The 68,553-nt window shown below is 49.8% G+C and overlaps 1 protein-coding gene across 5 annotated transcripts; it reads left to right on the forward strand.

The window, feature by feature from the left end:
• Window positions 1-20,566: 20,566 nt before the first annotated feature.
• Window positions 20,567-53,974, forward strand: LOC144143283 (uncharacterized). 5 transcript variants are annotated; one of them, XM_077675076.1, is made up of 3 exons: window positions 20,567-20,780; window positions 22,046-22,533; window positions 33,077-35,640. In XM_077675076.1, the coding sequence occupies exon 3, from the start codon at window positions 33,284-33,286 to the stop codon at window positions 35,180-35,182; it is 1,899 nt and encodes a 632-aa protein (XP_077531202.1). In that variant the 5' UTR covers window positions 20,567-20,780; window positions 22,046-22,533; window positions 33,077-33,283; the 3' UTR covers window positions 35,183-35,640. The 5 variants fall into 5 exon arrangements, 4 of the variants coding, with proteins under 4 accessions (XP_077531202.1, XP_077531192.1, XP_077531187.1 ...); XM_077675066.1 differs by lacking the exon at window positions 20,567-20,780 and adding an exon at window positions 21,737-21,858; XM_077675061.1 differs by lacking the exon at window positions 20,567-20,780 and adding an exon at window positions 21,761-21,947.
• Window positions 53,975-68,553: the final 14,579 nt, after the last annotated feature.

The following is a 68,553-nucleotide window of genomic DNA, read 5'->3' on the forward strand; positions in this document are numbered from 1 at the left end:
CTACACCACCGCGCGACACAAGCGCAGACACCGAAACTATTCGGCATGTCAGCTTAGTGATTCCCATTTGTGCCGATTAAAACTAGTTAGTTTAGTAAGTTTGACAATTGCGAGAAAGCTTAGGGAACTTTTATAATCGCTACTTTTCAGAACCAGTTGCTCCTTTCGCCTTTTGTAATACCTCTTAAAACAAAACCGAATTGGTATTCACCAATTTAGAAAACCGAGACCCATTTCTGGCCAGCAGTGCGCAAGAGGTAGCGTTTCTCTAGCGGCCAGATGTCTGTATGTGGTCTCTAAATTTTGTTTCCCCGCCCTAAAAACCAATCCTTAACGTATCTTTGCCGTATGACCACTTAATTCCATCGGGTCCCGGTTACCCAGTAGGTGCTGTCCAACAAGTTAATCAAGTGTGGTGAAGGAAGCGCGCAATGGACGCGAAACTGCGCCAAAACAGGCCCAAAACAACCGTCGCTAAAGCAGACGACAAAGCCGTACCGCCGACGCGCCCGCCGGAGAGCAGGCACCTCCGCGCGGGAAGCGCTGGGTAAATTAACCGCGCCATCTACAGTGTTCTCCGTGAGGGAAACCTTCCGCTCCCCCCACCCCTGCCGCCTCCGCCGCGTTGGGAGTTTATTGTCCCGCACGCCGCAAAAGAACCGTTGGCTGGTAAAGGCAGAAAGCTTTGCTTTAGAAATTAGAGCCACTTCCACCCCTGTGAAGTGGTGGAAGTGGTGACTTCAGCGCGCTGGCGGCCACATCACAGGGGGGGGGGGTTGATCGCAACGCTACTCGCCGTGGTACAGAGCGCAATAGCCTCGAGGGGCGTGCCGCGGGCTGCACCGGCGACGCCTATCGGTGGGGACGATGTGATACCGGGTTCGAGATAGCGTGCATGTGCGCGTGCGCGGCCACCCTGACATGGTCAGCTTGCCTTTGTCGGTGGGTTTGGCCGCCGCTGTTACAGACGATGATTTGACCGCCGCGAGCGCTGTTGGCGGCACCGCTCGTGATGCGCGCGCAGTGCGGACGCCGCTCGGCGCGCGTCGTCCTGCAGTGAGTCTGCGCTCGGAAGAAAAAACTCCCAAGCATTTCCCCGAGGGTGAACATGGTTAAGTGCGAATGCACGGGGTGATGCTATGAGGGGGAGTAAAGTTAAAATCCGTTGGCATTCGCCCGTGAGCGCGCGCGAGCCGACCCACGGAGGTCTGGCAGTTTATCGCTGCATATATAGGGGGGTACGCCGCGCCGAGCGCGCCGAGCCAGGTGGCTGAGAGAGGAGGCGAGCGCAAGGGGAGAGGGACAGCGGCGCACGGCAGCTGCAGCCGAGCGAGGGGGAGAGGAGAGAGTGTGACGTCACGGTGTAGAGAGAGGCGCGCGGCAGCTGCTGGGGAGAGGAGGCGCGCTGTGACGTCATACCATGACGTCACGGCGCGAGGAGCGGTGCGGGGAGCGGCGCGCACCCGCGCAGCCACGGCGAGGAGGCGGAGCGAGCGCGGTCACGTGGTGAAGTGACGTCACCGCGCCGTTGCTACCGACGCTCCTCTCCGCTCCACGCCGTTGCTAGGGAGAGGAGGACTGCGGACGCCGCCGCCGCCGCCGCCGGCGGTGGAAGGTTTGGGGTCGCTTATAAAGTGCATTCGCACTTAAAACGCCGCGTCATTGTTCTGTAAAACTACTACGTGAAATCGCGCGTTGCGGGCTGTGAGTTGATGCGCCGGGGTTGGTAGTCGGTCGACGGCGGCGGCAGCTGGATTTCCTAGAGCGGCTTTTATCGGTCAAGTAGCCATGCTTGGAGATCAATGAACCCACTGAACGGAGAGTGGGCGGATGGTTGTGCGCGATGACGGAGCGCAGTTTATCGCAAACAGGGGAAAGAGCTGCTGGAGACCAACGCTGTTACCATGATAAATTGATGGCAGGATGAAATTGAATAATGTTATTATAGGATAGCTATGAGATAAAGTGAAAGATTATATGTGTTATCATTCCTTTAACCTTCGCACTCCTTGAGCGATGACCGGCAGTCAACATACGTCGTTATAAGAAAGCTCCTGGACGCCACGACGGAATTAAAGCAATTAGAGCGAACCAGTGAAAGATTCCGAATGAGGCGACGACACTGCGAATTAAGGAGCATGAAAAAGATAATTAGGACTAATGTTTGTGAATGAAGAGGAATGGAAGTGAAATAACAGGAACAATAGTGAATTAGCAAGACACGGAGAATAACAGGAATCACCGTGAGTCAAAATGGAAATAAGTTAAACAAAGTGGATAAATGAGTGAATTAGGGTGACTTAAAGGACATACGGATGAAGCAAACTTAATCGGCAGATATGTAGGTGTACTAAGATGAAACCAAGCGAATTAATACGAAATACAAAGCAAATTAAATTGTGAGAAATCAAAGGAAAATAAATAAATGAGAAAAATGAGTTACTTTAAATGCATTAACATGAACCAAACTAAGGTCAGATGGACGGAAGTGAATAACGAAGACAAAGCAAATGGAGAGGCATCAATGGGAATCAAGCCCAATCAGAGACATATCAATTGAATCAAGGTAAATTCAGCTCAATCACTAAATTAACGCGTATCAAAATGAATTAAGAGGAACCAAAGTGCATAAACAGGAAACGAAATTGAACTAGTATTGGTTCACGGGAATCCCTAAGGAAGATAAGGAAAATTAAGAATTAATGTGAAATAAGAAAAGTGAGAGTAAATTAAATGGGGTGACGAAGTGGCCCAGGTTAGGTGGAATGGAATTAACAAGTGCCAATGCGCATCAAAAAGGAGTCCAAGTCAATTAGCAAGGAAGGCACAAAAATTAAAAGGAATCAAGAAATCAAAGCAATGTGGAGGTAATGAATGGGCGAATTAAGACGGAAAAATGTGAATTAACAGGAACCGAGGTGATTGAAACTGAACCACAGGCAAGCACGACACAAGACAAAAAATGGAGAAGAGGGTATGCGAAGACAACCGTATCATTGATTGTGGGGTTTGACGCGCCGACGCAACGCACGCGATGAGGCGCGCCGTAGTGGAGGTCTCCGGATTAATTTTTACCCCCTGGAGATCTGTAACTTGCGCCGAAATTTCGTACACACGGGCGCTTTTGCTTTTCGCTTCAATCAGAAGACAAGCCATGTCAGCCGCTGTTGAATGAAACAAAAGTGCTGAGCAGAAGCCGGGAACGAGTCGCGCGCGAATTGGTAGGGGCCTTTTTTAGAGCCCAGCCTTTTGGTAGACGTCTCTGGGCTGGGCTGAGCCGCGTTGTCGGCGTAAGCGAGAGAACGATGGCAAGTGGAAGAAAAAGCGAATGTTGAAAACGGCCTCTACAAATTGGTGTAGCGGTCTTACAGACTGTATCGGACTGTTCTTACTCATCCACGTCCGATGTCAACAGCGATACTGCCACTGACTTAGTGAACTGTGCCTTCTGTGAATTGGACCCCAAGAATAGAACTGTGTACATTGTGTGAATTGTGACCTCTTCCTTTCTCCTCCCCTTTCCCATCCTCACTTCCCCGCAGGGCCTCATGGCCTCTCGTCTTCAATAAAGTGTTTCATTCATTCATGAAAGAAAGCAAAGGAGGAGAGTGCCGCGAAATTGGGAAGGAAGGGCGGTTCGCCGTGGCGGCGCGGGCCAGCGCTCTCCGGAAGTGTGCGGGCAGGAGGGGAGGGGGAAGTACGCTGTTCCCACAGGAGGCGCTCGACGGCGCGACCTAGAGTTCCTGTATATAGCTCCCGCAGAGAGCTAAGAGTTGCGCGACCCTTTTCCACGCGCCGCCGTGATGACGGCACTCCGGTTATCCATGCCGCGCAGAGAAGACCCCACTACGGCTGCGCCGCAGCCGCCGACGCCGGCGGCATCGCGCCCCGCCCAGGAACAGCAGCAGCAACAGCGTGAGCGACATCGCAGGCATCCAGCGTAGCCGCCGTAAGGCGCCGCTAGCGCCGCCGCCGACCGATGCGCCCCCACCGCGCGCCGGCCGCCGTCGGAAGCGTGGCGGCGAGGCTCCTACACCCGCGACGGGCGGCTTTCCCACAGCAATCCTGATAACAAGATGGCGGGCGGTCGCGCAACTCTTAGCTCCCTGCGGGAGCTATATACAGGAACTCTAGCGCGACCCTTGGCGAAAATGGGAGGGGGCGTGCGCGTGACTATGATGTGCGTCCGTTTAAGGTGCAGTTCGCGGTCCCTTCTAGAGACTCACTTCGCGCCGCCGACGCAGAGGCTCATCAGCGCTGCCGTCGAGAGAACCCACGAGTGACTGCTGCCTCAGCGCAATGCTGCTGCGCCCAAATATCGCATTAAGGAGTATCGCAATTGTCAGCCAATTTTTTATTCGTAAAAACCATGGAAATTGTGTGAGCAAGGCATCTGTAACGTCGTACGGAAGTGAGTTCGAATTTTTAAACAAGATGATGCATTGATATGAAAAGAGCAAAAGCTGGCTGCTCTGTGCGCGTGCGCAATAGATGGTATATACTCATGTTCGTTCGTTCAATAAAGGTTGATTGATTGTGGGGTTTAACGCGCCGACGCAACGCAGGCGATGAGGCGCGCCGTAGTGGAGGGCTCCGGATTAATTTTGACCACCTGGGGATCTTTATCGTGCGCCGAAATCTCGTACACACGGGCGTTTTTGCTTTTCGCCTCCATCAGAAAAGCGGCCGCCGCGGCCGGGAATCGAACCCGCGACCTCGTGCTCAGCAGCGCAACGCCTTAGCCACTGAGCCACCGCGGCGGGTCGTTCAATAAAGGTAGTGGTGAGACTGCGCCCGTCCTGTTCTTTCCTTATCGTCTTGTCTTTCACGCGCAGTCTTTCTTTTCTAAGAAACCATGTTTATTCCGTAAAAAAGCTGACATCTCAGCTGTTAATTTAAGAAAAAAAACAATTCCATTTTGCCACACAAGTGAATTAGGAAAAACCAGTAAAAAATTGCGCGCAATAAAAATGGGCGCCTAACTGAAAATAGAATGAAAATGTTTCGACGTGAGTTTGGATGGATGATTGGGCGATATGCGTGGACGACTCAGTGATTTAGCGGGATGACATATTTGAACCATGATATGATTTCAGTAATTACTAGGCAATGATTTCAGTCGAATAATGAATATGCGTATATTGAGAGAAATCGATTTTTTTAGTTAGAGCCAAAAATAACAAAAATGTCAAAATCTTTAGTACAAAAATATAACACACGACAAAATATATTGTGTCTGTCTTTACTGGATCGAGCAGTATTCAGGCAATTAATTACCTTCATGTCTCCTCAGGGATAGCATTCAAGACCACATGGCCTTAATTTTTATTTCAAAAAGAGTTTATAAAGGCGGAACCCCACTCGAAACAAAAAGTGCAAGAAATAAAAAAAAACGGAAACAATTTTCTTCTGCCTCCGTCTGTTTTGAACTTGTTAAACTTGTGCAGGGACGCTATAAAGGTCGGAACCACACAAAAGTTATCTGTTACTTCGACAGATGCTCATCCGTGTTAGTTTTCATGAACGCGCCAGCACGAACATGCCCCCTTATCCTGCTCTCGTTTTCTCCTGTTACCGCATGTGCGAGCCCATTGAACAGCGTGCCTGAAAAAGGCGAACCCGTTTATTAACTGGCGGGCTAGCTTGTTGGTGACTTTACCGTCTTATATGGTCTCCATGTTGGTGATCGGCCTTCCCATGTGTGTAGAAAAGTCCGATAGGCTGTGCTTGAATGAGCGACATTCAACACTACGCGGACTTCTGCAACACGTTACTGCATTTGGGACATATGTTTATAGTTTACAGGTTATTTTAACTTTCGTGTCCGGCCTGATAGTGTCTTACGTATCTCTATGTTTTATTCGATATGTCTAGAAATTTCGCAACAAAAGCCTGCGTACAACACGCGTGCTAACAGTATTTATGGTACTTATGGAATTACTATTGGTACTTGTACCAGTCGCAGTAATAATAATAATAATAATAATAATAATAATAATAATCAATCAATCATTCAATCAATCATGTTTATTTACGTGCCCAGGAACAGCCAGAGGCCTGAGTGCTGGCGCACGGATAGTTACATAAAAACAAAATACAAGAAACATATAGTAAGAAACAAACAAGCGACAAGACACACACAAATTGAAGTAGTGAAAATGACAGAAATAAAGCACAGGCGGAGCCTGGGTACAGGTAAAAAAAAAAAGAAGATGCCTATGTTGCTCTGCCTGTCGTAAAGGCCACACGACAGGCAGAGCAACAAAGTTTGACAGTAATACAACAAAAACAACGGCAAGAGTGTAGAGACACATGATAAGACGAACAAATGACAGTAAACAGTTTCAAAAATAAGCAACTATCAGTTGGATAGACACAACCGCAGAGAAACCAAATTCCAGAAAAAAAAAAGAACGACAGACATATCATAGATGTTTAACATACTAATAATAATAATAATAATAATAATAAGTAATATGATAATACCCTAAAACTATTGTGAGCTGTAGTGGTTGTAGCAGCAAAGGCAGTAATGATAGTAGTGGTAGTCATCGTAACAAAAATCCCAGGCCATCTGCACTAACGTGAAACCCGGGGAGGAACGAAGCAAGGAGTTGTAACTGTATCGGGTTTTCTTAGATCGGGTTTTGTTAGATCGCTTTTTGGCATTGCTTAGGCTCATATACTTTTGCTTTCTGCGAAAACCCATACAGGGCACATGCTGCAACGGTTGAGACGACCGCTGATTTTCGTGTTTAAACGTTAAAAGTGCTGTATAGGACTCGACGTCGACGTGGCGGGCTACGCTGTCCCGCACGTAGGCTGGCAGGGGCACGCAACGAGATGACTCAGCACAATGCAACCTCATCGATACGCCTATGGTGAACGCGCAGCAATGATGACTAGTACAAATGTTCATATGCTGCGCGAGAAGAAAGAGAGCTTCAGAAAGCTTTTGAAGATGGCGCCGCGCTTGACGCTGCAGCAACGCGAAGCCATCGTGCACACGGGGCGTACAGTACCATGTCTCAGAGGGCAATTTCAGCGGCAACTGGGCGCCCTTTGTCCACAGTTAATCGTATTCTACGAACATTTCGGGAAGACGGCCGCCTACAGGATGCTGTGCGCGGTGAACAACAAAGGGCTACCACTCATTAGGAGGACCTCTTAATCGTCGCCGCTGCTGTAGATGACTCATTCCTCAGCGCGAGGGAAATTCGGGATTTTCTGCAGCTAGAAGTGTTCGCGCAAACCATTCGGTGAAGGCTGCACGACGCAGACATGAAGAGCCGAATAGCCACGCAAAAGACGCTTCTGGAAAGGTCGCACCGGGAGCAACGCATGGAGTTCGCTTCAATTGTCAAGGATTGGACGGCGGAGAATTGGAGGTGCGTAATCTTTAGAGACGAAGCGAGCTTCTGCACGTGCTTAGACCAGCAAGCACGAATGTGGCGCCCAGACAGAAGTCGGTAGGTGAAACTTTCATGGCGTGTTATATTCAATATTGCATGAAGTCAACATTGCGGCAAAAATACAAGCAGAGTGAAATATTCATGGTAGTACCGAGCACCGCAGACAAGTGTAGCTTATTAGCGAAGACAAGATATTCACGCACCTTCCCAGCATGCCGAACTTTGAAGAGCATATTTTACATTATCCAATACTCCCGCTATTTATTTGCTTTCAACGCAGCCATTACTGCTGCCATGGCAAGATACTTCCATGCCAGAAGGATGGCAAGTATACTTAAACGTTACCTTGACAGTCGGCGTTAAAATTTTAATCTCTGTGTCACTAAAATTAGGCAGTAACTTTACTGGTGATCCTGCTCCATCGCGGGCTACTGACCCACTGGGAATCGGTGGGTGGGTAAGTGGTGAGGGGAAGCGGTGCGTAGAAGGCAGAAGGAATGGAACGGAAGGGAAGGGCACGTAAAGAGTGAGAGCAGGTAAAAGGAAACGTAAAGAGTGAGAACAGGTAAAAGGAATGATAGTCTGAAAATAAGCAATGGGAAGGGGATGGGGAGGGAAGAACTAGGGATGAACCGGGAATGCGATTGGAGTAACGTAATATGAGGATGAGGAGAGACCAGTAGCATTGAAAAAGGGGTTAGAGGGTGGAGAGGGTGTGGGGGAGAGCAGTGTAACAGAAGAGGGAAGAGGAGGAATAATTGTTTGAGAGAAAAAAAAGGATGACGGGAAGGAAACGGGTGAAATGAGTGTAGCGGATGGGACGCGGTCAGGGAAGAGAGACGGAAATTGTACGGTGGAAGTAGCCAATTGGAAATGTGAAAGTGGGAAGCGGGATGATAAGGGGGCTGGAAAGGGAAAAAGAAGTACAGCAGGGGAGAAAACAGGATGCCGAAGACGTTAGGAGAAATGGCGGGAGGGGAACATAGGGTAATAGAATAGTTTAAACTCGCACAGGGTTGGGAAAAAGGGGAGAATCCAGAATCAAGGGGGCGAATGGGTAGAGAGGGAAGCTCGAACGCGGAGGGGAGGGTTTTGTAGGCGTATTGGGGAAGGCATTGTGGGGAAGGCCCTAGGAGGAGAAAGATAGGTGGGGAGCAACACCTGTTTAACCTTCCCTCCCCGCCTTTATAATTGAAGGCTTAAACATTATGATTACAGGCAAGTTCTTCCATGCAATCATTACTTCTATTACGCTTACCACGCAGGCATGAGCCAAAGTGCATCTACAATGTGCACTCCAGCGGCCGCAAATTTGTCACGGTGTGGGGAGCACTGAGCTACGAGGGCCTAGGTCCACTACACAGAGTTACCGGTCGGATGACTGCAGAGGGGTACGCGGACGTCATACAGACTGTCCTGCTGCCATACGTGCTGGACAGACCGTTCCCAGACGGCCTTTACCATTTTCAACAAGACGGCGCATCCGTGCACACTGCCAGGGTTGTTCAAGAGCTGTTGGAGAGACTCGGCATACCAACTTTGGACTGGCCTGCCCGGAGCCCTGACCTGAACATCATTGAAAATGTGTGGGGATGTATGAAGAAGAACCTTTTCAAGGAACCAGGCCTGACAGCTACCAGCCCCGACCAGTTGTGGCAGGCTGTGCAACGCATGGAACCGCCTGCGGGACGACCCAATGGTCGTCGAGCCACTGTACAACTCCCTTCCCCGGCGAATCCAGAGCTTGAAGGAGGCTGGAGGGGGTGCGACACGTTATTAGCTTCGCCGGCGTCTTCAAGCCCCCCCTCCCCTGTGCAGTGCTACCCAGTTCCGCAAACACCGTTCCACCCGGTGTCGTGGTTTATGATTGGTGCTTGGGCACCCCTTTCCGTGCGACAGGGCTGCCAACGAAATTACTCCAAGTGATGTGTTTTTTTTTCCACACCGTTCTAGTTGCGGGTTGTATCATTGTTCCTTATACGTCACGTATCACTAACAGCGGGATTACACATAGTTGTGGGTCAAGAACGTTGAAATAAAACTTCCTACCCAAGCGATTGATTGATTGATTGATTGATTGATTGATTGATTGATTGATTGATTGATTGATTGATTGATTGATTGATTGATTGATTGATTGATTGATTGATTGATTGATTGTGAGGTTCAACGCACCGACGCTACACAGCCGATGAGGCACGCTGCAGTGGAGGGCTCCATGGATTAATTATTCTTACCACCTGTAGATCTTAGCCATGCGTCGAAATCTCGACCACACAGCCGTTTCGCTTTTAGCCTCCATCAGAACAGCGGCCGCCGCGGCCGAGAATCAAACCCGTGTCCTTGTGCTCAGCGGCACAACGCCATAGCCAGTGAGCCACCGCGGCGGGTCCCTCCCAGAGTGTGCGAGGGCGGTTGTAGACCTGAGGTTGACCAGATGCTTCCACCTAAGCAGGCGCAATTGGTGGGCCTAGCATGTTGATGGTTCCGGCTTACAAAGTGCACGCGGTTGTTAGCTGTCCCCAACCCCTACAAAATCTATAGGCTACCCAACGTATCCAAAGGCGACAGCATTAGGGTTTAATATCCGGGGTTTAATATCCGAAGGGATACGCCAGTGTTGTTTGCGCTGGTATGACGTATAGGGGGTTACGCCGTGGGGTGTGTCCTCCACCCTGGCATTTTTCATGCCACTTGTTTGTGCCTTACGCCCGCACTTGTTTTGCAGCTGTTGATGATTTAGACGCCTCATCGGCATCGTAGTGTCCTCAGATTCGTCTCTGTCGCGCCTCTATGTTCCCGCCGTCGCCGCTGTTGTATTTTCATTTTTTCGCTCGCGGTGGGCAAGTGACGTCCCTGGGCGCTGATACAGCCCGTTAGTTCGGCTCCCTTCGCAGCGGGTGGCCACTCACTCGCCTCTTCGGGGCCGCAAGGCTCCGGGCCACTAAGTATCGCAGCTGGTGTTGGTGTAGACGGTTGAGAGTCCTTCCCCGTACACACCACAGCAACTAAATGTGAGCACATGTGGCGTGCAGGAGGTAGCGCCCCTATGGTGATGCAAAGCATTGGTGTCACCTACAGTGGCGCGTTAACTACTTCAAATCTGCATGGACGGCCCGGGTGAAGTTTTGTGGCTACGAATCATCACTGTCATTCTCTCCCATCGTCGTCTCCCCCCCCCCCTCTTCATTACTTCGGCTTAGGGAACTGGGCAATCGCACTACTTAGGCGCCGAGCAAAGCACGTATCTCCCAATGGCGTATATTGCTGCTTGTGTATACATGCTGAAATTACTTCTGTGGGCCTCCGTGAATGTCCTTATGAGATGTTTTGAACTCGATGGCCACCGCCCATTCAGTATCTTCAGCATTGACCATGGCACTGTTGTTGGGCAGGCGGTGCGTGCTCGTCTCGCCTTCCAATGGCGCTTTATTCGCATCCCACCCAGAGCGCAGTTTACCCAAACTTCTTTTCAACCCAATAAGTTACTTCTGTATAAAGTAGTTGTTCTGTGAAAAGGGGGTCCTTACGAGAATTCATTTTCCTGTTGCTATCTCTTGAGCAGCCGGCCGTTGTGTATTCTAGATACGGGTGTTTTTTTAACCTACATAAGAAACTGCGGCTGTCTGATTGATACAACGATGCATTGCTTCTACGCGTAAATCGGGCTTCAACGCATTTTGGCCGGGTGGACCCCTTATCCCTTTCCCAAGACGTCGACCTGTTCACGGAACGCTTCGCACTCGGGCACAACATTGCCTACCCTGCGTTGTGCTCTCGACTACCCTTTGAGCGCCATTATGCTCTGCTATAGGACTATGCACGCGACATTCATCGGTGTGCAACAAGACAGGTCATGGAAGGACCCTGGACAACACCAAAACGGCCTACCAAGACGGCACTCCTTTGTGCCTATTATTATAAATACTATGAGTTTCTGCCATTTCGGGGAAATGTGGTCGCCAGCGACAGCCATTTTGCAGTTATAATTCACGAAACATACACTTTCCTGTGGCTTTTCTCACATTTTCCTGCGGATGGGAATTGTGTACACGTACTGGACAAAAAATCAATCTTATGTCTTCGCCTGTTGCTTCTCGCCAATAAATCCCAATTGATTCTTCGGTGAAATCTTAGACCCCCACCTATGTGACGCTACTTACCCAGTTTCCTAGGCATGACAAAAACCTAGCTTTACAAAGAATGTTATGAGATTCGCATCTTTCAGAGTCTGTTCGTCAGTGCAAAACGACAGTACCTGTGGTTTTGGTATGGTTGTAAAAAAGCTTTACTGCCCTAATATTTGCCCCGCAACGCTAGTAATCAGTGTATCCATCATAAATCGATAGATCAATCAATCAATGAATCAATCATTCAATTAATCAATCAGTAAACTATTTATTATCTTCTTCATCGAGAAGAAATGCCTGCATAGGCACTAGGTTGATGAAAAATATAAAGAAATGCTTCCGTCAGCTTTTCTTGTATGCTGTGCCCGCACGTGGTGACACGGCAAAAGCGTCTTCAGCGGCAAGAGCACTTCCCAAGAGCGTATCGGGCTGCCACTCCGAAGAAAGTGTGTCCCCAGCTTGTTACTGGTCCTCGATTGTACCTTGTTTTGGCAGTAACCAAAAGGATTACTTTTATACTTTTTAATACTCCAGGTGTTACACAGTCCGGTGTTTTATTGAATGTATAAGTTGAATGTATAAGCGGCATTAAAAATTCGTCGTCTCGTAGGGTATTAGAAACGCAAATTTACTGGGACAGCCTGAGTGGCGACGCATCTACGACCTGCAAAAGATTTACTTTGCTCCAGGTTCTCTTTGAATTGTCACATAATTTCTCTGTTCTGCTTACGTACTGAACTTCTCGTTATTGAAATCTATTTCTTTTATTACTATTATTTATTTCATCGTCCTAATTAAATGCCCTGATTAACTTGCTGTTCCCCACATTTTGCTCAGTCATCCCGCTTGAATTCCTCCACTTATATTGCAGACTAACTCATCTAATTGGTTACTCGACTACTATATTATTGTGGTAGTCTATATTAATATGCTGATTCACCGACTTCAATCACTGTCATACACCGAATATCACATTTATTATCATTATTTCACTCAAACCTCTACTGTCTGACTACTCCTAATTTGTTTTATCCCACATTTATTGCCCCCAATTCCCTTAGACATATGCTTATATTATTTCAATCACAGCTCCACTATCTCACTGCCCTAATTCGTTTTATTTCACAATTATTCCTCCAAATTCACTTTGATATAAGCTTAGCCTCTTAGTCTTATTCCTCGATTCACGTTCTTAAAATTTCGCTTGGATTCCTCTTAATTTACTTTGCCCTCCTACCTCACCCCGATCAATCTTACTTCATGTTCAGTTCTTGTCACTCACTCCGATTCATTTTAATTTATATTGATATAACCTAAGTGCCTTCCTCATGGGGTTTATTTCCCCCTGATTACTCTGAACTCACATTGATCTCTCTCTATTTGATTTCTCCTCCGTCCTAATTTACGTGAATCCAGCTGAACTCGCTTTTGGTTGCTTTGAATCAGTTTTATTCATCTCAGTTTAGTTTGATACAGCTTGCTTTGTTGAGTACCCGCTTTAATCCACTTTAAATCAGCCACAATTATTTCGCATTCCCCCTTCTCCATTTTTTGTCTTGTGTCGTGCTTGCCTGTGGTTCAGTTTCAATCACCTCGGTTCCTGTTATTTCACATTTTTCCCTCTTAATTCGCCCATTCATTACCTCCACATTGCTTTGATTTCTTACGATTCCCAATGATTCCTTTTAATTTTTGTGCCTTCCGTGCTAATTGACTTGGACTCCTTTTTGATGCGCATTGCCACTTGTTAATTCCATTCCACCTAACCTGGGCCACTTCGTCACCCCATTTAATTTACTCTCACTTTTCTTATTTCACATTAACTCTTAATTTTCCTTGTCTTCCTTAGGGATTACCGTGAACCAATACTAGTTCAATTTCGTTTCCTGTTTATGCACTTTGGTTCCTCTTAATTCACTTTGATACGCGTTAATTTAGTGATTCAGCTGAATTTACCTTGATTCAATTGATATGTCTCTGATTGGGCTTGATTCCCATTGATTCACAGTGATTCCTGTTATTCTCCGTGTCTTCCTAATTCACTATTGTTCCTGTTGTTTCACTTTCATTCCCCTTCACTCACAAACATTAGTCCTAATTATCTTTTTTCATGCTCCTTAATTCGCAGTGTCGTCGCCTCATTCGCAATGTTTCACTGGTTCGCTCTAATTGCTTTAACTCCGTGGTGGCGTCCAGGAGCTTTTTTATACGACGTATGTTGACTGCCGGTCATGGCTCAAGGAGTGAGAAGGTTGAAGGAATGATAACACATATAAACTTTCACTTTATCTCATAGCTATCCTAATAACATTATTCAATGTCATCCTGTCATCAATTTATCATGGTAACAGCGTTGGTATCCAGCAGCTCTTTCCCCTGTTTGCGATAAAGTGCGCTCCATCATCGCGCACAACCATCCGCTCACTCTCCGTTCAGTGGGTTCATTGACCTCCAAGCATGGCTACTTGACCGATAAAAGCCGCTCTAGGAAATCCAACTGTCCCCGCCGTCGACTGACTACCAACCCCGGCGCATCAACTCACAGCCCGCAACGCGCGATTCCACGTAGCAGTTTTACAGAACAATGACGCGGCCGCTCTAGGAAATCCAACTGTCGCCGCCGTCGACTGACTACCAACCCCGGCGCATCAACTCACAGCCCGCAACGCGCGATTCCACGTAGCAGTTTTACAGAACAATGACGCGGCGTTTGCCGCGTCATTGTTCTGTACGAGCGGTGCCGCCAACAGCGCTCCCCGCGGTCAAAGCATCCACTGTAACAGTGGCGGCCAAAACCACCGCCAAACGCAATCTGATCAGCTGAGCAAGCTGATGAAAGGCAAGCACGCTATCTCGAACCCGGTATCACATTGTCGCCACCGATAGGCACGTCGCTGCAGCCCGCGGCACTCTGTACACACGGACTCGAAGCTGACCCACGGAGGTCTGGTCGTTTATTGCTGCATATATGGTAGTGCAGCGCGTGGACCGGGGCAATAGCCAAGATCGCGCACCGGACGGCCGTCGCATCGTCTCGGGCGCAGTTCTGGGCCCGCTGAAGGCGGCGGGCCGGAGGTGGGCGCGTACGGCTGAAGGAGTAAAGGCCCATCACGGTCGTGATTGGCACGCTTTCGTTTGACTACGGCGGTGATATTTGCCGACGCTGGCGGCCACCTCCAGCACAGGCTGGTGTTGCTCACAACGCCATTAGACACGGTACACACTCCAGGCTCACCCACGGAGGTCTGGTAGTTTGCGGCGGTGGACGTTCGCCGCGTGCCGAGATTATCGAGACCTTACGCTGGACCGCCGTCGAGGTGGTAGCGCCATCTGTCAGTCCAGCGGGCTACCTTCGCCTGGAGTGATAAGCATCATCGCCGGACATTGCGAGCTCCTAAGCAGCATCTGGCACGAAACTTTCATGTTAGGTTTTTCTCGCAGCTGTGGGTGTTAACGAGCCCACTGTCACAAACTCGCGCGTACACCGTCTACTATAATTGTAGAAATTGTTAGCATCGTTATGCATTGTATAGTTTTTTTATTAACGTAATACTCATTATGCATTGTATCGTTTTTTTATTAACGTAATACAGACGCTATGTCCATGGAATTTTCCTTTTCAATCCCCCGTCGAACCTCCGGAAAGTTTCTCGAACAAAGCGTCTAAGAATCGTCGCTCGGCAGCAGGCGTCATCCAGAGACGTAGCGAATTCACGTACGCCAGCGTGCAAAGTAAATAGCAAAAAATTGGGCCCATCTCCCCGCGAGGGGGACTCGAGTAAATGCGTCGCATAGGGGGTGGGTGTATTGCGTTAACGTTCAGTGTTTGGGGAGTTGGTGGTAGTGAATGCGTTGTATCAGCAGCTTCTTGACGTAGTTTGAATGAGTCAAGAATACAAGGCGCGTTCGTAGCCTTTGATTCTGTGTCGGTTTTGTGGCGCAGTGGGAAGAGCACCATGTACCTCGCGTTCCGCCCACAGGTAGTGAATGCGTTGTATCAGCAGCTTCTTGACGTAGTTTGAATGAGTCAAGGATATAAGGCGCGTTCGTAGCCTTTGATTCTGTGTCGGCTTTGTGGCGCAGTCGGAAGAGCACCATGTACAGTGCTCACGGATTGAAACGCGACACCGCGAGCGCGCGGCCGCCGGTACATGCAGCGTCGCCCGCGGACGCCCGCGGAAGCTAGGCGTTGCACTTTGGTACACCGCGAGGATTTGGCACACCGCGAGGATGACGCTCTCATCCTCGCGGTGTGCCAAAGTGCAACGCCTAGCTTCCGCGGGCGTCCGCGGGCGACGCTGCATGTACCGGCGGCCGCGCGCTCGCGGTGTCGCGTTTCAATCCGTGAGCACTGTACCTTGCGTTCCGCCCGCAGGGTCGTGGGATCGAAACCAGGCGCCGATAACTATTATTTATTTTGATAGTGTAGGGGGAGGGGTGCGGACAACGCCGAGGGACGACGGGTGACAGTGCGAGTTAAAGAAATGCTCTGCATTTAAAATATAATTAAGCGTCCACAGCTTCGTGATCATGAGAAGCCACGTAGTGTTACCAGCATCGAACTGCGCCGAACCTTACAGAAAGGGGATATTCCAAGTAACGGCGCTGGGCGCTTTGTGTGTTTTTCTTTTCTCCGCGTTAGCGCGGTTATAGAAGAACATCCACGCCGAAGCGAAATCAGTTACGTTTGGACGCCGGGATGTGACAACGGCTTCTGCCCGTGCGTGCACCAACATATCCGACCCGCGCCCTGGAGGATTCCAACGTACACCCGGGTCTTGAATCACCGTGTCGGTCATTGGCCAGCCTGGAGCTACCTCGAAGCATCACTTCACAGGTAGCCAACATCGCCATCCGAACAGCTGTGCATTATCCGGCCCGGTCGGTGAATATTGTGGGGCTTCGTCTCAACTGTTTTCTTTTTATAACTGCTTTATTTTGTACTATTCATTTTTACGCTCCTTGTATGTATCCTCTGTAACATTTACTTTGTACTGTTTGCTTTGTTACATCTCGCTAATATCCATACTCTCAAGTTTGTACAGCTACTCGTCTGTTAAAATATAAGCCTCTCTTGATTGTTTCTTCCATTATAGGCTCTGGCTCAATCTTAACCGCTCCTTCCGGCGAAAGCCGCGCATCAGACCGCCACTCCCTCGTCACCGGTGCCCTGTAGATTCGGTGGGGTTGTTTGCTCGCCCGAATTGACTCCTCATATCTTCTAAACAGCGCACCATCTTAAGGAAATGGTGATCACCCACTAATCATAGAACGGCACTAATCATAGAACGGTCGATCGGAGCGTAAATAATTGTTTACAGCCTCGTTTATTCGGATCAGTTTCGGTTTCGATGAAACAAACACCGAGGCGGCAGCCATGACAGGAGGGCGCACTTGACGTCACTGTTCCTGTCGCACCACGGCCGGTCTGGGCGCGCGCGCTCGCGCGTCCAGGCGGCCGTGGTCGCGCGCGCCCGGGCGGCATGACGGCATTCTTAGACTGTGAAGTGACGTAGCAGCGCGCGCCAACAGCAGTAGAGTGAACTATAACAGCAGCTAGCGCTTTGTGTACACCACGTGAGCCCTGACATCGGCAGTTTTGGGGCAAGGAGCAGATGCCGTCATGCTTATGCCGATGTCAAAAGAGTATCCCTTCTGAGCTATCTGCGGCGTGCAAAAATTGAAATTGATTTAAAATATGTTACACTGAACGGTTACGCCACAAAGTTCGTAGGAGTTATCTCCATATACAATGGAAGATTTTTACATATTTATCTGAGCTCAGAAATTATTTGTCCGTATTCATTTAAAAGGTACAGTAAGAGACAAGGATGTTGTAAATCACGACGGCCAAGGGTGAGGGCAGCGGCTAGAAAAAAAGGGAAGAGGGAGGAGAGCGAGAAACGCAGCGGGGGAATGCGGAGATGAAAGAGGTTCGCGGAGAGTCCCAAACGACATTTGGTATCGTATGAAGCGACGTGGCGGAGACATTTTCGTGCGTACAAGCAGTAGATGTCCACGAAGAGGACGCAGAAGGTGCACAAGCCTACGTCGGCAATGCAAAAACAAAGACACATAAAAAAAGCTGTGGTTGATTCATCTGTCATAGGAATCGGTAACGCACGAAAGTGAAATGTGCAGCGAAGCGAAATCTGCAGCGAAATGAGCATGATTTTCGGACCTGCGGCTGTCTTGTGGGTGTGCTTGGCGAGCGACGTCCTGCCGGCGGGTCGCTTCGGCAAAGCTGTACTGGCGTCATTTCCTTGACGGATATGAAGTCAGTGAAATCTTGGTGTATCCTGGCATAAAACATTTTCGTGTTAAAATATAACACCCGAATACGAACAACCCTAAGTATAACGTACTCCTGAGTGCTAAAGGTTGCTTCCCCGCAAGAAGACCCTGTGTTCAGGGGTGCACCCTTTACAGGCCGCCTGCTTCGTTGTACTGGCGTTATTTCCGTGGCGGATATGACGTCCGCGAAATCTTGGTGTATCCAGGCATAAAACACTTTCGTGTAAAAAAAGTGCCGCATGTGGCTCTCGAAGAGCATTCATAGAGCATTTGGTCTTCCATATATCTTCCAGAAATATGTAAAACAGGTGCTTGCACAGATATATAGATAAAAAAATTGTAAACACCTCGGGGAAGCAGCGTTCAAGAAAACGGCTTTGATGAAACGTCTGTCGATAAAACGACATTTGATAAAGCGGCGCTCGATAAACCGTACGGACCCCATCAAATGCACCTAGTTGATTCGATAAATCGGCAGAGCATAAAAACAAGGCAAGTTAAAAAAAAAGCGGCGTATCATCTATTTAACAGCGCCTGAAAGGCTATTTCGGCACCTGTAAAAACACGATAGAATATCGCACCAAGAATTGCGCACACACTAAACTTTTTTACACCCTTTTTGGCCGTAAAGGGTGTAAAAATCTTGTCCCATGGCTAACACCCTTAAAAGGTGTTTTGGCAAAAAAAGGGTGTATGGATGAAAAAAGGGTGTTGAGCTCAACACCTTTAAAAAAGGGTGTTGAGGATGCCCAACACCCTAAAAAAGGGCTGTTGAGTCTCACACCCTTTCTTTGAGGTGTTGGCATGCGCAGAGGCAATGTCAAACAGCGGAGCGCGCAGCATTCAACACAAACAGGCAATACGTACAAGTTACAGTTGGAACACGGGATGCAAGCGGTACAGGGAGTGCATACTTACTTAGCAATACATGTGCTGTTCTTGCTTTTATACCCAGCAGAGGAAAGCCCCCAGATGGAGTCGGTGGGCTTGTCGCAAAAAACTGATATTTTAGCGCTAATTTTGGAAGTATGGATTTTACTACGAGAATATACAAATCAACACGCGGATTTGCAAAAACTTTTTAATTTCGCGGTAGTTTTTCTGATCCGTAACTTATAGAATTTTATTAAATACCATAAAAATCTTCCCTACCACCTCAACACCCTTCAAAAAGGGTGGTCATAATTTCAACACCCTTTTTCCCAGAAGGGTGTGAAGCTACAAATTAGGGTGTTCGAAACTAAGAAAAAGGGCGTAAAGAAAAAAAGGGTGTAAGAAAAGACCGCCAACGAAGAAAAAAGGTGGAGAGACCTCCAATTTTGGAGGCATTTCGTACCTGTTTACACGGGTGGACTGAACATTCCCTACAAGCTGGCGGGGGGGGGGGTTGTACCTCATGATGTTTAAAGCAATATGAATTGGCATAATTTATTACCAGTGAAGCTCTTTAAGCTTGAGAAGGTAGTTTCGGTGGCATTAGCAAGAAAATACAAACAAAAAGAACTGGGGCACCTGTAAAGGGTGAACCACCGCAGATAGGGTATTATAACAGTGAAGTCGGCTTTCGAGCTTGTTAGAGTGTGAGCACAAGGAGCGTATGCGTATCCGCACCTCTTACTGTACCATTTCAAAGGTACAAGTCTTTTTTGGATTCTAAAAGGTAAAAAAATTCGCGCAGCTTGCAATAGTGGTGCAAGGCTGGAGAAACAGCAACGCTGGGGGCCGACCTACCTTGTTTCCCTCTTAGATCTCCTGGAAATGGGGAGGGGGGGAAGGGGGGAACACTGGAACAGCCTTGTGAAATCCGGTTAAATTTTGCCTCATCCCTGAGCGGTCATCCTGCCTTAGCAAGAACATTGTAAAGCTTAGCAAACATAACAAACCTTAGCAACACCGGAAGAAACTAGGTCGACCCCCAGCTCCGCTGTTCTTTTTTTGCAACTGAACACCTATTTCACACCGTTTCTACAACCTACAGAAAGCCAAGCGTGTTGCAGTTGGTAAACATCCTTTTCGCCACACGACTACAGTCTTCTTAATTTTGAAGGTTGAAATTGGTGTTTCACGTGCCAAAGCTAAACTTGGGGTATGTGGTGCACCGAATAAGAAAACGAGCGATCATGCATAAGAGCAATTTTTTTTGCGTTTGGAAATTTCTTGCGAGTAGAGGAGTATATGAGGGGATGTCTTCTTCTTTACAGTGCTATTATGCATCCAAACATGGCCTTATTAAATGAACAGCTGAACACCTTTTCCACACCCTTTCAACACCCTAAGAAAAACCAAGGGTGTTGAAGTTGATCAACACCTTTTTTTTCAAACAAAAAGGGCGTAGAGCTAGGAAAAGGGTGTTGAGACTCAAGAAAAAGGGTGTAAAGGCCTCCCAACACCTTTTTTCCACTTATGCTACACCCTTTTTGGCTAAAAGGGTGTAAAAAAGTTTAGTGTGCACGTGATAAACACCAGGAAGTCGGCTGGCCTTGAACTGCCACTCCTTGCTGCCGGGATGAGTCAGCTTCGCCAAGGCATCTTCCTGGTGTCCCCTATAAGCATGAACACGTGCTGATCAGCATTTTCACTCAAAATGAGGCGCGTCTTATGTCGAGGGTATACGTTGGGTTAAGGCAAGTAGAGGGCGGCCACCTCAGCATGCCTTCGTGGTGGCCAAGCTTCCGGTGTGATCCCTCCCTCGTTCCCACCTTCGCACAACGCAGGGAGCCAGAAGCACACTCAGCTGGTTCGGAGAACTTCGTGCACCGAGTTGTTGGATTCGCTGTCTCCCAGTCATGTTTATTTTCCTCTCCGTGTGAAGCAACTTAGGAACCGCGATCAGGACTCAAGCATGGCCGGTAAACTAGAGCCGTGGATGCGCTTTGTCCCCTACTCGATTCCAACACATTCGAGAGACTACTGCTTGAGCACGGAGTTCCTTCGCTGTGTTGGAGTGAGTATACGCGGTTTTGTAGCTTCGGCATGTAACTGGCGTTTCCATGTTGTTCGCTTGTTCCGCATAACACTGTGTCGCACCACTGGCGCCTGGCAAGTCGACTCAGCGCTAGTGCGGCGGGCGACGCTACGCTTAGCGCGTAAACACTGGCGTAGCGCGTATACTCTGCCACCCCATGAGTTTGCGGCCGCTTGGCACAACGATTAGTACAGTCGGCAAAAGGCTTGTCTATAAGGCGCGAGCGGCTTGCTTTGGACTGCGCGGGAGACATCTAGTGATAACGCCAGGTTTGAGACTGGTAGAATTTGAGCATGCGCGACCCGCATCAGCACGGTGGCTGTTTCCCTTGTCGCTGTGCCCGTCGCCTTGCCTTCTGTACCTTCTTTCGCCGGGAGAAGCGCTGCCTGCACTTCCGGGCCGGGAAACAATAGTGGAGATTACCGATTGGTAGTTCAGCATTGGCTGCGTTTAACTACGTGCGACGCTAAATTTTTGCGGCAACCTACGCAATTTAGACAGGAGTTTTTTTTTCTGTATGCAAGACAACGAACAACATTTGACGAGAACACATCGCTTCCGGTGTTTTAAAGTGACTAGATATCGGTCCGTGATTGTTTGTGCACTGCATTAAGCATTGTAGCGTTAGCCTGTTAGCAGTGACGTGCAAAGCCGAGTCTAGAAACCGGATAGTGGTGCACGCGGTACTTATGCAGCTATTGGCAGAACGATAACGCAATGAACAGCTGTACGCCAAAGCTAATGAAGACGAAAAACTCGCACAGCGCGCGCTAAGGCGGGTAATCTCCGTTTTTGTTTCCTGGCCCGGCAGCGCAGGCTTGCAGCGCTTATTACGGTTAAAGAAGGCGTGGAAGCCAAGGCGACGGGCACAGCGAGGAGGGACACAGCCGTCGCGCTGATACGGGCCGCGCATGCTCACATTATACCTATCTCAAACCAGGCGTTATCACTAGGTGTCTCCCGCGCAGTACGGAGCATGCCGTTCGAGCGGTATAGACAAGCCTTTTGCCGACTGCACACCAACAGGCGCAGCATATGCGCAACAATTGCTAATCAAGTGATGCCTGCTTTACTGGCACAGTGTGGGCGTGGCTCTGTGCTATGATGATAAATATGACTCGCTCGTAAAGACGCAAAAAGAATGGGGTGTCGCATTTTTTTCCTTCCCTGCTAGCATCCCAAATATTTTTCTTGCCACAGCGGCTGATTTCACCGGTTGTTTGCCTGCTTTTGTGGTCTCGCAGTTGACGACGATGAAATGGACGCAGTCATCCGCACGGGAACGGTTGCAGTAGCGCGCAGCTACCGAGACTGGATAGTGCACGTCGGTCGGAGGCGCGCCGCGAGCTTCCACCCCCAAATTCGCCGGCAACGACTCGGACCCTTCCACCTGTTCGCTACCGTCCGTGGTCGGACCAGTGCTTCGTCAGTCAACGCCCAAAGGCCGCAAGTCTCGGTCGTCGCCAACCATGGACGGAAACTTGCTTGACAAAGCCGTTTCCTGTAGGGCGGGTTCTGCGTCAGAGTCGTGTGGCGCACGCAGACAGCGCTAATTTGCCGAACAAGACATCCTGAGCCAACCGTCGCCAACGCTGCAATAACGCCCATGGGAACAGCAGGTGGCCCAAGCTTGTGACCACGCCGATCAATTGTTTACGTTACCTGTGACTTGTAAAGAAGGGCAACCTGCCTCGTCACTGGGTTCGACGTCAGCTCTGCTTCAGGCATTTAGGTAAGACTAGCCCCGAGACTTGCCCGGTTCCCTCGCTAATGATTTTTGTGCTGCTGTCGTAAGGGACAGGGTGCCTCATGTATAATGTACACCCGCCAAATTTTTTACCAATAACACGGGAGCGTCGACCGTTCGGTCGATCAGCGCCGTATGATGGAGTGATATGGCAAACTGGGCGAGAGTAGCCGCATGCGCACTAAGCAATGGCCGCTGCTGCCGTCGTCTGCTAGGCTGTTCCAAGAGCAGACTGCCACCCCCATTTTTTTTATTTGCTTATCACAGTGGCTGCCATATTCGAAATTTTTCTTCAAGACCATGGACGTGGCGCCAGCTGAAAACCGAGTAATCAGCGTTGCCGAACGAACCTTGCGCTCAACGAACCTTGCGCTAGACAATACTGATTACTCTGTTTTAAATTGGCGCCACGTGCCTTGTCTCGAAGAATTTCGAGTATGGCAGGCAGTGTGATAAGCAAATAACCAAAATTGGGGGTGGCTGTCTGCTCTTGGGACAGCCTAGCAGATGACGGCAGCAGCGGTCTTTGCTTAGTGCGCATGCGGCTACTCTCGCCCAGTTTGCCGTATCACTCCATCACGCGGCGCTGATCGACCGAACGGTCGACGCTCCCGTGATATTGGTAAAAAATTGGGCGGGTGTACAGTAGAACGTCGTTGATACGTTTAAAAAACGCGAGGAAGAAGCGTACTATCCGGGAAAACGTATGATCCACCGCAGTAAAAAAATAGTGCCCTTCCACTCTGTGAATAAGGAAGACCTTCGATGCTGGATACAGTCCACGGAGTGCACGAAACAAAACATGCCTTTGTTTTTTGCGATTGAGCGTACTTTCTAACCAATTAACTGAATGAAACTTGAAGGACTCGAGCTTTACTCTAGCGCACAAACATAGGACTCTGTTTCCATCCTGCGTCGTAGGCATCTTACTGTCTGTGTAACACACCAAACCACTGCGCTCGACCAAAGAAGGACGCCAGATGGGCCGTTTGACGTCCAAGTTTAAACTTCCCGCCAGCACAATGGTCATGCCGTCAGTGAAGACCTAAAGCTGAGCGTGCACGCCCACCCCATTTCCACTCACCAGCGCACGCATCAACCGGTGATTTGCGGATGTCTATAGTGAAAGATACTGGCGAAAGTGTAGTTCTGAAAGCCATTCAAGTTAAACAGCAAATGTTGGATCACGTCGGCGATCCAAGAGGGCAAGTTGCTGTTCAACTTGGAGGGATTTTCAGCTACTCTGCGAGCTGGAACTTGCAGCGGAAGCGGTTTTTTGTTGTTGTTGCGCCCATTCGCGCTTCAGTGCGGTCCGACGCTCCTCCAATTTTCGCTCTTCTTCATGCGAGCAAAGGCACGCTTCCGTCCCATAGCGAGTTATAACCTGGAAAGACTCGAGCTTTATTCTATCGGTCAAAAATGTCCGTTCCCTTCAATCGTGTCGTAGGCACCTTACTGACACTGACGCTCGACCACGGAGGACAGGTCGCATTCGAGTCGTGAGAGTTCCACGTTTAAATCTCCCACCAGCACGAAGGGCGTGTCGTCGGTACGGGCATGAAGCCTAGCTGCGTGTGCACTCCCCCTCCTTCCATCCCCAAACCGTGCACAAATAAACCGGCAACCAGTGATTAGCGTGTGCTTAGGCGCGAAATACACCGGCGGAAATTTCGCTCGGAAAGCCTTTCAATCTGAAGAACAATTATGGGCTCACTCTGGCGTTCCAAGCGGGCAAGTTGCAATACATACGGGCGGAATTTGCAACTGCTACACAAGGTGGGTTTTCTAGCAGTTACGGGGGCGGCTGAACATTCGGAGGCAGCGGCTACGTCGTTTTGACGCCCATTCGCGCGTCTGTTGATTATGTGCAATCATCTGGTAACGATACCGCTGTTATCGGCCATATGGTCAACTTATGAAAAAGGCATCGGTGGCGGCGAGGAGAAGCATAGAAGCGGCGCCGAGTAATTCGGCTTCACTGGAATGAAAACTGGGAGACATATATGCTTCGCAGTAAAAACATTAGTGCCCTTGCACTCTGTTAAAACGGATGACCTGCGAAGCTGCACGCACTTAACAGAGTGCACGAAACAAAACATGTTTGTTAGTCATTGACGACTGAGCATACTTCCTAGCCAACTACCTGAATGAAATTGGGAAAGACAAGAGCTTTATCCTAGCGGACAAAAATAGAGCTGTATCTTTTCCTCCCGCGTCGTAGGCATCTTAGTTTGTGCAACACGCCAACCCATCCACTCTACCACGGAGGACAGACACTGCACCGCTCGCAGTGGGCTCTTTGACGGCCACTTTTAAATCTCGCGCCAACAAAACGGACATGCCATCAGTAGGGGCATAAAACCTTTAGCTGTGCGTGCCCCCCCCCCCCCCTCTCTTCCTCCACTCCCAACCCGTGCAAGCATAAACCGGCAACCGGTCATGAACGGGTGCTTAGAAGTGAAAGACAATAACCTGTCACCCTGAAAGCCCTTTAATCGACATCTGTCAGCTGATTTTTCGCACAGTCGTCTCGCGTGGTCAGATCGTTCTCCGAAATTCCAGTGCCCCCCCCCCCCGTCCGTCTCCTGTTTAAATGAAGAAATACCGCCAGCCACTAGAAAATACTCTGTTCGAATACAATACGGCCACTACTAAGCTTGCCGGTAATCGACGCTTTGTGCTATAAATCATTTCTGTACCTGTATCGCGCAGTTGTGTCCTCTACATTACTTTTTATTCCCGCAATTTAACATCCACCCATACAGTTACAGCCATACGGATACAAAGGAAATTTGCTATATACAGTTTTCTCAGAAACTTCGCAGTTGAGTCTTCGTGGTCCTGGCCAACGTTACTAGAATAGCTGTATGACTGCATTTCAGGTGGATGTCAAATTTTCTTTCGCAGAAACTTGCTCCTCTTTGGGGATGTCCCATAAATCTGGCCGATTCGTAGTCTCCCGAGAAAAAAAAACAAACAAAAACGGCTGTCTTCAGCATTCCTTATTGTTCCGTCTTATGGAATGCTAAGTTCCGTCCAGAGGGAACGCAACTCGCGGTGGGAACAGTCTTTCTTGATTTTTAGCCAACCGGCCAAACCGCGCACGCGCGCGCTGACTAGCCAGAGTCAGTTTTTTTATTAATTACTGTTAACAACTATGGGTTATACGTCGGCCTTGTCTTCAGTGAGGTTCAGCCAGCTGAATAAAAATCAAGACCGACTGCTCTCACAGCGTGAAGTGTAGCTCTAGCCACGACAGAAAAAAGAAAAAAATTGCTTTGGTTTAGCTTTGGTTAACCCTAGTTGATAGCGACAGCTTCACTGCCCTGGCTAGGACTATTGTCGATGTGTGATTTCGCAATGATATACAGACATGCTTGCAATGAATGCACTGCGTATTCAGCATCTTGTTTCGCCTCACGGCGTTTTTTAAGCCTCGCCGCTGTACGAGCGCCAACAGCTAGATGTTCGTCTTCCTCCATTGTACACGGCTCTGCCCCGCACGTGGCCTCTAGGCCTTCCTTCGTGGCGCACGCTTATCACTGCGGCGGCGCCCTTCTCGCCTTCCTCCGCCAGGTGGCGACAAGGGTTCCCCGCACGTCTCCATTCCGTGTTCGCCTATCTTTCCCCGCCATCGGGCCGCTGCTCCGTGCCCGGCGTTCCCCCAGGTGGCGACCCGGGTACCGCGCAGGGTTGCAAGTTGGGCTCGTTGGAAAGACATATTCTTGGATGAAACCAGCGTGAACTTAAACAAAGACAAAGGAAGTGGAACAGAAGTTGTATGAAAGTGCGCGTGAGAGAGCATGAATTTTTATTAAAGAGCCCCCCACCATCCCATCTTTCTTCGCGTTGTACTAAGTGTGCCGCGGATGTAAACCTAATTTTCCTGGTACTGACATTTTATTTAGGCAGCGTGAACAAGGGCCCCACAAAATATTGGAAGTGTTCCACATAGCAGAAAGAGTAGACAAGTGTGTCAGCTAAGCAAGGGGGTGTCTTCCTTCATCCCAAAAAGATTGCATATCCGCGTGGGCCTTGACTTTAGCCGGTGTCTATCTAGTTGCCTTATCACAGTGACTTTTCTAAACTTGTTTTGCTCACGCGCAGTTTTTTATTGTTTTGTGGTAAGTGTTTATATTCACCCTTCTTGATATTAAACTTTAGTTTTTAGACCAGCGGCTGTCCTTGCATTACACTTCCTTTGTCTAAGTTCGCGCTGGTTTCATTCAAGAATAAGCCTATCTCTCCTCTGCCGCCTATCCCGTCCCGCCATCGGGCCGCTGCTCCGTGCCGGGCGCTTGCGGAAGAGGGTGTGGTTTGACCTTTAGGTCTCAAGGTCAAAACTGGCCACCCCGCGAAGAGCTCCCGAGGTTGCGTATTGTAGCTTTCGCTACAGAAAAGCTGCCTGGGGCGAATCGAACCCGCGACTATGACGTCGCAAGCCGAGGCGTAAAAAGAACGATACACTAAATATACCGCAACCGGGGGCACTTTTCTAATCAGCTGGTTTGCATTCCATCCTGACGGCACTCGACCCACACCATCAGTGTTAGCATTCCTTACCGAACGCTAGACTAGGCTGAAACGCGGTGTTGTGCCCTGAAAGCTGCATTTTCGATTGTTTCGCTATGGATATGCGCCGACTTTCGCAGTTGCCCGATACCAACCGATTCGAAAGAAACACTGTAGTGTACAGAGGTCAAAACTGTTGACAAAAACGCGCGAACGTACGTGCAGCGCAGCCTGCTGATAGCCACCGGCGTGACCAGCGAGATTAGGTGACGGCGCTGCGGCGGCTTGGCATGTGAAAGCTATCGTCGATGTTCGACACCGAAAGTCCCTCACCACGGTCGACGCCGAAAGCCCCTCACCACGACCGCCGATAAAGCCTATATTAAATGTTATCTTACGCTGATAACTAGTGCAGTCTTGTTTTCGGTTTTGGTATGGTTCCGATATAAATAGAAGTGTAATGTGGGTCGGGCACGGCCATTCTAACGTATATAGGTTGTGCAGGAAAGGAGGAAACATAAGCGTTGACTCAGAAATTGCCTCAAAGCGTTTATTATTGGCGCGGTGAAGTTTTAGCACGCATGCGCAGGTACATAAAGCTGCACCAACTTATGCTTACACCTTTTCTGCGCATCTTACGTAGAATGGCCATTCCCGCCCACATTCAACTTTTTTTTTACATCGAAACCATACCAAAGGCAAAAACGAGACTGCACGGGTTATCACCGTCATATAGGCCCGTATTCACGTCTCGTGACTGACGCCTGACTAGCGGCCGACTATATTTTGCGATGAATTTCCTCCTTCAACGGCACCGCGACTCTTGCGGGATCGCCTCAACCCGCTCGAAACGTGGAGCGAGGAAACATTTCGACGCCGCTACCGTCTGCGTAAGCGGACTGTCGTGCTCTTGACGGACTTGCTAAGCGGAAGCCTAGAACCGAAAACAGTGACCTGCGACGCCGTACCGCCCCTTCAAGTGCTCTGTGCGCCGCGCTGCTTTGCGAAGGGCAGTTACCAAGACGAAGTGGCGGACATTCACGGCATAAGCCAGCCGACACAGTCAAGAATCGTGCGGAAAGTTTCGCAGGCGCTGTGTGAGCGGCGAACGCAATTCGTCCACTTCCCGACCAGCCGGCAAGCCAGCCGACCAGCCGGCAATAAAGGGAAGACAGTACTGAGCACGACGTTCACAACAAAAAAGAGTTCACTTACACGGCTCACACAACACGAACACAGTTGACGCACTAGGAATCGGTCTTATTACACGCGACCGGAACGAGCCGTAACATAAACTGCAGACGATCGAAAAAAAGCCTGCGCAGACGATAGAAAAACCACCACAAAATAAAAGCAAAACAAACACAAAGCAAACCTTATACGCGAGCTTAAGGCTTAAAATTAAAGTATATTGGTAATCTGCACGGTAAAATCGAAGACGCACATATTGTAAACAAATGGGAAGCGTTGTGCAGACGACCGAGAAATGCGCGGAGAAACTGGCGGGGAAGCAGACGATACGGCGGGTAGCGAAACCGGAACAAAAAGAGGCCGGGCGGTGGCCGTAATTTAGCTGCAGTCACAGCCACAGCCCCGTTGCTATGGGAAAATCTCTAAGGCGCATGCGCAGCGTTGGGTGTATACGTCACAGTCGCGACTACCCCTTGACTACTTAGATCAACACACTTGGTTTGGGACGTGAATACCGTTTCGGTTAGTCAGGGCCTACTGAGCGCTGACTCACGTAAGTCTTGATTAAGTAGTCAGGCCTACTAAGTTTAGTCAAGCTTTAGTTAGTCACTGTCCGTGAATAAGGGCCATAATGTTTAATATCGGCGTTGGCGACGGCCGTGCTTTTCGCGTCGAGCCTGTCGCGTCGAGCCTGTCCCCCAAAACAAGGAAGCATCGGCAATAGCTTTCGCATGCCTCGCTGCATGCCGCAGCACCGTCCCCTAATCTCGCTGGTCACGCCGGTGGCTATCAGCAGGCTGCGCTGCACTTATCGAAAGCCACGCGTTCGCGCGTTGTTGTCAACAGTTTTGACCTCTGTACATTTAATTTTGTTGCGCACCCAGCCGCGCTGATAGCACCAAAACGGTGGAGTTGCCCACACACGCATTTGCCGAACTGTACAATAATCGCTAAATTAACGCAGTTACTACGAATATTGGCTTTTTGAAAATAGCACTTACCCTTCCTGAGAGCAGTTACTTTGGGCGACGTAAGCCTTGTGTTAAGTTGGTAACTGATGCATCTATACATGCTGCGGCCGTGCTCGTAGGTGAAGAGAAGGGCAGAGTTTAGTATCATCGCCGCAGTCGAATCAGTAGAAAGCGTCCACCAATGAGGAGAGGGTAACGTGAACAGGGCGCACGCGAGTCGCACACAGCTAGCAAGCAGCGGCGCCCGCAGAATGTCACACGGCGCAGCAGCGCTGGCGATCGTGCTGGCGTGGCGAGCGCACAGGCGTGCTATTTCTTATCTCGTAAGAGAGAGAGAGAGAGAGTGAAAGGACAAGGCAGCAACACAGGGGCATCATAGAGAAATTTCTCAATGGGGCCATAAAAAAAAAGAAAGAGGGTCGCACAGAGCCGTCTGTACCCCAGACCGGCGAAAGGCGCATCCATGGACGCTGCGCAACGACGGTTTCGCCGTCGGCGCAGTCGGCGTCAACGCCGGCGGCAGATCGCAGACGACAGGGGAGAACTTTTCCACGTCCGTTTGGCTGTTTTGTAGAGGCCGTACAGAGGGCGCTACATGTAATCAGCTACAGGGAGAACCTCGCAGGGCTGGGGGAGAAAATCTGCGACCCCCACTTTTCTACCCTTTTAAAGCAAAGCTTTACTATTTTCGTCCAGCGGTTTCACCGCGTATGCGCAAATTAACCTTTTGACCTCAGACACACCTCCCGCGACACATCCCTCGAAGCGCATCGCATGATTCGCCGGGCCCGCTTTCGGCGCTGCGCACAAGGCCCAGTTTTCAGTCGTTCTGCTCAACTGATCAGCTGGGCGGCGCGTGGTTGCGGGCACTCGGCTGATCGGCAGCCGACCAACTCCACCGCCTCCCACGCATGCGCGCCGCTGGGCCATCTGGGGCTACATGACTCATCTTGCGCCCGGCAAAGAGAAACACCGCGTTCGCCGCGAATGAAAGCGAGGCAGGCCTCCTTCTGTGAGCTTTGCACGGGACTAAACTGCGTTGAGCTGTGCTCGGCAATACGCCTCGAGCCAACGTTCGCTGCGCCGCCTGCCGCCGCTTCTCCACGGCGCTTACGGAATGACCGCTGCGCGGCTGATAGGGGCTCATGCAGTTTTTTAAATGCAGAGCATTTCAGTAACTCACGATGTCACCCGCGTTGCCCCGTCGTAGTCCACACCGTCGTTGTCCGCACCCCTCCCCCTACACTATATAAAAGAAAATACTATCCGGCGCCTGGTTTCGATCCCTCGACCCTGCGGGCGGAACGCAATGTACATGGTGCTCTACCCACTGCGCCACAAAGCCGACACAGAATGGGACGCTACGAACGCGCCTTATATCGTTGACTCATTCAAATTACTGCTGACGAGCGCGCTCTCGTCAGCAGTTGCCACAAGTACAACAACATTAACGTAACGCAAACTACTTCACGTCGTGCGCCCCCGGAAATGGTCTGCATTTGATCGTGCCCCTAGCGAGGGGGATGCCTCCATCTGGCGGAGGCAGGGAGAGACGTTCCACGGAAGATGCCTTAGTTCACCACGAGCGGGCGCCGCTACGAAAAAAAGCGCGAAAGTTTGAAACTGGCGGCTTCGCACACCCGAATGCTTTCTACTTCCCTAGATATGTAAAGTGCTGCTAAAACGTAAAAAATACGCCACTTTTGGTTCTTTTTTGCCTATTTTTGCCTTTCCGCGCCCAAAACAACTTGTTATGGTGATGTCTGTAAGCAAAAAGTACGTTTAGGGCAATTTAAAAAACAGCTACGCCCTGGTAGAGTGCTGAAACGGCGACTAGAGCTCTCCGGGGACGCGGTACTGCGCGCTTCTTCGCCGCTCTTACGGGCGTCGACGATGGCAGCAGCATATCACCACTGTCACCTCCGAATACGTCAGGCACAAGTGATTTCTATTGTCGCCTCGTTTAGACCTGATACTGGCACAGTGAGAGGTTGGTTTCGTTTTGCAGCGCGGACAGCGAATGCAGCTTTGTTTCGAATATTTAAGTCGTAGAAAAATATGTTTCGGGGATGTGATTACCCAATATCTATGGGAATATGAGCCACGCGAAAATGTTAAGTATATTCCAAGGCTGTGGTTCGTTAAATATGTACCCACTCACGCCTTATAGCAAGGACCAATTCGAAAGTTAATGAGGTAACGGAAAAATAGATGTTGTGCGAAGTCTGAAAGAAACAGAACAGCTCGCACGTAAATGAGGAAAACCAAGTGCAGCTTCGGAAATGCCAAAGACGTTTGTCGAAACTTAAGCAAGGTAGCACCCACCAGACCAACTAGATGCGAAATGCACTGATATTTCGCAAGACATGGGGGAAGCACTTAACTACCGTTGCGCGCAAATGTGGAGCGAAACCAAGAAATGAACGTTTTAGTAATCCCACGCGCAAGCCGACCGCTCACTTTCCTTTTGTTTTCCGAGATCACTCGGCGGATGCATGTTCTGAAGTATACAGAATAGGCGGTTCACAAGCGATAAAAGCTAGGTGTCGTTGGAAGAGGGTGGTATTTGAGCCACCATCTAGATTCTGAAACCTGTTTCCCTGTGTTACATGATGATGTTTCGAATAATCGTTTAGTCGGGGACGCGGCTTACTCTATTAGCCCGTCTGTCTTCGCGCTACTCGCGGAAGATATATTTCGCAGATGATCGATTTTGAGCGCTCACCTCGCGACAAGATGGCCCAGCATTAAATTTTTTGTCGTGTGCTGATGCTCGCGTAGAATTTTGCGTTGTCCATTTACGCTGATTTCGTAGAATGTTCGTGAAATTTACGCCAGACTAGCTTGTTAAGGGTAGTGATCAATATCTGAGGTATGACTGGCATAAACTCGCACAGGGGTTTGTAACCAGAGAGGACTGACAGATCCGCGGCCTTTACGGATGATGCGCGCTAATCAACAGAGGGCAGTCCTGGTCTGGCAACCACGGCAGCCCCGTGAAAAAATGGCGGGAAAATTTGCGGGTACGCCAGCCGAAATGCTACCCCATACCATACCCATATTCCCCTGAAGAGGACGTCAGAAGGCCTCCCGCCTTCATTTAAGGAGCGCCGAGCGATGAGCAGAAGGCGAACTGCGGCGGAGGCAAGCGAGCCATGGCGCGGTGTTGTTCTGCGTGGCAGAATCCGAGCGCGCTCTCGGTAGCTCGGCGGCTGGATTCCGACTCTGGACGCGCGACACGTAATTCGCGGCTCGTGACAGGGTGTGCAGTCACGCGGTGCACTGCTCCGGCGGCGCGAGCTCCCTCGGCAGCCGCGGTTGATCTGGAACGCCTCCGCCGAAGACTACAAAGAACGGCTATAAGGCTCACTGCGCGAGCCTCGTGGCGCGAGCGGTCAGTGCTCCTAGGAACTCCGAGCGTTCGGCCAGACATCCGCACCTCTGGCCCGTCAGCTGCTGCCCTCTGTCATATATAAGTGTTGTTCTGTGGTTCGGCGTTTTCCGTGCCTAGTGCTGCCGCAGCCTTTTCAAACCTACGCATTTTTTGCTCGCTACCTCGACTGCACCACATTGTCTTTCCGTTGTACTTGCTTTGTACTTTTCTTATTTTACTCCTGTTTATACTGTATTCACTTTTATTTTCCTAGGCGCTTACTTCTGATGCATTCTTATATATCTAGATATGTATTTTACTTCCTAAAACCAAGTATAGTTTCTCTCGCTAAGCACCCTTTTTCTGGCCAATTTACTTGAATAGGTAAGAGCTAGCGACGTGGAAGCGCCACCACAATCATCATCAGATGTTCGATTCTCGCTTTTACACAAAGCGCCATTTTTTCTGTGCCATCCTACAGGGACACGTTGAAGCAGCTCTGCCAGCATCATCACCCAGAGTCCCGTCGAGCGTTCCTTCCTCCGGACTTAGTCACAAGTGGAAGAAGAGCTGCATCATCACCCAGAGTCCCGTCGAGCGTTCCTCCCTCTGGACTTAGTCACAAGCGGAAGAATTCAGGAAGCACTCAAGTACGCTTCAAGAAAGCTTCGAAGGGAGTGCAGCTGCAATGTGCGAATCAGCCGCCTCAAGCTCGAATGTAGATGGCATACCGGTGTCAACACCACAGAGCTTGCACGAACACTGCGGGCAGGGAGACGCTGTTTTACGGGCATCGTCAGTGAAGGGCTGTCCTTTCTGCCCCTGCAGGCTGGTGTCGCTGGATGACTTTACCGAACACTTCGTCCAGCACCACAAGATCAGCCTCAGGATCTCGGCGATGCTGGACCTCCTGTTGGAAATGAAGCATGCGGACGCAGCCAGGGACAAATCGCTGTGGTGTCCTTTTTGCAAACTCGTGCCCCGCGACAAGTGCGAACTGCAGAAGCACATATTCGAGGAGTTCGACTACGCGCCCGTGCTCTGCGAGACCTGCAGCTACTCCACCTTCAGCTGGGAGGACCTTAAGGAGCACTTCCGTGTGACGCACCCCCACAGGCGGCCTGCATGCACTCTGCGCGCGGACGACGACTTCGAATCCTGGGTGGCGAGCTTCGTCGCCAGCCAGAAAGCTTGCCCCATGGTTCTCGAGAAGCCGTACCAGTGTGTACACTGTGCAGAGCGACACCGGTGCACCAAGGAGCTGAGGATGCACCTCTATGAGCATCTTCAGTATTACCCCCACCACTGCACCATTTGCGAGAAGTGTTTTACTAGTCAGCAAGAAATCGAGGAACACCATCGCACATCGCACGGAGCCACTGGTGTGTACTCAAGCGAAGAAGTCCGGTTTGAGGACAAAGAAAGAAAGATTGATGACCTACTTGACAAAGCTGCGGAGAAACTTGTAACTGTCGTGGAGGGACCTCCTGGCCGGCAGTGTATGTGGGAGGCTTGCCCGTACAGCTCATCGAACCCGACTGAGCTTGTTGCTCACATGAAAGCACACATCCAGCAGCGCAAGGTGTGCACGATGTGCCAGTTCAGCTCGTACTGCGATGACGTCATTGCGTGGCACAAGAGGCAACACAGCCACTCATCTAGCAGCCATGAAATCCTCCCCAACCCCGTGCTCACGAGCCGCGTGCCAAAGGTCAAGTCGCGAGCCTATGGGTGTTGCTGGTGCAAATACAGGGCCTCCAGCTCCATGGAGATTCGCACGCATTGCAAAGCTTCGCATCCCGGCAAGCCAGTCAAGCTGATGGCTCCAAAACTGAAAGATCTCCATGCCTCCGCAGCCAGGAGAGTGCAGAGTACAGGATTCAGAAGGCAAGCAGACGTTACAAACGGAGTGAGCAAAAGCTCGGAGGCAGTTGAGATGATGGAGCAGCCTGACGTTGTTGCTGTGCCCGTACGAGGAGATATCGTTGTGCATGAGCACACTGGAGCATGGGTAGACTCTTCGCAACTCACTGACCGCGCGCTGGCAGAGCAGCAGATAAAGTGTGGACAGCGCGACTTTCTCGCATCATCGCTGCACCTGCGCCGTTTGCACGAGAGCATCCTCCACGCGGGCAGTATGGTCCCTTCTTCCCGGGGGTTGAACGTTGCCAGCGCCGCCTCCGAGCTTTTGAAATCAGCCGCGGAAGATACCATGACCACACCAGGAGAGCAGTACGAGACGCCAGCCATTGTTGGTGAGGCCGGCCCCTCTTTTCGGCCGACATCTCGGTCGGGAAGAGGTGAAAACAGATGCAAGAAGTGCCTTAAGTGCTTTCAATCAAAGATGCTCTTGCACCGCCACCTGGTTCTTGTACACAACGTGTATGCAACGTGCGATGCCTGCAATGCCAACCTGATGAACAAGGCAGCCGCCCGGAACCATGTTCGCGGGAAACACTTCTCACAGCAAGTCACGTTCACTGTACTGCGTTTGAAATCCTACACCACCTCGCCACAGCCAGCTGCAGCCATGTCTCGGGATGCGAGAACGCCTCGTTCTACCAGTGGGCCCTCGAGAACGACATGAGAGTGGCAGATTCTACATACTACCGCTGGGAAATTCTGATGCGTTCGTGCCTTGCAATGAGTATGCCCTCGACACAGCAGTGATCCTCACGAGTGCTTAGAATACGTTGCAAGTCCTACACAGTTAGGCTTGCTAGTTAAGGAGGGCGCATTTGTATTGTCGTTCTCACCCAACCTTTTTTTTTTCACAGAAGAACTGTATTTCTCTTAATTTAACTGCTCATTTAGTGAGACGTCATGGCTGATTCGACATGGCATCCTGCAGGAAAGTGGCAGTGCTCAGTCACTGACAAGGTTAGAACGCATGACTATTTTATTGTAATCAGAAATACCTTTGTTATTTTGTGTTAGTATCGCAAAGCGATAACTTGAATGTAATAATCACGTAAAAGCTGGCAATCGAGCTACATGTGTTTCTGAGTGAATAAACTTGTATAAAGGGAATTTTTTTATCCACGTTCCTTCTACCTACATGGTGATAGACCGCAGTGATTGAATCTAAGGGTGGCTGATACCCTAGTTACACGGCGGAAGTAACCGCAGTTACGTTTAACCGTGGTTACTAAACTTTAACCGTTGTTATCGCAAACTGCGGTTTTGGTTGTTACACGAGAAATTCCAAGTGCGTCGACAGCGGTCACTTGGTTGTGAGCGTAACAAAAATAATTTACCAAACTTTTAACCTCACGATAAAAAACGAGAGAAGCGGTGTAGACTACAGGAAATATCGTTAAGACAGTTGCTTCAGACCCAAACGCGACGCACTCGCGCGTAGCGAGAGAGGGGCTTCCCCAACAGCTCGCAACCGGCTTGGTTTGCTCAGGTCTGCTCGGTGTTGGGAACTTCAGGCTTAGCATCGCGGTGGATATTTGACCGCCGCTATCTCTACAACTGGGAATTACAATCCATAGCACAATTTTTCACCGCACTAACATCCACTTTCTCGCATGTGTAAGTTCTTTTCCACAATCAGATTGACTTCGAAGAGTGGCGATTAGCTGTTGCTGCCGTGGTCTGGGTTCGAGCCGCTTGCATGGCCGTGCGGGCAGGCGCGCTGGCGTGTTAGCAGGCACGGCCGACGTGCGCGTCGATCGTTTCCGACTGCTGAAAGCACTTCATGATTGCCTGCTTCATCCATTTTTTTTTGGGGGGGGGGGGCGGGGAAGGGGGGGGACGGAATTTACAAATTTAGCATGGCTTTTTTCTAAGTTGCTCGGGCGGATCGGGAAACGAGCCGCTGCTGACGGGCAGTAGTCGCGTTGATTGCGAGAGCGACGCAAAGAACGCAAGCGTTTTGGGGACAGCTTTGGGGCGCTAGCTATTTGAGAACCTTCGTCTCCTCCGAACGCCAGGTGAATTTTTTTTTTTTTCGCCTCCGCTGATGCTCCGCCACTTGCGTCCGAACTGTCTTGGGCGATTTTGAGCACTGCGGCTGCGGGAACTGCGGTTTGCGGGACCGAACTGAGGTGGCCAAGCTCAGTTAGCGTTAACCGTGGTTAGCGGAGTAACCGCAGTTTCGTCTGTCGTGTAACGCAGCAAACTGCGGTTTTGTCTAACCGCGGTTCGCTTAACCGTGGTTAACTGTGTCCGAGCAACTAGGGTATGATAATGTGTTTTCAAAGCTGCCAAACCAGTTCATGTTTACGCTTTCCCCCTGCCCCATGGAACGGCCAGCAATCTGACTAGACGCTTTGCTGCATCGTCAGAGTGAGCATTTAAAGGGAAATGAATGAACATGGGAAACTTTTGTGTGTGGCACTGTTTTGTGGTTTTTTTTTCTGTAGACGTACGTAATATCTTATTTCACGATTTGATAGCTGAGGCCTAGCTGTCCGGAATGCTCAGAAAACGATGAAATTCCATGTACTCCGTCCAGCTGTCTGAGAATTAGAGCAGTGGTGTGGCACTTCCTGACATCTTTCCGTTCTACGTCAGTTTTAAGAACAGCGCAAAATCGGGAACAAAATAAAAGAGAAAGAAGGGAATCACGCAACACTTGCACCGCGTGATATATACCTTCTTTCTTTTGTCCCTGCTTTGCGCTGTTTTTCTTCAAAGTACCAACATATTTTTTAAGGTCCTAAAAATTAAACATGCTCCGAATCTGGTTACTTTAGTCTTACAGACGAGTGTTTGTCATCACAAGACTAGGAGGAATACACTTCTAAAGGGAGACAAAGGCTAAATAACTTGTTATAGCTGAAAGATTACGCGTTTCGTAGCTCTCTGGTTTTGATCGACAGCTAATGATGCGTTGTTTTCTCAGCAATGGTTGTATAAACATTTATTGGTCCCAGATGGGTAAAGTAAATAATTAAGTCAGGCATGTCTCCCTCTCACATCCCTTCCATTTTTTCGTGATGTGCAAGAGCGCATTACAAACAGCGAGAGCCAGCCGAGGCCCCACTGCACTCAATCGTCGACACTGCACTCAATCGTCGACATTTTCATGAAAGCCTGTTCTCATTGCCTTTCACTATCGTCGCAAGAATTGAAAGTCGATCAGACGCCTTTTCGACGCACTTTGTTATGACAGCGTCCAGGTAAAGTCGGTCGGCAAAGTTGTACGGTGCTTCGGGACCCTGGCGAAGCTTTCCCGGGAGTTACTGCCGCCTGGGAGAAGGTGCACAAAACACAGGAATTATCAAATAAGTTTACGCTCGTCTCCCTTCAAACAGAACGCGCTAATAATAGCTGCTGTTGCCACTGGCTCGTTTGTATGTATGCGGTAGAAACGAAAACATCGTTAGAGATGTAGAAAGCACAGATATTTATTATCAGTAAAGAAAATTTGTATCATGACTCCAAGGGCAGTGCTATTCTCTTTCAGGCTTGCGCGGGGTCCAAAAGAAGCAGGCTTTGCGGCGAAGTATGCCCAAAATGACGGGGCATGTGTGGCCTGCTTAAAAGAGAAAAACAATTCCGCGCATTGTACTGGAATGGGATCGTATGTATCCAAACCCATATGTGGACAGTAGGCTTCCTTAAGCCCTAGGGTCTAAAGTTATACAGAGAAGGCAAACTGCAAGGCTGTAAAGGTAACTTAGGGAAGATCAGAATGCTGGTGGAGGAAAAGCAGAAGGGGGAACATGAAAAGTAGGACAGCTGCCACCTGTAACAAACAAAACATAATTTGAGTCGACCGCTAAGACCAGCGTAATAATTTAACAAGGCACACGGTAACTTCTTTAGTACGATGACGTATTTGACCACCCTGACGTAAAGGGGATACAATCAATCAATCAATCAATCAATCGATCGATCGATCGATCGATCGATCGATCCGCTTGTTTGTTGCGAATCCCGCGGCAGTTCCATTGGTAAATTACAGTGGTGTCCCCCCGGTCTTCTTGGGCTTCTTGGCTTCTGCGTCAACCTCTTCTGACGTCTCGAGTCGACCGCACCTTTTCGCGATCGCGTCTTTGATTCTTTCGGCCCACTCCTTTTTCAGGGACGCGAAGCGGTTCCTCACGGACGTTGTGGCGACTTTTAGCGCTACGCACTCGTGTTTCACCGAGAGTGTGTGAAGCTGACTCTCGACAGCTTCGAGTCGGACGTCCATTTTGCCTAGCCTTTTGTTAATTTGGGTAATTGCGGCCAAAATGGCCGTCAGCTCTCCTCCTCGCGGGATCTGTGTCGTTGCCGTGGTTGCGGTCCCTGCGGCCGCCGCTTCCTCTCCGCTCGCAGGGCTCTCTTCGGCGTCCATCGCCTCTTGATTGTTTGATGCACGTTGCGTGGCCCCAGCCGCTACCGGCGTCCGCCCTGGGCGGGGCGAGGGAGGGTCCCTCCCCGGCAGATTGCGCAAGCCTTCGACGTTGTTTGCCGCCGTCGCGGTGTTTTGGGGTTTTGCATTTGCCGAGCTGCCGTTACTCGCCAGCGTTTCAATCTTATTCGTAAGCCCCCGTATTTGAGCGTTCTTCTCCTGTAGTGAGCGTTTTGGCGCTCTATGATCCTCTTAAGTTCTGTCACTTCGCTACTGTCATTTTGCGGACTCGCTGGTTCGAGCGACGGGAGACCTGTTGGTCCAGCCCACCTGTTTCTTGGCGATCCCTCGGCGTCCGGTTGACTCGCTCCAGGTCCTCGAACTGGTCGGGAGCTCGAACTGGTCCGGGGTTTGGAACTGACCCGGGACCCCGAGGCGGCCCTGTTCACCGTCTCCCAGCGGCGGTTGCCGCTACCGTGGCCGCCCCCGGATCGTGTCTTCGATCGGGAGCGACTCTGGCGGCCGTTTTCGCCGCCACTGTTGTTGCTGCTGCGGACCGGCGTTTGTGACCGGCCCCGTTGTATGGAGGCGCTACAACGGGGTCCGCCTGCGGTCGGTTGGTTGGTTGGTTGGTTCCTTAAGTCATGGCGCGTACCCACGCGGGGGATTGGCCAAGAAGCTGCCTGTAATAATTAGGCTGTGACCCGGTTTATTTTAGAGAGAAAAAAAAAATCCTCTCTTGGCTCAGTTCCTTGTTGTTGTTGTTGTTGTTGATCCTGATAATTAATGGCGCATACCCAATCAGGGGATCGGCCAAACAACAGAGGATTGTAAAAATGAATGGTACTCTTATCAATTTACGACACGCCTAGGAAGGATAATTTAGATCAGTTGGTTTTGAGAAGAAAAAAAAAACTGGAAAATTAAAGCGAGGATGACCAATCTCAATCATAAAGAGAATCGTTTAGAATTTTGAATGTAGCGCAGGAGAGCAGTGCATACATCCCGGCGGCAAAACCCCGTTTCGGATGCCCCGAACGATAGCATAGCCGCCCCTGTTAGTGATATCCCCAAACTGCCAAGCGGCAGCTCTAGGGACTGACGTCTCAGTCGGGATAAACGTCGGCATGTCAACAGGTAGTGTTCGACAGACTCGTCTTCGTTGCAATAGCTGCACAGAGCTGTTGGCGCCAGACGAGACCTGTGCAAGTACCTATTTAACTGGGGTACTCGACAACGTAAGGCTGTGATAACCACCTCTAAGTTGCGTGAAGGGCACCATTCAGGTTTCCATGAGAATTTAAGATGATTAAATTAACTTAATGACAGTAAAACCGATTCTTGCTGTTCTCTGAGTTTCAGCATCCAACGGTACCTAGCTGCTGTTATTAAAGGTGTCGGCTCTACGACGTCTACTACAGGACCAGAAAGTGCTATCCTTGCTAGAGAGTCGGCTGTCTCGTTGAATGTGATCCCCGCATGACCAGGAACCCAAAGAAGGTTAATTTCAGTGAAGTGAGGTGGCAGGAGGGACCGAAACGTCCGCAGAAGAGGAGTGTCTTTAGGGGAAGAAAGGGCTAAGCATACAGAAAAAGAATCAGAAATTATGATTGGAGATGTAATTGATACATCCAGCTTTCGTAGCGCCAGGACAATTGCCAGGAATTCCGCGAAGAATATCGGGATAAAATCTCCCGGCGTCTTCTTCTTCCTCCGTTTCCACTGCTATGAATCGGGGTGACGGCATATACGCCATCTAGCCAACCTTAGTAATTTTTAATTTAGTTAACCCTCAACTCGTACTTCTTTTTAATTATGCATTGCCGCTACCCCTGGCTGGGATGACACTTTATCGACTTCCCTGCTTTTTTTCCACCAATACTCTACCCGCTGCTTAGTAATACCTACTGCTGCCCAGTTAATGCTTCCATCAACTGCGAAGCGCAGTGCCTCAGGAAGTAGGACTTTCCCCCCAATTCTAGCCGGCTGGATTCTTTGGCATTTTATTACTATGTGGTCGATTGTTTCTTTATCCCTGCCACATCCCACACATGTTTCATCCTGGGACGAATATTTGCTCATGCAAGTTCGAGTTCTCAAGCAGCCAGCCCGCGCCTGAAAGAGCAACGCACTTTCTTTATTATTGTCATAAAAGTTATCTTTCCGGATCTCTTGTTTGCTTGCTTTATAGATTCCTAATGATCCCTTCTTTTCCATCCTCTCTCTCGGCGCCGTTGCCAGCGCCGCCGGCGGACGACGTAGGCCGTCTTAAAGCGGGCTTTGCAGGCCTTGTCCGCGGTCAGGTGTTTGCCTCCGCACAGGCCACACTTCGGGACACCTTCGTGGTCTTCGCCGGGGTTGGAGATTCCACACCCTCGACAGGTCTTGTTCGAAGGATCCAGGCACACGTACATTCTGTGGCCCACTCTTCCTCATGCATAGCATACGTCGATTTGTTTTCTGTACAACGTGCACTCCGTGAGCAGGTTGCCGTATCTCACGTAATTGGGTACTTTGTGCTCTTCGAAAGCAATGGCGACCGATCGGGTCTTACCGATTCAGTTTGCCTGTAGGACCGTTGGGTTATGCGTGTGCACAACATTGTCCTGGATCTCGTGGGCCGTATCCTCGAGCGGGGTGCCCCTTATGACGCCCTTCACCGGCTTGTCGCTCTTGTGCGCCAGAAAACGTTCGACGACCAGGTGGCCCGTGTGGTGTGCCGTGCTTGTGGTGAAGGTGACAAGTCCACCGAACACTTGAGGTTGAGCTGTGCAGGTCTCGGACACTTCGACAACATCCGCGAAAATGGTCCACCCCCGACCCTGCAGGAAGCTCTCGGCTTCAGGGCCGCCGACGGAGTGGTGGACTTCCGCGCTGTAGCGCTTGCGGAACGCTGGTGTGCGACGGCAGCCCAGAGCCGTTAGTTGTACATTCCCTGAATTTTCGTTCTGCTATGCTGTTTTTAAATCCAGTCGTATGTGGGGCATACACGTTCCGCTTTGTCAAGTCCCAGTCTAGGCGAACAAGGACCATTTTCTCCATCAACTTCCCCACGCAGCTCAGGAGTGCAATGGGCGGTAAGAATCAATTTCCGTTGGGATTTTGCCGGGTTTGAGTACAGGAACAAGGCGACCGCGCTTCCAGACCGGTTCGAGGCGGCCCGTTTCCCAGCTGTGATTGTATGTGCCGAGAAGGAAGCGCTTAGCTTTGTCTCCAAGGTGCGACAAAGCTGCATAGCTGATGTCCACGGGACCCGGGGCAGAAGCCTTGTTTGCGGAAGACAAGGCAGCAAGTAGTTATACCATAATAAATATTTTTACCACGCGTGAATTTGAAAACACTGAGTGCTAATGAAATCAGAGTCCATCTGAGCCCGAGTAAATTCCTAGCTCGAGAGAGTTGTGAGGCCATTTGAGTTCTGAATTCATTTTGAGTTCTCAGCCCTTTTTGAGTTCTGAGTTCATTTTGAGTTTTGGGTACATTTCGAGTTTTGAGTCCATTTTGAGTTTGAGTACATTTTGAGTTTAAGTACATTTTGTGTTTTGAGCACGTTTTGAGTTTTGAGTCTATTTTGAGTTTGAGTACATTTGGAGTTTTGAGTACATTTTGAGTTTTGAGTCCATTTGGAGTTTGAGTACACCTTGAGTCTGAGTACATTTTGAGTTTTGGGTACATTTTGAGTTTTGAGTCCATTTTGAGTTTGAGTACATGTTGAGTTTTGAGTTCTGAGTACATTTCGAATTTTGAGTACATTTTGAGTTTGAGTACATTTTGAGCTCGGAGTACATTTTGAGTTTTGAGTCCGAGTGAGTTCAGAGTTTTGCGCTCAATGTGAGTTTGAGTTTGAGTGAGCGCAGATGTGCTGCTCAGCTTTGAGTCTGAGTTTGAGTGAGTGGTGATTCGAAAAACCCTGCATTCCAGGAACTTCGAAAATCAAAGGTTCCTTCGTAAAAACATCCCCCTCGCGAGGGGCATGGTCAAATGCAGAGCATTTTGGGGGGGGGGGGCGCACATACCCGATTTTATCTGGTTCGAAAGAAATTGACAGCGAGAGCGAACGCCGAGAACCGCCCCATCACGGCACGACCGCGCCACGACCACGTCACGACTACGTCACGATCACGCCACAACTGTTGTTGCTCCCGCGCCAAACTACGACGCATGCGCGCCCCACCTGTTGCTGAACGCGATCCGAGCACGCAGAGAACACGCGAGGAGCAGCGGAGAGCAGGCGAGGAGGAGTGGGGGAGAGGGCGCACCTGGAACGGCTGTTGCGGACGCCGAGGCACGCCAACGCCGGGTGACATCGTGAGTTAAAGAAATGCTCTGCATTTAAAAGGCTTGTCCATGGCGGTCACATTTGCAGAGGGCAGAAAGACAGATGTCAGGCTGGCAGGTAAGATTGTAGCCGACAAGGCTGTGACCTTGGCGCAGATATCTTCAGCGACATCTAGATCAAGGAGGTTCTGTCGCAAAGCGATAGAGTATAAGGGTGCAGAGCAGTAGACGGTGCCCGTAGGCTACGTACTAAGCTCCAAATCCTCGTGAGAGGTTTTCGCGGGTCTAGTTTTGAGCAGATAGACTGCCATTCCCGCCGAGCCAATTTCTTCATATGTCGCTGTACGTGCCTCTGTGCGCGTCTAGCGGCTTGTATATCTTGGATCTTCACGTTTTGCGAGCACGCCTTTCAGCCCTGCGACGCACCGCGCGGAGCATTTGATACTCCGCATCGTCCACACAGAACTTCGAGGGTAGACAGAAAAACTTTATACAGGAACCTTTCACCCGTGTCATGGCGTCTATTAGGTCGCTGTATGATTCAAAATTCCCATCGAGCTCCTCAATAAGAGCAGAAAAGAGAGACCAGCCCGGGCAACGAGTTTGTCGATTGAATGGCCCTCCACATAGACCACCATACAAGATATATGTAAGCAGGTGATCGCTTCCATGTGACTCGATGTCCACGTGCCTCTGGGCCCTACATGACAGTCCGAGGGAGACCATGGTGACATCGAGTGTGCTCGATACTGCGCCCCGAATTAACGTGGGTTCACCGGTATTAATCACAGTCAAGCCGTTACGGCAAGCCGCATCGAAGAGGCGCCTGCCTCTAGCTGTGGTCTTAATGCTGCCCCAGGAGGGATGGGGCGCGTTAAAATCTCCAGTTAACACGTGCGGTGCCGGTGTCGAGCGCACGATGGGCTGGAGCCGATCCACGTTAAATGCAGCATCAGGTGGAATGTATGCCGCGATAAGGGTAAACTGCTGCGCATAACTTTTAATAGTCGCTGTGACATACTCGTTTGTTTCATCTGGAGGCAAGGTATGCTCCATGTACGTCGATATATGCTTTGTTCATTCTTCGCGGGCTTGTTATTGTTCTATACCAGTGTCTTCTGACGAAAACAATGTTATTTATTGCAGTTTTTATCATTAAATTTGGACACTTTTTACTTGACGCAGCGTGAAAGTGACGCAAATCATGCAGGTTCCCTAATCACAAAATCAATTAAAGGCCGGACATATGATAATTGCCCAAATAAAGACGCTGAAATAAGTCTTCGAACCTCGCAAACGTGAAATTTTATTTATACGTTTACAGAAACATGCCAAAGTGTTTTTATTGCTAACGAAAGAAGCAAACATTGACTTTCAAAATAAAAATCTAAAACTGTACGCATTTTTAAAGATAAAAGCATCATAACACCGCACGTTATTTACAACCGTGTAGGCTTTTTTTGCTAGAGCACTGCACCGCTTTTGCGATGAAATCATTAAAAACACGTCGGTCAACGTCAATAGCACCTCGCGCGTCGGGTACCTCCGGAACTTCGATAGCTATGCTCATCAGCTCGTTCCCATGGTTTGGAAGAAGGCGGCTTCTTTCTGACGACTAAACCCTGTTGGGGGCCGAAAACGAGCGCGCAACAGCGGCTGTTGTGATGGGCAGCAGCAGGAGATGGCAGAAGACGTCTCGCAGGCCGGGGAACATTGCGGCATGGTGCAGGCCGAACGAGCAGAGATGATAAAAAATGCAGTGGACGTCAAATCTTCCGGAAGTCGCCTGAAGATATGTTCCACTCTGTGTCCAAGTTGCTACCAATTTCTTCATTGTATCGCAGACCGATTGCTGGAAGAACTGCTTTCCAGTCTACAATTTGTTTCTTTTGCGACAAGCATGCTTAAAAACACCGCAGCGCTGTAGAGCAGCCTGCAAGTCCTTATCGCAGATTTCGGAGAATCAGTTCCTTGTACTCGGTTAGCTGGAATGTTAAGCTTCTCATCGCGTGTTTGAAAAGAAAATAAGATGCGACAGTCATGTTCTTTCTCATAAACCTAGTTTTGTCGTCCGCACTTTTAGCCACCTCGTTTAACCCTTCTGAAATCGTCTGTGGCTGGCTCAAAAGGCGTTCAGCCTGTCTGTTCTGTCCAGAGGCGTTGTGTTCCCCGGCCTTTTCTTCAAGTTTGGATGCATTTAGTTTCCTGACCAGCTTAATTATGTACGCACCACTAGTTTTTCCGTCAACAAGGAGTCTCCGTTCATTATATGCCTGTTTTCACGTTTTCCACCAATAACCATCTTTCAAATTATCAATGGAAAAACATCAGTTCTGCAGCACTTCTGGCTGCACACACTCTTCGGCTAATTTAATGCCAAATGAAACACCGCAGAAGAAAAAGAAAATTTCTCGGCAACAAAATTCGGTTTTACAAAACAGTCGCAGTGGTCAGACATTTGAAAAATGGTCAGACGTAAAAACTGAATGGCGACCTTTCTCGTTAAAAACCGAATTTCTAAAAAAATAAGTGTTTTTTGTGATAAAATAGAAAATAAAGCCTCCCAGGTGTAGATAGAGAAAAAGGGAACATATGTCGCGGTGGTGAGCATTTTTTTTATTTGCGATAGAATGTCCGTTGGTATAAAAACCAATTTACAGGTAGAGATGGGCACCCGTCTCTAGGAGGAAGGGAAGAAGGGAGCGGTGGTGGGGTCCCCAGAGCCACCGCTGGAGGTCGGGGGGTCTTCCAGGATGGAGGCCTGTGCCTCTCAGGTGTCGCTTTCTGGCTGAGTTTAGTGAAGGACACGCACATACTAGGTGGTCCGCATCAGCTTGTGCGGCAGGAGCATTGGTTAATAGACGTCTATTATTTAACTAGTGGACTAAAAGAGAAACCGTTTGTATAGCTTATGTAGCCTCCCGCCTCCCCTGCACCCCCCCCCCCCCCCCGGTATTGAGACACCCCTCCCCCCAATTCGATTCCTGGGTAGTCCCTGACCGGAGCTTTATTGGCAGTTGCATAAGCAGCAGATGGCAGCAGATGGCAGTGGGTGCGCACACAAAAGACTGGGCTTGTTCCCACAAGGGGACGTAATCTCCCCATTCGTTAATGCTGCCCCAACCCCACCACCAACAAAAAAAATACTGCGGAGTAAAAAAAAAAGCAGCGAGAGAAAAAAGTAAATAAAATAAGGACAGAGATTTCGGTGAATAGAGAAACAAACTGAGGTGGAAAACCATTCATGGGAAACAATAACCCTTTACTTTTTTTGCTTCCTCTCAATCTAGCGACTGCTTCCCATTTTTCGCGGTGCATGCCTAAGCAGGCCCATTTTTCATTTATCATCACTCCTCGTATCCTCCTCCGAAACCCGCACAATCAAACGAGCAAAGACTAGATGGGTATCCGCAATACTGACGCGAGTAGTGTTATGCATAACCTGTACCCGGGGTAAGTTAAGCAACTAGGTTGTGCAACTATAAAAGGAATGTTGCATTCTTGTGTGGCGTTCTCCGCCTTATCGTGCCATTAGTTATGATAAGCTCTTCATCAGTTATCAGTTATGATAAGTTCTTCATCACAAGTGTAAACGACCTAGTTTCGGTTTTTTGGTCACGCTTTATGCCTCGTCCTAATGGGGCGGAAGTAGTATTTCAATTTCGCCGCAAATGCGAACAGCCGCATCGAAAATACATGCCGTTCCTGGTCCGGACCCATGCCCCCACATACATGACGCGCATCACCGCGCGGTATTGGCCGAAAGTGGCACGGCCACTACCTTCCTAGTGCACGTCATGGGTAATCTGCCTCACACCAATATCCACTTATGCCCAGCGGCACATGCCTTTTGGTCGGGACTTAAATTTTGTCATTTGAAAGCGACAACGTTAGGTTCAACCGTGCGAGATATTGTCTTTGGAGAATAACCATATAAGGGCTTACGCATTCTTCAGAAGCTGTCGCTTTGGGTAATATTATCGTCGTGGGATCGTTTGTGTTTTTCAGGCTTTCCGAAATATTGAACTCTAATTCCTCTTCCGTAGAAATTTGTAAGAATCTAAACAAGGATGGCAGATAGTGGTAATATTCGAACGCAAGAAACATACACCCACTATTTTTGAAGCGCCCCCTCAGTGCGACACAATTAACGAGCGACGTCGAAAGGAGTCATAATTCCGCTCCCCCTTGTATGGACCACATGTCACTCTTAAGCCCATACGCTCTTCGGAGACTTTATTTCCAACGTTTCGACCTGATAGGAGTACTGACACGAAATTTTTATGTTACGTTTTTTTCGCTGCTATGCGTGCCTACCAGCCCACTAATCATAGAATGACAGATTAGACGGTCGAGCGCAGCGTAAACATTCATTTACGGCGTCGTTTATTCGTGCCAGTTTCGGTTTCGAGAAAAAAACGCCGAGCGGCCGCCATGACAGCATGTATCACATGGCGTCACCATTCTTGCCGTATCGCTGCCTCTCTGGAAGAGCGCGCGAGCGAGCGGACGCGCGCGCCCATACCGGCCGAGGTCTTCGCCGTCCCCACAGGCCCGGGCAGCATGACGTCAGTCCCAAAACCATGACGTGTACACACGCCCGAGCGGCGCGCGCCAACCACAGCCAGCGCGTCGGCTTTGTCACGGGAGCCCCGACGTCGGCAGTTTGGGGCACGTAGCAGATGATGTCACGTCGGCCCGCTCTGGGCTTTCTCGTGCGGGCGAAGATTAAATGGATTTTAAATATGTTTCGCTGAACGGTTGCTGTTGAAACTTGCTGGAAGATATCTCTTGATAAAAAGGAAGCGTTTTACATAGTTATCTCAGCTTTGAAATTTCGTGTCAGTACTCCTTTAAGCCCAAAAGGGGACCACAATCATCCTTAACAAGACGGATGATAGTGTGGCGCCATTCTCTTCTGTTTTCTTATCTGCCATCCTGTTTTGGGAGCATAGGAATCGGTTATCGCAGGGGACGATTATCACGACGAGGATACGACATCATGTATGTCCCTGCAGACCGTTTGCTTCAATTTCAGTCAGGTAGGCATCACACTGTATGATGAAATTTCTAAATAGAAGTACAGGGGTGGGAGATCTCAGTGGAGTGCCTCAGATGACATTTAAACGGTCAAAATGTACGAACATTGCGGGAGTAATCGGGGATGCCAAAAGCAATCACCCATACCCCCGCAGGGTATTGACTGGTAAGCCACAGCTGTGCTATATTCGCTCGTTTCTATTGTCAAAAAGAAAGAGAGAATAACGCACATATAAAGAAATGAATATAAACTACTTCTTGATACCTCATTTCGTATTGCCTAGTTTCTTTTCCTTTGTCTAAATTGACTTTGAACGCTTCTTGGTCACAATGCATTTCGCACGGTCGCAAGACTTTGCCGCCAGATGGGATCCCTGCCATCTGCTGCGTTGCGCGGGCGCACGCGACGGCACTCCTCGCGCACTTGCACCGCGCGCCGCCGTCGGTTCCACCGCCGGCTGCACTGAACTGGGCGGCCTCGGCCTCCTCGGCTGAAACTGGGGGAAGCAGGGCGGCGGTCCCACCACCATGGCTGGGGCCAAGCGTCCCGCCCGCGCCGCGTCTCGCTCCGCGTCCCGGTCCCGGTCCCGGTCCAGGCGTCGTGCCCGCAAGACCGCAGCTGGGAAGGGCAAGGCTGAGGCCGCCGATAAAGCCCCGGTGAAGAGAGCAAGGCGTGGGGCCACGCCCAAGCGTTCCGCCCGAGCCAAGTCTCGCTCCGGTTCCCGTTCAAGGGCTAGGAGCCATAAGGCCGTCACTCGGAAGGGCGGAGCCCGCGCAACCGCTAAGAGCCCGGGAAAGAAGGCCAGGAGGTCCAGGTCCAAGTCCTCCGGAGGAGCCACCCATGCTGCCACGCGCAAGGGGCGCAAGTCCGCTGGGCGGCGTTCCCGCTCGGCTTCCCGGAAGAGGAGCCGCTCGCGCGTGAAGACCAAGACCGCTAAGAAGACGGCCACCGCGGCTCGGAAAAGGGCCAAGTCCCGGTCTAGGTCGCGCTCCAAAGCGCCTAAGAAGCGAGCGGCAAAGTCCAAGGGTGCCGAAGACAAAGGTGGAACCGGACGGGGAAAAAAGCGCAAGACAGCGGGTAAAAGCCGTTCTCGCGGCAGCTCCAAGAACAAGAAGGCGAAGAAAGCGACTTCGAGGCGACCGAAGAAAAACACTGCCGGCTCCAACGGTGCCGAAAACGCTGCGTCGAAGGCGAAGCCCCGGAAGTCGCGAAAGAAGTCTCCAAGCAAGCAAAGCGTTCAGGCGCCCCCACCTGCCGGCAACGGCAATTAGAAGTCCGGTTCCGACGGGTGCTGGGCCAGTGGGAGGCAACGACTCCACAAAATTTTGAGGTAAGAATAAACTGGTTTGGTCGTACCATAGCGGTGCTCAGCTATACAATAGCACCAATGTTCTTGCGAAATATCATAGAGCAGGAAATGCTAAGCCAACTGCATTTTCCAGTAGATATTGGGTTTCTTCGATTTGGCCTGCACTTTGTGCATGAGTTCAGAATCAGTTCAGCCAGTGCAGCGCAGGCGCCGCCACTGCAGAACCACTCCTGCGCTTTTGTCGTCTGCTTCTGCACCTCCTTATTCCTTGGAAGTGCAGGGAAAGTCGTGAACTCATCCTGCACACTCTGCACAATCGGTAAATCGAAGAGAAAAGTGCAGGCGCCGCAGCGGCACTCGGAAATTGAAGAGGCGAGTGCTGCACTACCTGAATGAGTGCAGCGAGTGCAGCCAAATCGAATACACCTAAAAATGCGTATTACTAAGGGCACCTATTTTATACCTGCGAACTTGGAAGTTTCGCCTTTGTTTCCCGTCCCGTAACATTGATATCGATACCGTGGTAACGTGGTGTGCCTCTCCCTGCATACACGAAAAGCTCCAACCAATCACCACTCACCGTGCGCTAGATCATCTTAATCAGCATAAATTATAACCAGAAATGGGGCTTTCTTTGGATCGTTCGCGTTTAGGGTACGTTACCTCGCTACTTCGTAATTTTCAGGACTTAGGCTATACGCACGTCGTGTAGTTTGCGCGAAATGGTTTAAGACCGACCCTTTATTAAAGTGAAGCTTTGGTGTTCTCACTGATGGCGTCTGTAACGCGAAAACGCCATGCAGGAAAGCCAAATATCTCTGATGATGATGAAGAATGGTCTTGGGTGAAGTGAACGAAAAAAAAACGCTTCAGTGGCCGAAATCGAATCTCAGTCCCTCGCGTTATGAAGCCGGCGTCTATCCGATTGCTCCATTTCCACATGGTAGAAACTTAGTCCGAACACAGATGACAACCAACGAATCTGGTACGAGAAAGCTATGCGTTCAACCACTGTCGTCGTTAGACAGGGGTGTGCATGAGGCAATATTTCCAGACGTCGAAACCAATGCTTGCCTCCATAGTGTCGTGGTAACGTTAGAAGCTCTGTACAGAAGCTCTGGGTTCAAATCCTCGCTAGTTTGAACTTTTATTTTTTTTTACAATGACCAGTCATTTTTACAACAGAAGCTCTGGGTTCGAGTACTATCTAGTTTGAACTTTCGTTTTTTTTTTTTTTAGTGCGAATGCACTTTATAAGCGACCCTGAATTCCGGTGACCGCCGTCCGTCCACATAGCAACAGCTGCGGGTGCGCGCGCTCCTCGTCTTCCTTGGCAACGGGGGGAGATGGGCGCGCGCTGCCTGGCCGCTGACATGGCACATACCCACGTGGGGGATTGGCCAGGAATCTCCTCGTCTTCCTTGGCAACGGGGGGAGATGGGCGCGCGCTGCCTGGCCGCTGACATGGCACATACCCACGTGGGGGATTGGCCAGGAATCGGGCGTGAGAAGGGCTAATGCACCCGCTTAAGGGAGTACTGACACGAAATTTCAAAGCTGAGATCCGCTCTAGCAATCAAGTACAACGACAACACAAATAGGTGTCTGTGAATAAATGCATCTTTCTTTCTTTGTAGTTGTGTGTGTGTGTGTGATCTCTCTTTCGCGAACATTACCGAACCGCGCAAATTCAACTCCTGCATTCGCACTTTCACATTCTTCCCCTCGGGGAAATGCGGGGAATTTTTTGCAATGGCCAGTCGTTTTAGATGCGAGTGCATCTCATTCACTCGCCTTGTCCCTCCCTTGTCCCTCCGTCCACACCCCTCCCCCATTCTCCTCGCCGTGCGAGCTGCGCTCTCCGCCGCTCACCCCCTCTCCTATAGCGAACACTCTCTCGCGAGGGGCATTGGATTGGATTGGATTCGATTGGCTTGGCTTGGCTTGGATTGGATTTGGATTGGATTAAAGTGGATTGTGTTGGATTGTGTTGCGTCATAGCCGCGCCACGTTGCGTCATAGCCGCGGCAGGGGGTTCACGGCACGTTTCACGCGATGGGAGAATCAACCTAACGGAAACAACGGAACCCCCTATGCGTCGCATCTACACAGGGGTTCCCGCGAGGGGAGGTGGGAGTAATTTTTTACAATGTACAGCTTTTCCCGAATAAATTCAATTTGTTGTATTTCCCAGCCTTACTTTTCTTATCTCGAGAGAAATGGTACGTTTTAGGCCGATTTCGGCACTGGACAACTAAAGCACTGCTCAGCACTCTGGGAATTCCGTTTTTCGAGAGTTCGCTCAATTCATTACTCTTGTGTGCCGCATTTCCGAGAGGCAGGGGTGGGGAGGTGCCTTGTAGAACATAACAACGCCTTGAGTATAAGCATATAGGTAGCAATGCACGATGTCGTGCGTATAGCCTCAGCCAATTTTCTCCAGAGTAGTAGTTGTGGTAACCGCCAGTTGGTACGACTATCATTTATACTTCACGCTGTGATTTCACTCTTTTCTCATCGCCGCCAGTATATCTGTGGTTTGTAGGTGTGCACAAAATTCGCGAATGGCCACGCGTGCGTGCAGTACTGCGGTGGGGTTGTCGATTACGAATGCGCTAGACGGGGTTGCAGGATCGAAATTGTAGCGAATATTGGGGACCTAGAAATAAATGAACTACACAAAGTGTAGGGGCAAGTATTTATACTTGAAAGCGCTCTTTCTCTTGTCTGCAAGCAAAGTACTGAGGAATTGAGAACTATGTCAGGAAAATGAACTTTTTAAGTCACCTGTAGATGCGTCGAAACTTGAAGCTGCATAGTGAATCGAAGACACCTGCGAAGACGAATCGAAGACACGTAAAAATGCCCAAACTGCTCGAAGCTTGTTTTGCCTCGTCTCCTGCTGACGCCTCAAAAATTCAAAATAAAGGAAAGCGCTGGAATTCATGAGTAGGTTATTGGCGCACCGCCAACCGAGTAGCGCACGGTAAGCTTTCGAAGGTTGCCGCTAATGGTACGAAACTAAGAGGAAATAACTTGTACACTCCGAAGCCACTTCTGGGCCATGAGGCGTGAGGTGGCGGGCGACAAATGCCTTTGATCACTATGGGATCTCTAACAGGCTACAGAATCCTGGTGTACCACGGTTTGTTTCCAAAAAAAACTACGTCCGTCAAACCTATTTCTTTTATGCTTCGTTTAATGGTGTGCGCCGAAACTCAGCCACACTCTGTATTGGGCTCGTTCAACGCTTGGCTGGCCACAGACAACCTGGGAACAACATAAACAACCTGCGGAACAACGTAGAAAGAAAAAAAAACTTTTCCTTCATAAATATTATTTGCATATTTGCCTCCTTTGAACATTTGCCGCGTTGCCTTCCGTTCCAGTCTGAGGATAGTCGCTCCGTTCACTCATCACGGTGATCTCAACCATGAATGCGGAGGCTACCCGTGGTGGCCATTTAAAGTAACGTGGTCCCCAGGGGGATGCAGGAATAGCATGGTAAAGCCTGGAATATGGTAAAAGTGATTTGAATTTGTGGCTGAAGTCAGCCGTGACTGGCCAACTTCTCCGCATCTTTCTTTTGCGTCTGGCTTTCTTTCAAAGGACGGGTCTTGTACAAAATACTCGGCGAGGAAGCCGCAAGTGTGTTCGCGAAGCCAACGCTTCGTGTCACGAACAAATTTAATCAGGCAGTAAAAAGGGCTCACTTTTCGCGAAGGTAATGCGTGATCCTATGTAATACGCGAGTGTTCATATTGTGCTCCAGTCTACCCATTCACCTCATCTGCAAAACTGTTTCAGTATAGGTAACTGTTTATGTTGCTGCCAGGTACGTGTCTACACAAAACTGAAAGCATGTCCACCTGGTAAAGAAAAAGAAATCGTGCTTTATGTCCTTCAAGAGAGAATAACATTATTTTGGATCCACAAGTCAAAACTCAACGGCATTCACGAGCGTTGTTAGGACTTGCAGGTGTTGCTGAGGCGTAGGCACTTCTCGTGAAATTACGGGCGGAGGGGTTGCCCTTCCAGAACCGGTGCCTTGGGGATGTTGCAAAGGACATACACCTCGCATATCGTATTGCGTTGATGGGGAGGCCTACTTACAAAGCACGTGTGGCTTGATGACTAAGTGTTCTCGGAATGTTTCAAGAAACTGCAGTACCACAAAAGAACTCTTCTCTCCTGCAGCATGAACCGGACTGCGGCCCTGAGTGCGAAGGAGTCTGACTGCTCGAATCTGTACCCGCAGCCCGTCATCCTGATGGCTGGCCGTGCAGTCACAAGGAGGCCTTGACAGTCCGACTGTTCCTTGAACATTGTCTCCAGAAAGCTCTTCCGTTTCCCCTGTCCCAAGATTTGCCTGCTTCGACACGTCCATCACGCCATCCCCCTCCCTCCACCCTCAGCACCCGGTCGATATTTGCTTGATAAGCAAAATTATAATAAATTACATTTGCCCTTGCCATTCCCTTGATGTTTTATTGAACTGAAGCTGTGCGGTAGTGTCTTTGCTTGTAGCTTCAAGTTTTTTTGCACAGTACTGAAGAACTCTGGCTGTAAGGCACATCGCCTGTTGTGAAGCTGTTTTGCAGGGGCCGGGCCGAAAATATTGGTGTTAACCGGTTCTGTACGGTCATGGTCGAAAGATAAGTGTCTCTCTTTTCATGAATTCGGCCTCAAACGTTTCTAGCAGGCCGCTCCATACGTGATAGTCGAGTGAGTGAGTGAAAGGCTTTTATTGTTACTGAAGTACTTTTATTGCTAGCCTGAAAAGCGGCGATGCTTCCTGGGTGTGACTCGCGACGTCTCACAGCCGATCTCGAGCGCCCATGTAAGGCCACTGCAGTGACGGAATGTATTTTTGCAGCTGATTGAATGATCACTACAGTGGATGCACTCAGCCTCATGTACTATTTTAAAGCGAAGGTTTAGTGCTCGCACTGATGGCGAATGTAACACAAAAACGCCTTGCAGAAAAGCCAACTTTCTCTGACGATGATGAATGATCGCGTGGGTGAAATGAAAGAAAAAATTGTGGTTGATTCCTCTGTCATAGGAATCGGTAACCCACGAAAGTGAAATGTGCAGCGAAATCTGCACTTGAGCATGATTTGCGGGTCGGCGGCTGTCTTATGGGTGTGTTTGGCGAGCGACGTCCTGCTGGCGGGTCGCTTCGGCAAAGCTGTACTGGCGTCATTTCCTTGACGGATATGACGCCAGTGAAATCTTGGTGTATCCCGGGATAAAACCCATTCGTGTTAAAATATAAAACCTGAAAACGAACAACCCTAAGTATAACGTACTCTTTGGGTATAAAGGTTGCTTCCCCGCAAAAAGACCCTGTGTGCAGGGGTGCACCCTTTTCAGGCCGTTTGCTTCCTTGTACTGGCGTCACTTCCGTGACGGATATGACGTCACTCAAATGTTTGTGTATCCTGGAATAAAACACTTTCGTATTAAAAAAAACGCTTTCCGTGGACGGAATGATGATGATCGTTAGAGTTTTTTGGCGCAAGGCCAGCTGGGGCAAAGAGCGCCAAACAAAAGTATCTAAAATAAAATATAGGCTACTAAAGCCAAAATAACAATAAAATCAATTAACGGCAATGGTGATGGCTGGTGTATAGGGCCAGATATGATTATGCGTGATAGGAGATGAGGTTTAAAAACTTGACGTTGGACAAATACTCAAACACACGTTTCACGGAAACAATGGCATCATCACCTAGGAAAAACGATGGATGTAGGGGAATATGTTGTCTGTAGAGTTCTCTAAAGTGTTTGTGTCGTGTTGTGTGAAGTGCCTTGCATGTGATTAGTATGTGCACTACGGATAGGGCCTCTCCGCACCTGCCGCACTGGGGTCTAGAAGATCCCGTCAGCAGATACGAGTGCGTCGCATGGGTGTGCCCTATCCGCAGCCTACCCTAGGCGACTTCCGTGTGTCTGTTGTGTGAGTCAGTTGTGTACCGTCCCAAGTGTGGCTTTATTACATGTAGTTTGTTGTCTGTCTGTTCGTCCCAGTGTGTTTGCCATGTTCTGCGCAGGTGTTGTCTTATGTGTGGCTTGAGGTCTGTGTAGGGTACCGTTGTAATGTCCACAGTGTTCCTGAGTGCAGCCGCACCGGCCCTCTCGTCTGCCAACTCGTTCCCAGAGATCCCTGCGTGTCCTGGGACCCAGCAGAGGACCACCTCATGCTTTTGTGCATACACGGACATGATAGTGCAGAATACAAGATTAACTATGTGGTTTCTGGGGGGCTTGTGCGATGACAGTGCGCGAACAACACTCAAAGAATCTGTATATATGATGGAATTGGGAATTTGATTTTCAAGGATGTGTCGTACAATCAGTAAGATTCCATACGCTTCCGCTGAAAAAATTGATGTGTGCACGCTCATGGTTCTGGCTGCATTGAAATTAGGACCATGAGCAGCGCACGACACCATACTGGAGGTTTTAGAAGCGTCACTATAAAATTCTGCACATGTGTATTTAAACTGCAAAGACAGAAAGTGCTGCAGTATTGCAGCTCGTGGTACACGATTTTTGTCAAGTCTCATAAAAGAGAGGTCACACGACACAGGGCGAACTTGCCAAGGCGGTAAACTGTTAGAAAAGGATGACCTGTACACATCTAAAAACGAAGCACTGAGATCCGAGGCTCGCTCTCTCACTCTCAGTGAAAAGGGCAGAGGAACGGATGGGCGATTTGCAAAGAGCAGAGATGTTGATGTATCGTTAAAGACAGGATAAAAAGGGTGATTATTCAGTGATGAAATTTTAAAAGCATATAGCAAGTCCATGTACGTTCGTTGGTTCTCAAGGCTCCACTTATCACACTCGACATACAGACTCTCGACAGGGCTAGTGCGAAAAGCACCCGAGGCGAGACGAAGCCCCAAGTGTAGCACTGGGTCAAGCATTCGCAACGCTGTTTTAGTCGCCGACCCATATACCACACTGCCATAGTCTAAACGAGACCCAACCAAAGCAGTATAGAGCCGTAGTAGGAGTTCTTTGTCGGAACCATAAGATTGATGGGAGAGAACCTTAAGTATATTCATTGTTTTCAGACATTTATGTTTAAGTTCCTTGATGTGTGGAATGAATGTGAGTTTCTGGTCAAACACAACACCTAAGAACTTGTGCTCCTTGTTCACAGGAAGCGACACGCCATTAAGAGTAATGTCTGGGTCAATATGGACCCCGCGCTTCCTGGAGAACACAACGCAGGAGCTTTTTACAGGATTTAATTTAAAACCATTCTTGTCTGCCCAGCCGGCAAGTTTCTTTACACCAAGCTGGACTTGACGTTCGCAGATTGACAGATTGCATGATTTATAGGATATCTGCACGTCATCTACATACATGGAATAAGAGATTGTAGGTGGCAGTGCCTTACCAAGAGAGTTCATTTTTACTATGAAGAGAGTGCAGCTCAACACGCCACCCTGTGGCACGCCATTTTCTTGCACGTAAACGTTTGAGAGTGCACAACCAACTCTTACTCGAAACGTTCTGTCTGACAAGTAACTAACAAGAGTGTTTAACATGTTACCCGATACACCGAATGACTTGAGGTCCCTAAGGATCCCATAACGCCAAGCGGTGTCGTATGCCTTTTCAAGGTCGAAGAAGACAGTTAAACAATACTGCTTATGCGCGAAGGCATCCTTGATGTACGAGTCAAGAGCTACCAGTTGATCGTTCGTCGATCGCCCCACCCTAAAGCCTGCCTGGCAGCTCTCGAGAAGACCGTTGTACTCGAGGAAGTACACGAGCCTGCGATTTACCATCTTCTCGAAGAGCTTGCACAGGCAGCTCGTCAGGGCTATAGGACGGTAGCTTGAGGGGGACGACGGGTCCTTTCCCTCCTTCAGGAAAGCTACAACTATAGCCTCCTTCCAAGAGTTTGGAATGTGCCCCGAAAGCCAGATCTTGTTATAGAGGTGTAAGAGTGTTAGAAGTGTGTCTGCGTGCAGGTGTTGTATCATTGTGTATGTGATGTTGTCTGGGCCTGGAGCTGAGGGTTTACACGTGCTTAGAGCAGCCCTCAGCTCATGTAGTGAAAACAGGGAGTTGTAAGAAGTCTGTGATTTGTTGCTGTCGCGTAGGGACTTCTTTTCACAACAGGCTTTATGTTTCAGGAAAGTGTTTGTGTAGTGTGCTGAACTGGACACGTGTTGGAAGTGTTGTGCGAGTGTGTCAGCCTGGTCTTCGAGTGTGTCCCCTGTAGTGCTGACCAGAGGCAGGCTGTGTGTTTGTTGTCCCTTGAGTTTACGTATTCGTGTCCACACTTTCCTTGTGTCTGTGTAAGAGTTTATTGATGTTATGAATGCACGCCAACTCTCTCGTTTTGCCCCACGGCGCACACGTTTTCCTAACGCCTTGGCCCGTTTGAACAAGAGGAGGTTTCCCGACGTGGGGTACCGACGGAGGATACCCCACGCCTTGTTCTGGGCCTCTCGCGCCCGCCTACAGTCCTCATTCCACCACGGCCTCCGCTGGTTGCGCGGGGCACCAGAGGCGTGGGGAATGGACCTTTCGGCGGCGTCGAGGATGTGCGCCGTGAGGAGTTGTGCGGCTTCATCTACGTGTAGGTGTCCTATGGATGTGTGGTGTAGTTTGGATGTCTCTGTAAATGTATTCCAGTTAGCTCGTGCTTCATTGAACCTATTATGGGAAGATGGACTGCATGGGCCTTTACCTATGTATGTAAGTGAGGTGGGGAAGTGGTCACTACCGTATGGGTCAGTTGCCACACCCCACTCGAGAAGAGGAAAGAGAACTGCGGAGCCAATAGCCAAGTCAAGACATGAGTATGTGTTGTGTCCTATGTTATGATATGTAGGCTGTTTATTGTTGAAAAGGCATGCTCCTGAAGATGTAAGGAATTTCTCTATAAGGCGACCTCGGGCATCCGTGCGAGAAGAGCCCCAAAGAGTGTTGTGAGCATTAAGGTCGCCTGTCAGGATGTATGGTTCGGGCAGCTGGTCAACTAGCGCCTCGAAGTCAGAGCTTAAAAGTGAAACATCAGGAGGAATGTATATGGAGCATACCGTTATCAACCTATTAAATATTATCAAGCGTATTGCTACAGCCTCAAGGATAGTGTTCAGAGTGACAGGGTGGCATGCTAAAGATTTCCGGGCGATTATGGCCACACCCCCAGAAGAGTGTGTGCAGCCATCCCTGTCTTTCCTGTATACCAGGTAACTATTCAAGAAATTTGTGTGTTTAGAATTCAAATGTGTTTCCTGAACACACATTACACTTGGCTGATTGGTATGCAGAATCTCATACACGTCGTCAAGATTATTCATAAGGCCTCTGCAGTTCCATTGAACAATATTTTCTCTTCCCATTATTTAGTGTGAGAGCTACTGGAGTGTGTATGTTTATGTGTCGTCTTTCGGGGCTGTGACTCTTGGATTGGGCTTTTTGGGCGGCCTATCTGTAGGCTTGGACGACGGAGGCCGCTCCTTGCGCTGCGTTGCAGGCAAGAACGGCACGACGTCCATCTCGTCGTCCGATGTCCTGGGTGTGCCCGTCGAACCGGGCCCCCCGGACTTGGCCCCCCTTCGGGGGCCCTTCGTTTGACCCGCCACCGCCGCTGGTGTCGGGGGCACCAGAAGTGGCACGGGCGGTGCGGTGGTGGTGGGAGCCGGTCCGGGGCCCGTGGTGTCCATGGCACCCTCCAACGCACTGGTTGATGGGGAGGCACGGACGGGAGCGGCACCGGTCCCGACGGAAGAGGTTGCCACCACAACCGCTGCTGGCTCAGCGAGCGGCGTGGAGGTGGGCTGGGCTGCCAGAGGCAACCCAGGGGGGGGCGGGGGCGGGACCAAGTCTGACTCGCGGTACTGGGTCCCCGCCGAAACCAGACGCCGCTCCGCCCCCCGGCGAGCTGCGTCGGCATACCTCCCCAGGGGGAAAGAGGCGAACCTCTTTCGCGCCTCTGGGAAGGTAAGATTCTCAGTCACTTTTATCTTGATGATCTCCTTCTCCTGTTTGAATTTCTCACATGTTCTAGAGTAGGCCCCGTGGGGTCCCTTGCAGTTAGCACAGATGAGGGTTTGTGACGGGCAGTTGTCAGATGCGTGATCATGTTGTGCACACTTGGCGCATGTTAGTCGACCACGACAAGCATTAGTGCCATGTCCAAACCGCTGACACTTGTAGCAGCGGCGTGGGTTCGGCACATAGGGTCGGACCGGACATCTCAGGAAACCTGCGCTGACCGATTCGGGAAGTGTTTAGCGGTCAAATGTCAAGATTATGTGTTTAGTAGGTATTATTTGGTCATTTCGGCGTATCGTGATTCGCCGCACAGCTGTTACGCCCTGATCGCTAAGCCCTTCCAGCAGATCTGCTTCAGTCTCATTTATTAGATCTCTATCAGAGATCACGCCCTGGCAGCTATTAAGACTGCGATGGGGCGTGATCTTGATGTCGACATCGACCATGCGCGTTTGCTTCAAGAGGTTACAAGATTGTTGCTTGTTTTGAACTTCAATTAGGACTTCTCCCGTTGTGAGCTTTTTAGCTTTGTACGATTTGCCTACAACGCTTTCAAGGAACTTGGAGATGATAAAGACAGACTGGGAAGTGATGGGGTTTGATTTATCCAGGGATTCCATTACCAGGAAGCGCGAGAAATTATCGGGCTTTGGAATGGAGATCGAAGACAAAGGAGGAAAAGATACTTCGGTGCGGCCCCTTTTCAGGGACCGATCACGTTTGGGGGGGGGGGTTTTGAAAATGCCATACAGTATGTATAGAAGCAGGGGACGGGGGTACTTTCTTCCACAACCTTACCCTGATAGCTGAGGAGGTCCCGGAGCTCCCTGCCTGGTGAACAGACAGGGAGCCCATCCGCCGGAGCTTGACCTGGGCTCCGACGGCCACCGTTCGTGGTTTCTAACCCTCCACCTATAAACACATTGCCACGGTTGGATCCAGCGTATGTTTGGGGGCTCGGGGTCCGCGGTATCGCCAGTACCGTCACCAAGATTGCTCAAGGTGCCCCGTGCGGGGCCGTGGACGGAATCGAACATGGGTCACCGCGTTATGAAGCCGGCGTCTATCCTATTGCTCCATTTCGAGTCGAAGCGAACGACAAGGAGCAGGTAGCGATTCGCGCTGTACCTTGACTCCAAACCCAAACGTTAGGCCTACGGAGTGCACACCCGAGAGTTGCTGTGGGTGATGATGATGATGATGTCCTCAAATATTTTGGAACGTACCCACAAGGGGGGATTGGCCAGGGCTAAACCGGTTAAATACGTGGGGACTTCAAAATACTTATTTCCGGAAAGAGGCTGTAAAAGGAAACCCGAATTACCCATTAATCAGCACCGTTTAGCAACTCAAAAGACCTGAGGCAGAAAGAAAATTTTGAATGCAATTATATATATCCCTTCTTGCAAACCCCAGCTTTGATGCGCCAATAGACAATATAAGTGTTATCGATAAAGTAAACCCCAACCGCTCAATCGGCTCCTTCAAAAACAGTTGTCTAGCTGTTGAGAAACGGCGACAATCGAGAAAAAAATGTTCGATGGTTTCGGGGACCTGGCACCGCACACATAGTTCTGTAGGTGAAAGTTCTGATCTGAACAGATAGAAATTATGCCTTGGAACCCTGCAGCGCAGCTCGGTGAAGGTCACCTCGCATTGCCGAGAGCCACAAACATGAACATTCCACCCGAACTTTAAATGTTGGAACTCTTCAAATGATAAAAGTGAATCGGAACGGGTGGCGTCTAAATGCCAATATCGTCTTAGTCTCGCAGATGCAAATAGAGCCAGATTAGGAATTCCGAATTGAATGGGAGCTGTGACGGCGAGATTAGCTAAATGGTCCGCTTGCTCGTTGCCCCTGATGTCCGTATGGCCAAGGACCCAAGACAAGCGTACCTCCTTCACGTGCCTGAGAACAAAATATAATAGTGTGCGGTACAATGGAGAGTCCGAAGAGGAAGTTAACGCCGATATAACTGCCATCGAATCAGATAATATGATGATTTTTGATACATGCTGCGGTACTTTGCATAGAGCGAGAGCTATTGCTAAAAATTCGGCCATAAAAATTGGTGTGTAATCCGGGATTCGCAGCGAATAACTCCAGTCTAAAGATTGTGAAAAAATACCAATTCCAGCTTTCTCTCCGTTTTGAGATGCATCAGTATAAATCACAGAAGAAGCAGGATACTTGGATAAATATTCATTTAAAATAGCGGCTAATAGCGAGCGTGGTAGAAGTTTTGCAGCGGAAGGGAAGGGGTTTTGAAAGTAAAACTCAGTTTCTCGCTCGATTGTGGATACCGGAATGACCTCATATAACTTAACAGAAATACAATCCAGGCATGATTGAACGAATAGCACTTGGGGGAGATACGTTTAGGCCACGGAGATGTAAAAAATATACTCGGCTCACAAATAAATACAGGCTTGGCAGGCCCAGAGGGGGCTTCGTACATGCGGAGGTAAGTTTGCACCGTCAGCAAAAGAAAACGAACCCTAAGTTCAGGAACGCGTGCCTCTAAGTACAGAACTCGGTTCGAAACGAACCGGGGAAGGCCAAGACAAAATCGAAGAATGCGCCTCTCCAACAGGTATAACGGACGCAGTTTGTAGATAGGACAACTGCAAAACAAGACGCTCCCAAACTCCATGACTGGCCGGACGTAGGCTCGGTACAACAGCAAAAGTGTGTCCCGGCGCATTCCTGCTCGTTTCCCACATAGTCTTTTCATGCGACCAAATGCTCTCTCCGCTTTTAAGTGCGAATGCACTTTATAAGCGACCCTGAATTCCGTCGACCGCCGTCCGTCCGCAGCACAGGTGTTATCGCGCGCCTCCTCGCCCCTAGCAACGGCGCGGAGCGGAGGGGAGCGTGTGCATAGCAACGGCGCGCGCGTGTAGTAACGGAGCGCGCCACGTGATGGCGCGCGCATCGACGGCGCTCCGGCGGTGAGCGCGGGCCGGCGCGCGGCGGCCTCGCGGCGGTGCGCTCCTCCTCTCCCCTCTCTCCTCGCCGTAAACTGCGGGCGCTGCTCTCCTCCTCCTCTCTCCTCGCAGTGACTGCTAGCGTTGGCGCGCCTCGTATACTGTACATACTCTTTCTACTCCTCGACTCTTTAATCCACAAATTAACAACCGTGCATTCGCACTTACACACTCTCCCCCTCGGGGAAGTGCGGGGGAATTTTGTGACCGATGCGTTAATATGTGCCTTCCAATCAAGAGCAGACGTGTATGTAACACCAAGATATTTCAGCGAATCCACCTGCGGAATGACTTGATTTTTGTAAGAGAGAGAAATTGAAATTGTTCCTGCAACCGGGAAGACAAGTAAAGCACTCTTCGACACATTTAACGTTAAATAAATGCTGTCAAGCCGTCTCCAAGACAGATAAATAGGCCTGCAAACGGTCATACAGCGAATGAATGTCGACTGCGGCCGCAAAAAACGCTATATCATCCGCATAAACGTAGGTTGTTACATCTGGGAATATAGGAATGTCACTCATAAGGATGTTAAAAAGTAAAGGCGATAAAACCGATCCTTGAGGCACTCCTCTAGTTTCTGGAAATCTTCTTGAAGATAGCCTTCCGTTTGTACAAAAGAATTCCCGATCAGCCAAAAACTCCCTAATCCAAGCAAAAAAGATATGTGGGCAAGTTTATACGCGCTAGTTTGTCAAGATACCATGCTCGACACTGACATAAGCTTTAGCTGCATCTAAGGTCACTAGTGCCGACACTAGTTTCCCTTTTTGTGCTAAGCGGATCCTCGCCTCTAAGTCCACATGAGCGTTCCAAATAGAACATCCCCGCCTAAAGCCAATCTGAGCAGGACTGAGTACTTGCCTGTCCTGCATGAAAGCAGTCATCCGTTTAAAAAGTATTCGCTCTATTAATTTTATCATGTTGGAGGTCAGAGCAATCGGCCTTAAGTTGTCTAAATCGAAACCCTGACCTGGCTTTTTTTGGAGCAAAATTATCTTGGTCACTTTCCAGTTGAGTGGAATCCAACAAAACCTGAGGGATGAATTTATCACATTCAATAGAACCGGTTGGAATTCCTCAGCCAAAAATTTAATAGCACCAACAGTCACGCCATCAAGCCCCGGCGCCGCAGAACGTGTGATGGACAAGGCCTCCGTTAGATCACAAGATGAGACTGGCATAAAATCATCCGTTTCTGGAGGACCGATAAGACGGAAGTTATTACAACGAGAAGAAAAGCGAACCGCAAGACCTCTAGCAGAGCGCTCAAGAATCCGGGCCTCTTCAGCAGAAGTAAAGGCCTCTGATGACTGTAACTTCTTATTAGAAACCGCCCGCTTGCTTGCCATGAACTTATAGAGCGCTGCTTTATTTTTAAAATTCGAAAGAGAGTCATTGAGATTTATAATGTAATCCATTTTAGCTTTAGCAACTGTACGTTTGAACACTGCTGCCATGAATTAATAGTTTATCCAATTTACAGGACAGTGATTGTGCAGAAGAATCCTCAGAGCTGCTTTTCTACGGCGACAATCTCGGCTGCAATCAGAGTTCCACCAGTTAAAGACCTTTTGCTGAGCGGTACAATTGACTGTGAACTCAGCGTTTTTTGCTGCTGCCTGCAAAGACTCCATCGTTCGCTGAGCATCTACAATGGACTCAGTGGTCTGCATTGATGTAGAGCAATCCCGCAGTGCCCCCTGATAAACTCGAGCGTTAATAAATTTTTGCTTTCTGACCTCAATTCTAGTTAAAGGGACAGCTACCGTAAACTCAATAGGGAAATGATCACTGCTTGAACCGCAGGGTACATTAGCAGGGTATTTCTAAAAACGTCTGCTTCATAGGTACGTTTATTCCTCCTCCTCTAGAAACTTGGTGCATACCTCCAGAGTAGCACATACTCGCAGTGTGGGATTGTCCAACCAAAATAATCATCACGAGGAATCTTCGCGTTCAACCATCGTCGTCATTAGACGGATTACAAGATCACCCCCTCCGACGCGCTTCTCTTGAGCTCTGCATTGGACAAAGAATAGTTGTGTAAACGCGTTGTCAGTGCAATTTCTGCAGTGCCATCGGATTGAACCATGTGAGCGGCACCCGGCGACGCTAAAATTACGCTGGTAAGCGTGACTTTCCCGAATTGAGAGGCAGTCTTCAGATCGTGAGGACTAAGCTAAACGCTGGCTGAGGGTCAGGCCCCGCCTGGGGCAGACGACGCGGCCCCTGCGTGCGTGGGGAATAGCAATCAAGACATGCCAGAAGAAGACAACCGAATGCAACACGACGACATCCAGGAAAACCAGGATTCACCGGCGGCAGGCGAGTGGATCATGAACGTCTCGAAGGCGCAACGCCGAAGAGACCGACGACAGCTAAGTCAGATCAACCGGCAGCCGCCGCCTTCTTCGCCCCAGGAAGAGAAACCAAGACCCCCAAAGACAAAGCGAGCACCCAGACCAGTGCCTCTTCCCCTGGACGATTACAAATTAGTTCTCCGACCGCGAAACGGACTCAACGCGGGCAAGCTAGCACCGTCTGAATTGTCGCTGGCTCTGCTACAGGCCACCAGCACAACGTGGCGGCAAGGAAACCTCAAACTACGGGTCGACCAGAACCAAAACACGGCAACCGTCAGCACTCCGGCCAAAGAAGTGGCGGAGAAGTTGTTCCGAGTGACCAAGATCATGATCGAAGGAACAGAACATCTTGTGGAATTTTACGGGCTAGCCCCTGACGATGCTGTGAAGGGAGTGATTCAAGGCGTGCCAAAGTGACTGACTATCCAAGAGATCAAGGAGAATATACTTCAGGACGGTTTCGAAATCTACACGGCGAGACGAATGGGAAACGACTCGACCACCGTCCTTTTAACGTTATCGGGGCCCAAAGTGCCGCACTACATCTGGCTGTATCGAGCGGAGTATCGGTGCACCCTGCACAAGAAGACCGTGGCCGTCTGCGAGATATGCTACGAAGTGGGTCACCGTGGCACTGCCTGCTCACAGCCAGGAACACGAGCTTGCCACGGGTGCGGCTTACAAGACCCGGCCCCAGACCACCCCTGCGTGGCCAAGTGCACGCTTTGCGGGGGAGATCACGTCACGGGTGCCAAAGGTTGCCCAGACCGATACCTGACGCCGTACGTCATCAGGCAGAGGCAGCGGCAGCAACAGCACCGGACGGAGTCGACTCGAGACCAGTCCCCAAACCGTGGGCAGAGGGACCGGTCGGCAACGCCAAGCAGGGGTGCGAGAAGCAGTTCCACGCATCCCACCATGGACGGTAGCAGCCGGAGGAGGCGACAATCAAGATCAAGCTCGGGAATCAATGCAGCCGAACATAATCGCCACCACTCTCGAAGCAAGTCAGCTACCCGCCCACAAGACCAGAACGAGCCCAAACAAGTAAGCTGGGCCCAACGGGTCTCTCCCACAGCTCACTCCCAAACTACCCCTCCAACACCCCCAACCTTACCCCAGACCCCACTTCTTGTGTAGATTGAAAACATCTGTCTCAACCACTTGAGCAACAAAACACATTAATAGCATCACTCAAGGCTCGCTTAGATTTACTGGAGCAAACACAGGCAACACCCAATAAAAAAGGCAAGAAACCGAATCCGGCCACAACAGAGGCCCCTCCCTCTCCTCCTGTGACGAAAACACAACCGCCACCTCAGATCCAAGGCATGTTTTCTGAATTAGCTAGTCGGTTGACTTCCATCACCCAAGAACTCCAAAACATCCGCCAAGAAAATCAGTTGCTACAGCAAGAATTCCGCTCCCTACGTTCCGATCACACTTCCCTCCGACAGGAAATTACCACCGCCGGTAATTCAACCGATCACAATCATGAACTGGGAACCACGCTTCAAGAGAGGTCTTCTACAGGGTCCATCAGAGCCCATAGCCGAAGCGTCCCATACTCACGCACTCCCGACAACTGCATCACCGCATCTCTTCCAGATGGCCGGGACCCAGTGTAATATTACGACCATTCTTCAATGGAACTGCCGCGGTCTTAAACAAAAAACTGCTGCCTTAAATCAGTTCATTAACACTCTTGACCAAAAACCGGCGGTTGTCGTCTTGCAGGAGGCTAATTCATATGTCAAACTACCTGGCTACGTCCCTTATGGTTCCATTGACACGTTCCCTACGCTTACTCTGGTGCATAAAACCATCTCAGCGATTCATCACGTCACCCCACAACGGGGATGCAATCAAGTTCTCATCGAACTCCTCTCCCCTTAGACTAAAACTAAGTCTAGCCTTTTCATCCTGAATGTATATGGTCGCCCTTCTCAAAAGACAGTTGATATCACCACCACTATACGAGATACCAATCTCCTTGTGAATGGCAGGCCATTGATCATAGCGGGCTACTTCAACGCCGCCCACCCGCAGTGGGGTTACACGTACAAAACAAAAAAGGCACCCTGCTGGCGCAGGCCGCAAAAGATTTTCAGCTTATCTTGCTCAATCACCCGGATTCACCCACCCGTACGGGCACAAGTACTGCCAGGGACACAACTCCCGACTTATCTTTTTTAGCCGGGAATCTCGATGTCATCTGGACTTCAACTCATAAAAATTTGGGCTCTGATCACGACATTGTTCAACTCACCATCCGGAATAGGCATTACAACGCCAAAACAGGTGTGGCCCGTATTACTAATTGGGACGCCTTCCGAAAGGCTACATCCTCACTTGATCTTCAGAAAGCTTTTGATCGGATATCCCACCAGGCTATTTTGCGTAACGTTGCCACTTTGGCTCCGGGTAGGCGCACGTACAACTATATCCGTAACTTCCTTTCGAACCGCACGGCTGTTATTCAGCTGGGCGACCTACAATCCGACACTAACCATCTCCCAACCATTGGCACGCCTCAAGGCGCAGTATTATCCCCGCTCCTATTTAACATTGCCCTAATCCTCCTTCCCAGTAAGCTCGCCGCGATCCCTCGCTTACGCCACAGCATATACGCCGACGATATTACGCTGTGGACCACCGGAGGCAGCGACGCTCAAATCGAGGAGGCTCTCCAACAGGGAGCTGACTTAGTTACCGCCGCCGCTCGTGAAGTCGTGCTTGGATGCTCACCGGAAAAATCTGAGCTTTTAATTCTCCCCGCCAAACCATCCGGCAAACTACCCCAGACACCCACCATTGAGGTCCGGATTGATGGTAGGGATGTTCCCCAAGTGGCAGTCCTGAAAATATTTGGGCTCTGCATACAGCGCAATCGCGCAAACACTAAGTACCTAGTGCACCTGACTTCTCAGGTGAATCAGACGATCGCCCTCATCCGCAGGATTGCTGCCCGCAACAAGGGGCTCAAAGAAACGGAACGTATCCGGCTGATACAGGTATTTGTGCTGAGCCGTCTCACTTACTCCCTCCCGTATCTCTTGCCCTCGCGTACCGAACTCTCTAAAGTCAACTGCCTCATTCGAAAGATCTACAAAACGGCGCTACAAATCCCGCAGAGCACTACCACTGCCAGACTTGAGAAACTCGGCATTTACAATACGGCGGAGGAACTCATTGAAGCCTACCTTATCGGTCAGCTAAATAGGCTCTCATCCACACCCACCGGTCACACTCTCCTTGCTACTCTTAACCTTAAAGCCCCGATTCTCTGTGACGACAGGCTCCCGATACCACCTGGCATTCATGGCTCCCTCACTATCCGCCCTTTACCGCGCAATGTGCACCCTGTTTTCAATAAGCAGCGTAGGGAACAACGGGCACGAGCGCTTACAGAGAAATACCCCGTCCACCCCACTAAGGTTCACGTGGACGCAGCTTGCTATCGACGGCAGGACGCATACGCTGTCGCACTAATCAGCCATCCCAACACTCCTCCTCTTAACTCCCTAACAGTCCGCACCATCCGACCTGCTGAGGCGGAAGAGGCGGCAATAGCCCTAGCCCTTACACATAGGCCGCCCCCTACCCCAATCATCTCGGATTCAAAAACGGCCATTCGAAATTACGCCAGAGG

The sequence above is a fragment of the Haemaphysalis longicornis genome, unplaced genomic scaffold, assembly GCF_048455015.1.
Source record: "Haemaphysalis longicornis isolate Haplotype H1 unplaced genomic scaffold, Haemaphysalis longicornis Haplotype H1 scaffold_1, whole genome shotgun sequence".
Lineage (NCBI taxonomy): Eukaryota > Metazoa > Arthropoda > Arachnida > Ixodida > Ixodidae > Haemaphysalis > Haemaphysalis longicornis.

Bases quoted from the DNA above. Each gene is read 5' to 3' on its own strand.
- LOC144143283 (XM_077675076.1), top strand. From the start codon at position 33,284: ATGTGCGAATCAGCCGCCTCAAGCTCGAATGTAGATGGCATACCGGTG.